General features: G+C 37.0%; 1 pseudogene; it reads left to right on the forward strand.

Moving 5' to 3' along the window:
- Positions 1-5942: 5942 nt before the first annotated feature.
- Positions 5943-7535, forward strand: LOC120293661 (annotated as a pseudogene).
- Positions 7536-72089: the final 64554 nt, after the last annotated feature.

Consider the following 72089-nt stretch of genomic DNA (forward strand, 5'->3'; position numbering starts at 1 on the left):
AACTAGCCCAATTAATTCTTTAATAATTCTTTAATTGTAGTCTCAAATAACCTTCCTCCAATTAGATCAAAGGGGCAAATTTAATTTGCATACGAAATTTGACACGAAATATCATATCACCAGATATAAACAAGTGAAAATGTTAGATTTCTTTATTAACCACTCCAACTAATTGTGGGGCTTCTTATTAACCACTCCAATTAATTCTTTATTAATTCTTCGTTGTAGTCTCAAATAACCTACCTCCAATTAGATCAAAGGGGTAAATTTAATTTGCATATGAAATTGGACTCAAGATAAACAAGTGAAAAAGTTAGATATCTTGAGCGTAAATAACAAGCACCTTTGATTACTTACCTTTACCAAAAAAAAATAATAATAATAATAACAAGCACCTTTGACTCCTTGATGGTTCATTATTTCCATTGCTTCTTACAAACAAATCTACAATCAACATGAAAATTCAGGTACTGGCCAAGTGACAATTGAGAGTAACATACTATATATGTATGTCTTGCTGCAGATGTTGTACAACTTCAACATATTGCCTAATCCTCCCCGCTTTTTCTCTTTTAAAATAAAAAATTAATGTAAGGAGTTATAAGCAAATAATCATTTTCTATTTTCCAAAAGGGAAATAAATGGTCACACATCCACAAGGTACAAATTTAATCATCTTCTCATGCATGCCTTAATTGCTGGTTCATGTGCAGTTACAATCGCATAGTTGGTCCTCAAAAGTGATATCTCATATTTTTTCCAAGAAAAGGCCAAAATTAAAAGATCCGTGAAAAGACTTCTTCCCATTTTTCAAGTTGATGAACTAGGATATTCCTAGTCCTCAAATAAAAAAAGGTAAAGAAAAAAGAAGAAAAAAATCAACCAACGGTTCAAACTGATGGAACCTCTTTTGGCTGAATGGAGGAACTTGCTCGTGGAGCTGCAGGAGTAGAAATTGGAGTACATATGCAGAGAAGCAAGTGGTTGCAAAGATGCTTTGGCCCTACTTGGAAAGGAGCAACATTTGCTTCGCACTTTGTTAATTGTTCCTCCGTTCTAGATATTAATAAATAAATAAAAAGAACTATTGTATTCCGCTGGGAGCATTTATATTTTAGACATTACAACTTGATTTGTTCCATTTTATTTTGTTCAATATCCAGTGAAAGAACAGTCCTCCGTCAAATGCTTGTCTCTATGATTTTTATATGTGTTTTTCTTGATTCTTGGGATTTTTTTTTCCTATTCGTTCTTTGACCATCATCAAATAGAGCTAGAGGAGATTGTGATGCCATAGCTTTTATGGGGAGCAATTTTTGAGGATAGGAACTATGGGGCTTCTTATTAGCCACTCCAATTACTTCTTTATTAATTCTTCAGTTGTTGTCTCAAATAACCTACCTCCAATTTGATCAAAGGGGCAAATTTAATTTGCATATGAAGTTTGACTCGTGATATTACCCGATATAAACTAGTGAGAAAGTTAGATATCTATATTAACCACTCCAATTAATTCCGGGGCTCCTTATTAGCCACTCCAATTAATTCTTTATCAATTCTTCAGTTGTAGTCTCAAATAACCTACCTCGAATTAGATCAAAGGGGCAAATTTAATTTGCATACGAAATTTGACTCGAGGTATCACTTGATATAAACTAGTGAAAAAGTTAGATATCTTTATTAACCACTCCAACTAATTCTGGGGCTCCTTATTAACCACTCCAATTAATTCTTCAGTTGTAGTCTCAAATAACCTACCTCCAATTAGAAGAAAGAGGCAAATTTAATTTGCATACGAAATTTGACTCGAAATATCACATCACCTGATATAAACAAGTGAAAAAGTTAGATTTCTTTATTAACCACTCCAATTAATTGTGGGGCTTCTTATTAACCACTCCAATTAATTCTTTATTAATTTTTCGGTTGTAGTCTCAAATAACCTACCTCCAATTAGATCAAAGGGGCAAATTTAATTTGCATACGAAATTCGACTCGAGATTAACAAGTGAAAAAGTTAGATATCTTGAGTGTAAATAACAAGCCTGTTTGACTCCTTGATGGTTCATTATTGCCATAGCTTTTTACAAACGAATCTACAATCAACATGAGAATTCAGGTACTGGCCAAGTGACAATTAAGAGTAACATACTATATATGTATGTCTTGCTGCAGATGTTGTACAACTTCAACTTATTGTCTAATCCTCCTGGCTTTTTCTTTTTCTAAAATAAAAAATTTAATGTAAGGAGTTATAAGCAAATAATCATTTTCTTTTTTCCAAAAGGGAAAGAAATGGTCACACATCCACAAGGTACAAATTTAGTCGTCTTCTCATGCACACCTTAATTAATGGTTCATGTGCAGTTACAATCGCATAGTTGGTCCTCAAAAGTGACATCTCATATTTTTTCCACGAAAAGGCCAAAATTAAAAGACCCGTGAAAAGACTTCTGCCCATTTTTCAAGTTGATGAACTGGGATATTCTTAGTCCTCAAATCACAAAAAAGGTAAAGAAAAAAAGAAGAAAAAATCAACCACCGGTTGAAGAAAAAATCAACCACCGGTTCAAACTGATGGAACCTCTTTTGACCGAATGTAGGAACTTGCTCGTGGAGCTGCAGGAGTAGAAATTGGAGTACATATGGAGAGAAGCAAGTGGTTGCACAGATGCTTTGGCCCTGCTTGGAAATGAGGAACATCTGCTTCGCACATTGTTAATTGTTCCTCTATTCCAGATTTTATTAAAACAACTTTTGTATTCCACGGGGAGCATTTATATTTTAGACAATACAACTTGATTGTTCCATTTTATTTTGTTCAATATCCGGTGAAAGAATAGTCCTCCATCAAAAGCTTGTCTCTATGATTTTTATATGTGTTTTTCTTGATTCTTGGGATTTTTTTTCCATAAAGTTTCGTAAATCATTATCCAATTTTTTTTTTTTTACTATTGTGTTTTTTCCTCTTAATTTATTCCTTTGGTTTATGCGAAACAGCCAGCTTCTCTGATCCAATTTAATTTCTGACCGACATCTTGTCATTTTCCTTTCACTGTGTATCTTAACCAAATTATATTATTGTAAAATGATGGTTGCTACACGATGAACAAATCGAACCCATTCACCTTTAAGATAGAGAAAGCATGTAATAGGTCAATTAAGAGTTATTCTAAGATTTGAATAAACTTTTTACCTTGAGATATATATTCATTTAATTCACAAAATGTTATTGACTCGTTATAAAATGTTATTGATTTTTTTTTTTTTTTCTCTGGTTGGAAGCAAATTTCTTTTTCCAATGGAAATTATTCTAACTTGTTATTACTACTAGGTGAACACACATAGATGGTTGCACAATCAAGATGAACTAAAAGGCATGGAGTAATCAACGCATCAAATCAATGTAATGAAATCCGCACTTTAAAGCAGAATAGTATTAAAGTAAAGACGGTTAAAGTAAAGTGTGAGAAAATAAAAGGCGTGGAGTAAAGACTTGTTGATCCGCCTCTTTTAGCTGAGACTCGTTTTTTTAGTTCATATGCGTGCTGGGTTTGAATGAGTTGATATGGCTGACTTCGAGTGTTTCTTGTTAATTTCTTTGGGTCTAGATGGAAGTTTGAATTCCTAAAAGATCAAAATGCTTCGTCCTCCTTCATCCGTGCTCACCACGTGTTTGATACCTCAGGTAGTGTTGTTCTAAAATGAGACCAAGGTTTTGTTTGTTTTTGTGAAAGCATATCTTAGATCTATTTGAAGTGTTTTCATCAACTTGAGATGTCCTCTGATTTATGTAGGTTGAACTCAACACCAAAATGTCAGTTCATCGGAATGCCTTATCACTTTTGTCGATCGCATAAGACTTGCTCAGCGAAATGTTTCTGAGAAGTGTTTAAGAAATGACTTCTACTTCTCTTCGAATATGTAGGCACTTCTTGATGCAATTTGTCCGGTCATTAGTTGTTAAGCTTGATTTTCATGAACGATGAAGCCACTGCATCCGTGCATCTTGCTCGAGATATGCTGTGTCTTTTCCATTGAATGTGACGAATGGCCGGCCGGCCGCATGGTAGTCATCGGGATTGAATTTGTTTTTCTGGTAACTAGTCAGGGTGATGATTAGTGATGGCCCGGTGGTGTGAGATTGATATGTGGTAAGCGATGAACAGCGGTGGTCGGAGATGAATATACATAACGCGGCCGATGTTGGAGTCCGGTCGCCGTAGGTGCTGGGTGTCTGATAGTTTAGTTTTGGGCCTGGGCTAGCCTAAATAGGGTTGGAGGCCCGGCCTCGGACTAGGCTGGCCGAAATGGAAAAATGGACTAGGCCTTGGGTAAGATGAGAGGAAATCAAAGTTGGGTTTAAGTTTTACATTAAGGCCTTGGGGGACTGGGCCTTATGTGGACGAGGCTCAACGCGGGAGCCCGATCCGCTGAGGCCGTGTTCAAGAGCTTGGCCTGGGTCCCGATTTTCTGAATTAGAAGTAATAAAATAATATTAAAATATTAAAAATAAAAATAATCGAAAATGGTTAAGAAAAAAATCAGAAAATAGTTTAGAAAGAGGCCTTGATTAGTTTGTTTTATTTCAAAGCTAGATGTAGCTTTAGTTTTATATAGTTTGCATAACCTTTAACTGAGGGGTTTTTAGTAAATACTTTTGATTTAGCTTAGGCTTAAAAGGTTAATCTTTTGGACAAGCAATTGAACTCAATTTGAATTCAACTCATAGGGGACCATGTCTAGCATGGTTATTTCTATTTTTTTGCTTGACTTTTATCGGGTTTACATTTATGCACTAAGATATATGTACTTCAATATATTGGGTGTTTAAATTCCTGCAATGCACTTCAAAACATTGATTGTTAATTGCTTCTTAGACTAGGATAGGATTAGCATTATAAGATAATGAATTCCCTTACAAAAACATTTGCATGATCACCTAGTGACTTCAAGACCTTTATGATCATGAATGCTAACAAACAATGAATGACCACTTAGATAACACACTTTCAAGTAAGTGGTATCAAAAGGGTGCTAATAGAAATGTTAACATGATCAAGTCCCCGACCTCAAGATCATTGGTTGTGTAAGAATCAAGGCGATGATCTCATGTCTTGATTGGTTTTTAGTTGACCCCAATAGGCTAGTGACGACTCTCCAACTCACCCAGAAATACTTAGGTTGTGTTAAGAATTTTCAAAATGAAATGTCCCAACGTTGTGCAAGGTATGGACTTGAGAGAACCCACACCTAAATCAATGGACCATTTGGCTCGCCTTTTGGGTAATACCCCTAAACTCGTTCTCTTTCCGACCACATTAGAAATTTAGGTTGTGACAAGAGCCAAAAGGTTTCCCGACATTGCTTGGATTTTGGGCCTTTGAAGTAATTTGTAAATATACTGAACAAATTGAAGATATCTTCCGTGGAAATTTAGAAAGCAATGCGTAATTAGATTCCAGATGCTGCCCATATATTAGTTTTGCAGCTGTAATTAAAGTAGCGCAAGTTAGCACTGAAACATCCTATTTCTGCTATTACCTGCATTTAAGTCTATGAGTCTATGTTATAATGGTCCACCGATTGTCAATAAACATACCGGAAACGAAAGCTTTTAGGTTTAGATGAATGTGCAAAAAAAAAAAAAAATGCCACGTTTCTGTTTAATAATAAATTTTATTGATTCTTATCAAAAGTCATATTCAATGTTTATCTTTGCCAACCTAATTGACTTGTTTTTAATAAGATTAATTGTATGTTGAGGTTGTGCCACTTAAGGTTACATGAAGATGTCGATTTTAGTAATGAAGCGAGAATGAAATATATATATATATATATATATATATATATATATATATATTTTGCTTGGTTTGTAGTAGATAGAGCGCATCCCAACTATTCAAAGAGTTTGATTTGATAACCTACGTTAAAGAAGAAGAATGAGGATAGTCGATCTGACTGGTGGAATTGTATCTGGGAAGAGTACAGTCTCCAACCTTTTCAAGGCCCACGGTGTCCCTATTGTTGAAACCGACATCGTTGCTCGTGTTTTTTTTTTTTTTTTTTTTTTTGTTTGTTTGTGGATGCTTAAGTTACGATTATTGGTCCTATTGATTTCTTTGCCTAGATAAGGTTTACTTTATATTCCTCAAGAATGTTCCCTTGTTCTGGTCTATTACAGTGACTTTGGAAAGGATGTTTTGAGAGCTTTCCTAAGTAGATGACTGTAAATCTATCATGATATGTACATCAAATTTTGTCTAGAAATATGAAAGCAAGGGGATGGTAGATGGTTTATTTTACATTCGTTGAGCATGTCTACTATTGATTTCTTTCCTTCTTTAAGAAAAATATGAAAAGCAAGGGTATGTTCTTGAAGTTGGAATCTCCGACAAGGATAATGCTTTTGTTATTGGCTAAATATACTCATGATTTCCCTTTATGAGACAATAAAGTATGGCCGCCTTAAAACCATAGCATGTAACAATGGGCAGATAGTTTCGCTTAAAGTACACATAAAATGTTGCAGGGAGTTATTCTTGTTCTAGCAGGTTTCAACGATTGTGTTGATCCATGTAGTGAGGATGGCATCTTGCCACTTTACAGGACATGAGGATTGCATTTTCCTTCTTAAAATTCTTGAATTTCGTGCTTGCAGGATGTATTAAAGAAAGGGACTGGCGGATGGAAATAAGTTGATGCTGTGTTTGGGGAGGAGACTCTACAAGCTGATGGAGAAGTTGATAGGCCAAAGTTGGGCCAAATTGTCTTTTCTAATCCTGTAAAGCATCAAGTTTTGAATAGATAATGGTAAATCTGAACTAAACTTGCAGTACTAGTTCTAGCTTCAAAATGGGGATCGAAGCATGCTGGACACAACAGCAAACTTACCATGCATAAGTACAGATGCATACGATTTTGCTTGACCAAAGAAATTTCTTGCTCTGATGAAACAGGGGATACATTCTAATATTGGAGTTCTTTTAAACCCGTCATGGATGCAGTCGCTGTCTGCAATTTGTGATATCAGTCTAAAATTTTTCCACCTTCATTGCCTTTGTCATAGCTGAGTTATGATGCATCAACAGTTGCATTGAACTTCAAGATAAGAAACCTTCTAATATTTTAATTTCCTGAATCTTTCTGTGCTTTCTTATGTTTAGGCTGCTGGCTTCTAACATATCATCCGGCATCTTCTGTGCAATTTAAAACTTCGGTTGAAATGACATAAGGTTATTTTTCTTCACGTCCCATTGTTGTTTGAGGCGAAGATGGATAAGTGGACAAAGCCCATCATTGTTGTCTAGGTCGATCCAGAAACTCATCTTCAACGGCTTGTGGCAAGAGACAGAACATACAAGGAAGATGTTGGGAACAGGATAAATGCTCAGATGCCGTTGGATTTTATAAGGTCTAAGGCAGACATAGTAATCGGCAACACTGGATCACTAGAGGACTTCAGTGAGCAATTCCAGAAGGCACAGTTCCAAGTCATGAGGCTCTTGACATGGACAGAATTTGCATCCTTGTAAAGGTGATTGTTTATTCAAGCTACAATAGAATGTCCAATTCGTCAATCGCTGTTTAACATCGGAAGTTAGTTGCAAATGTTTTCGGTGCTAAAGCAAATAACTCATAATAAAATGGGCAGTTCTCGTCTTAATTATTAATAGGATGCACATGTTATTTGTGAGTACATCAGCATACATGCATCAATACGCAGATATACTGGGGACTCACATGTGATAGTTCTCGTGACTTGCTTATTATTATCCAACGAGTTTCTCTGTCAAGAAATCATCACAGATATAGTTCATGAATCTAAAGCACTATTGCCTCTGATTAATCTACTCAAGTTTACATCTCCTATTTGTTCACAAGTTCCACTCGTTGCCAGATCCTGTTATTGAACTCAATAGATTTGCGTGGACCCCTTGAGTGGGCATATCATTGCTTGATTTGGGTTCTATCGAAGTTATTGATTAAGTCACCATAAATGTTGCGGCTCCAAACCCCTAATGGATTGATGGCCATATCTACTAGGCGTTTCATGAAACTAGAATTTTGTGTAAGAACTTGATCAACTCCGGGCGATGAATTTATCTACGGTTTTAAAAGTTAAAGAGTCTGTTTGAAGCAGGTGTTTTGGGGTATGTGTGCATTGAGGATTGCTTCCTCGAGTCTTTGTTGATTGTCAAAGAGATGTATATGCGTTCAATGTTTGTTTGAAGGTCTTTCTTGACTGAGGAAATATTAATGAATGATTCATCACCACAATTATAATCAAGTCCACGCCAGTGAGTATGTGGAATGCCTAATATCCCTATGTTTTTTCCTTTGATCAAGATGACTAATGTCCATCTCTGCTAAGTGAAAAGAAGAACAACAAAGTTAACCCACTAATTTAATATTAAAAGTTTGCTTAAGATAAGTTCAATTGCGCCGTCCATTCTATATGTTGTTTACATCATTAGTAAACCCAAGAAAATCTATTTTTCAGTAGGTCGTGTGCATCATTCTGATTGCACAATTACCTTGTTTGGTCTTCTCAATCAATTATGCATTCAAGATTCAATTAGAAGTCGTCATTAACATATTATGGGCTGGTTAGAAACCCAAGTAAGATGGGTTTGCAAACCAGATATATGAATATGGGATACACTAGATTAATTGAACCACCACGTCAAGAAAAATACTCAATATCAGTCGCTTGCTTAGCTCCAATCTACCTATAATTTCGAACTAATAGAGCTCTCCTTTCATAGCTTTGCCTTTTTAAGGGTGTCAATTTCTCCGAAGAATCAACTCTTATATAAAAGCATTTGAGCTTCTATATGGCGAACCACACAAAAGTACCAGAATTGCCCGTGTGTAAATAAGTTCAACATAGAGAGAGGAGAACCTGGAGGGCATGCTTGTAGCGCTTGAGCTTGCGAAGCTCTCTATCGACGCGGTTGAGCTGGTACTTGCACGCCGCGCCTCCTCCCTCTTTCCACTTGCGAATCGTCACCACCCGCACTGCGCTTTGCGTACACCAGACTCAGCAGCCTCTTCCCGAGCGTGTCTCCGCCTTTTCTCTTCGACGCCGTCCTCCGCCTTCGCAGCCTCTGCCGAGAAGTGGCAGTTGACGGTATGAAGGGATGCGCGTGTAGAGCGAAGCAGCATAGCGTTCGGTGCCCTCAATTACAGAACAAAATTGAAAAATGAACATAGTATTACTAAATAAAAGAGGGGCATATAAGTCTTAAGAAAGTTTTCTCTTAAAAGATGGTGGAGGCGGACATTACCCTTTATGGAAAGAAGATTTATATAACGTCTTTGCTTCTAAAATAAAAATGTCTGAAATGCTTCACCGCCGGTGGTCGGATCCTTCACAATGGTAAGAAGACGAATTTGACTAGGAGCAATATATAACTCCACATATTTCTCCCAACTTGTTTGTAACTTCAGTTCGGAAGTACCACACGTTTTGCAATAATGAAGATGACCTAGCTAATCCATAAAAGTAATCGCAATAAAAGTGACGAAGATTTTTTTTTAATTGGTTATTTTTATTATTTTTATCCATTTCTATTTTTGTCTAGACAAAACACGTCTAAACATGTCTTGCTCCACCAATGATCAACTCCAGTCACCACGTGAATCCATACAAACGTCCACTGGCCACCACACATACACCCAACCAGCATACTCAGGGGGCATAAGGAACACAGAGAGAAAACGAAGCAACACAGTCACTTCGAAGTCACAGCCATGACTTAAATTAAGCCTATTTTATCCCTAATCGGGACTGGATTTTCACTCGAGCTTTAAATTACAACGTTCGCACTCAGCTTACTAAAACAGAGAAATGATGTACATACCTTGGAGATGCAGCCTCTGGCCACCAATGGTGATAGAACAGATAACCAAGTTCTTAGAGCTGTTGACTCGGATGATTGACACCGGCGAAGAAGCTTCAAAGGAAGACTCGAACTCTTCGGATATCTCGGCCTCAAAACGGACTAGAACAGAGCCAGACGATTCGGGAATGCTAAACGGACGGCCCGAAATCAATGAAGGAAACCTGTTAGTGAGACAAAATCGATGAGAGGAGTTCGTACCAATTAAGTCTCGGTGGCTTTTTGGCGACCTCTGTTCCCTGGTGCGGGTGCTCTGTTTCTGCTGCGAATGAGCTCGAGCGGCTGGGATGGCCAACAGTGACTGGAGGCGGTGGACGGTGGATTGATGGCGATGGAGAGAAAATCCAGAGGGAAAAATGGCCATCGTGTATTGCTTTGCTTCGCGCGTGTGCTCATTTCTTTGCTCCAACTGCTTCGCTCCTCTCCTCCATCACGTGCGCGTCTGAGCTTTAGAGACGAAAGAGAGAAGAAGAAGCAAAGAAGGAAAGAGGCCGGGGCTTGTCTATGAAGTCCTGTGGGCTTCAATTCACATCAATCAGACCTGGGCTGCCCGGATTGGGCCTCGCAAGTGATGGGCGTATTGGACTGTATAGGGTCGAACCTAAGGACTTTCCTCTTTTTTTTTTACCATTATTTATTTCTTAGTTTTTTTTTTTTTTTTCGCAAAAACTATATGCTTAATTTTGCCAGCAAAAATTCAGGTTTTAACATTAAGTTCTTTCAAACATATGAAGGTAAAGAGCGTGAGAAAAGACAAGCCATATAATTCTAAAATAGAAAGAAGAGACGATTTTTAAATTCAACTAAACGATAGTACGACAAGAGGAATATTGTATGTTCTATCTTTTCGTATTTCCAGTGCAAACTAAACACATAAAGAGTTGTTTCCCAAAACACACACACACACACACAAACACAAACAAAGGGTTACATTTATGATAGTGTCGCATAAGTATTTGACTACATGCACAACTCTTTATTTTTCAATGCCTTCCCAATCTTTTCCATCCTTTTGCCATTCTCTTGGAGCAGTGTAAGAACCACATGCTCTTCTCATCAATCATCAAGTTTCCTAGCACAATGCCGATAAAAAACCCAACTCCAACGCCAATTAGCACAAATTTCCACTCGAGCTGTCTTGGGACTCTTCACCAAATTTTTCGTGGGGAGATGGTGGTAATGATAAGTTATCCCCAACATTTGTGCAATTTTTTGGCAAAGGACTTCCACATAACCCCTCATTCATGATGAATGAATCGATTGAGAATGTGTTGAACTGACTCCCCTGTGGTATTGGTCCCGATAATTGATTATTAGAGACATTGAAATATGAAAGAAATGTAAGATGGGCTAGCTTTTGAGGGATCTCTCCGGAGAGCTTATTTCGAGAAAGATCTAGAGATTCTAGCAATGTCAAATTTGCTAAGGTTGGTGGGATGGAACCGGTCAGAACGTTGCTTGAAAGGTTAAGAAAAATAAGTGACTTCAAATCTCCAATGAGATCGGGTATTTGTCCTTCGAATTTGTTATTGGAGAATTCAATTTGCATAAGTGCAAGTGGAACCTTTGAGTATTCCCTTTCTACACCTTTATTCATCAATTTCAAGTCAAAATCCTTCCCTCCAGTTCTTGAATATGGAGATGCCAAAGTTTGCATATATTCCAACCATTGTTGCCTAGTTATCACTTCCATTGCATGGAAACTTTGCAACAACTTGCAAGGAAGTTTGCCACTAAAACTATTATATGAAAGGTCCATGATATGCATATAGTTGAAGTTAAACTGGCTTCGATATGCTTCAATTGGACCATAGAACTTATTGTATTTCAAGATAACAACTTTCAACTTGGTCAACTTTGATAGCCAAAAAGGGAACCCATCGAGAATTTGATTGTGAGCAAGGTTCAAATACTCTTAGCTTTTTACAATTCGCCAAAGATCTTGGAATCGGCCCATGTAATCGATTCTCTGAGAAGTCTATAATCTTCAACATACAACCTTTTGGGTAAGCACGAGGAGTCATGCCCACAAGTTCATTTTTCCTAAGATTCAGAAATGACAAATAATCCATATTTCCCACACATGAAGGAATTGTGCCATTCAAACTGTTGTTGGACAAATCCAGAGTGACGAGGAATTTGCCACTACAAATAGATTGAATTTCTCCGATGAGGAAGTTGTAGGAGATATTATAGTAATTCACTGATGGAGGAGGACTAGGGAGTTTTGTTTTCAGCCGGTTATAACTAATGTCAAAATAGGTCAAATTGGGTAGTGGTAGATTGATCTGATTATTTTCAAAGCCAGTCAGAAAATTGTGGGAAAGATCCATATAGAGCAAGGATTCTCTGCTACCATTCCACATCCACATAGGAACACTCCCTTCGATATTATTGTGGGAAAGAGATATATGCTCTAATCTGCCTAAGTATGCTAAAAACTTGGGGAACTCATGTAAGTTGCATGAATCTAAATGTAAATAGGAAAGTTTTGGAAGAGTGGCATTGATCTCGACCTTGCTGACAAAAGATATGTTGTTAAAGGACAAATCTATATTAAGCAAGGATTCTCTACTACCTTTCCACATCCACATAGGAACACTCCCTTCAATATTATTGTGTGAAAGATCTATCTCCTTTAATCTACCTAGGTAGGCTAAAAACTTGGGGAACTCATGTAAGTTGCATGATTCTAAATCTAAATAGAAAAGTTTTGGAAGAGTGGCATTGATCTCAGCCTTGCTGACAAAAGATATGTTGTTGAAGGACAAATCTAACATTCTCAATTTCTTGAGTTTGTGTAAATCCATTGTGCCACTCAAATTATTCCTAGAAAGATCAAGCCAGTCAAGATCCTTGAGTTCCCATATTGAGCTTGGAATTTTACCTTGCAAATTGTTGTAATAAAGTTGAAGCGAAACCAACTGAGTCAAGTTCTCGAATGAATATGTAATAGGACCGCTTAACTGACAATCTGCCAAATGTAAAAAATACAAGGACAATGAGTTTGGCTATCGATTGAATCTCAACATTTCATTTTTTTTTTCTTGTTAAAGAACGTTGCTATTAGATGAATTATTACCTGCAAGGTTCAAATCGGTGAGTTTCGCCAAGTTGACAAACCAATGCCCAATACCACCGCTAAAATTATTGAAACTGAGATCTAGATATGATAGATGGGTAAGATTGGCAAAGAAAGCAGGGATTTGACCATGAAAATTATTAGATGATAAATCTAAATGAGCAAGCTGAGAAAGATTGCCCATTGAAGTGGGAAGTGAACCTGAGAAATTACAACCCCAAATTGATAATTCATTCAAGAAAACAAGGTTTCCGATCGAAATATGTACTTCCCCTGAAAAATTCGTTTGCTGAAGAGACAATGATTTGAGGGGATTACCCCAATGTAAGTTAGGAATAAAACCAGAAAGCTCGTAATTGTTGCTAATGTCGAGAGCTTTCAGGTTTGGTAACTGAAAGATCCTTGTCGGAAATTCTCCATGCAATTCACATTCACTAAGTTTAAGCAACTTCAAAGAGGAGAAGTTTACAAGTACATGAGGGAATGGTGATGACATGCTTATATAAGAGAGATCAAGTTCTCTAAGCATGGTTAAGTTATGAATAAAGTTTTTTATGTTGGGCATCTCAAGATCCCACCCAAGATTCAAATCAAGAGAAACTAAATTGGAGAGTCGTGAAATATCTGAGGGCACTTTTCCCAAAAAGTAAGAACTGGAGAGATTAAGGTACTGTAACTTGGAAAGATTGCCAAAGCCATATGGGATTGAGGAATCAGTGAAGTCATTCCAAGCAAGATTAAGTGATTCCAAGTGGCATAGGCGAAAGAGGCTGTTGTTAGAAGATAAAGTACCAATGAGATAGCTGTGGCTAAGATTGAGGCTTGTCACATGACCAGTGGCCTCGTCACACTCGACGCCATCCCATGAGCAGCAATCTCCATATCCATCTAGTGACCATGATTCAACCTTTGGATAAAAACACTGAAAAGTTGTTCTGTTGATTTTGAAACTTTGCTTGAATTCCATCAAGGCTGAGCTCTCATCCGGATGGCATAGTGGCTTGGCAAGTGAACTATGAATCATCAGAAGAAGGACAATCCATGTACATAACATGAAGAATAGCGAGGGTACCATATTTTGCTTTGTTATGCTGCTTTCTGGTAGAGTTGGTTTTCAGTAGAGAAGCTTTTTATAAGCAATAAGAAGCAATTCGATCGTGGAAATTCCATTGGCCATTCAAGCACCATACCCATCAAAGAAGACACTTGGGTTTGATTGAAGAAAGAGTTGCAATGGAAATTAAATATCCATTAGACCCATGCTATACACGACCAAAGTCTTAGGATGTGGATTGGTGGAAATAATCATTTCGTTGCTTGTATGCTTTTGAAGATGTCAAACGTTTGTAACTTCTCGATAGGGTGTTAATTAACACATTTCAATCCTAATTCCAAAGATTGGATTTTACTAAATAGAGAGTGAGTCTTCTTCACACCAGCACTTGTAAATTTTACCTATACAAAGAGAAAATTTTTGTAAACCTTTTTATTATTTTTCAGTGGCTACGGTGCCACTAAACATATTATTTCGTTCTTCCACATCCAAATTGGAAACCTCTTCGTGAAATGAATTTGATGATCAAGGATCATAAGCTATTTCCTTATTATTGATATGTTTAACCATTAAATTGGTGGATTATTTACTACTGATACTTCCTATTAAGTACGCATCGATACTCTAACCAAATGACATAAAATGTTTAGTGTTCTTCATTATTCCTCATTTATTTCTTTTGTGATTTTGTATTGATATAATAGTAAGATCCGGTTAGTTTCTACATTAATGTTACAATATTTATCTTCTCATCCTTTACTAGCTTCTGGAAATTAGATTTTGGAACGAGAACATTTCCTAAATTATATTCTTTATAACAGCCAAGATGTTGAAGGGAGTGCCCCTTGGCGCATAGTCACAACAAGCACTAGTACGTGTACATGCCGCTATACATGTTAATTTATACAATGATATGACATGATTTTCTAGGACAGAAAAAGCAGTTAGAAAGATAGAATAAGGAGCAAGAAGATAGCGTCTCCATAATAGCCAACGGAAAACATGAGCTGAAATGAAGTAAACATAGATAAAGATCTTGATTAATTTATACCCACTTCCAATTAAAACTAGACTACTGCATAATAATCAGTGTCACATAAATATATGACTACTACATCCGCAATTCCCGGTCAATCGGTGGCTTCCTGATCTTTTCCATGCTTTTGCTATTCTATTGGAGCCTGGAGAAGCGCAAGGATTCCAACTCACAAAAATAGCTCACCATGAAAGCTATGGCAATTGCTATCTGCTCTTCTAGGACATCGGTGCTCTAATAACAAACTCAATTTTTTTAAAAAAAATATATATTAAAACAAATGAAGGACAATATTAGGTCACTGTCATTAGTCTCCGTGCTTTATACTCTTGGATCATTTTTTTTTTCGTAACTCGGTGTTTCATGCATGCTCTGCTAATTCAATGTGTGATGCAGATGGGAATAATTGAGAGGGGAAGACGAAACTGGATAAAAGTCCAAACTCTAGATGTTTTCTTTTTTGGTCATAACTTCTAAGGCCTAAGAAAAGTACTTATATGAATTCCTCAGTTTCAGTGTGAATGACCTGTCTCCAATTAGATCAAAGAAGCAAATTCATTATGTACACGAAATCGGACTCAAGATGTCACCTAATACAGACTATAGAAATCCAAATAATTTGGGTATAAATAACAGGCACTGTCAATTGATCTAGCCACTTGATTATATAATGGGTCAATGTTTTCATAACTTCTTATAACTAGATCAACAATCAACATGAAAAACCTTTCAAGTAAAATGATGATTAAGATCGACTATCCTATTTGTGTATGTCGTGCCATAAATGTTTTGCAATTTCAACATATCTCCACAAGGGACAAATTAGGTCACAATTTCATGCATGCCGTGATTATCATGTGCAGTCACTATAGCATAGTTGGTCCTCTTAAATGGCATCACATATTTTTTCCACGAAAAGCCCATGACTTTGAGAGGCCAGCAAAAAGTCTTCTGCCCATCTTTCACGCTTAAGAACAGGAGTCATTCTCCAGTCCTAGTCCTAGTCCTTGAATCATGAAAAACAAAAGATTGTAATCAGCCATTGAAAATATTGTCAACTTTTATATATCATTATCTGGTTTTATAAAAAAAAATAATGACATAATTATGGAATATTATAAGCAAGCATAAATCTCTTGGGATCTATAGAAGTTCCGACAAAAGAATTTCCGATAGAAGGCGATCATGACCGAGTAGATTAAAAAGACCAGTGATACTAGATAGGCAACTTCTACTGAGGTCTTGGGACCGCCGAATTCGTCACACTCCATACCCTCCCACAAGCACTAATCTCCATTTCCACCGAATGACGACCCCTCTTAAATCCTTTCAAGGCCGAGCTCTCATCAGCGCGAGGATTAGCAAAGCATGTACGAAACGCCGAGATAGAAAATGATCCAATGACAAAGCGTGTGCACCAAGGAAGGTGACACGATATTTTTTTTTTTATAATTTAAATTTTTGTGTTTATTATTAGAGCACGTATGCCATAGAAGAGCCAGAGGAGCTTGTAATGCATAGCTTTTATGGATGGCAATTTTTGTGGATAGGAATTCTGGGTGTCTTCTTATCCACTCCATAATTTTAATTATAAGTGCGGTAAAAGTCCTAAAACTTGTCACGAAAATGCAATTGAATTGTAAAATTTGTTAAAAAAATGCAATCAAGTCCTAGAACTTGTCACAAGAGTGCAATTGAGTCCTAAAATTTTGAAAAATGAAATCCAAAAACTTATCACCAAAGTGCAATTGAGTCTTAAAAATTTCAAAAAATGCAATCGACATAATGGCTTAATTGGACCACTTTGATAAGTTTTAAGACTCAATTGTACTTTTTGAAAGTTTTAAAATTCAATTCCACTTTGGGGACAAATTTTAGAACTTAATTGTATATTTTCAAAGTTTTATGACTCATTTACACTTATTTAATAAGTCTTAGGGCTTCCGATGCACTTATCCCATTATTTATGTGAAAGGACACGTTGGGGATGACTAAAGGCAAGATGACTGTTTTTTGAGCTGAAGACTTTTCCTTATATGACTTATCATCTTCATGTAATTAGGTTCGTTGTCATTTATGGCCTTGTCAAAGAAAGTAATCATTTATGAACTCTTCAATTTCGGTTTTAATCACCTACTTCCACTTCCGAACACTAAAAAAAAAAAACTACTTGCAATCAAATCAACAGGGCAAATTCAATGTTAATATGAAATCTAATTCGAGATATCGCTTGATACAAACAAGCAAAAAATTTAGATATTTTGGGTGTAAATAACAGGCATATTCTAGTAGTCTAGCCACTTGACTTCATAATGGTTCACTAATTCCATAGGTTCTTATAACTAAATATACAATGAACATGAAAAATTGAGGTACTGACAAAGTGATAATTAAATATGGAACATAATATGTATGTATGGTTTACTGTAGATGTTGTGCAATTTCAACAACTTGCTTAAGCCTCCATGCTTTTTATTTATTTATTTAAGTAATGTTAATGATTAAAAGGAAATAGGCATCTTTTCTTCAAAGTCATATATCGACAAGGTACAAATTGAGTCGCATTCTCATGCATGCTGTGATTGACCATTCATGTGCAGTCATAATTGCATAGTGGCCCTCGTAAATGACATCTCATATTTTTTTTTTTTACATAAGAAACAAACGTGAGAGATGTGCGAGAAAACTTTTGCCCTTCTTTTATATTGATGACTAAGAAGTTTCTAGCAGTATAATCATAATAATCAATTAAAAGTATTTTTAGATTTTTTATATTATCTCCGAGTTTACAACATCGGTGCTTACGACAAATTACGAGCAAGCATAGATCTTTCAGGAATTATGGAAACTCCGACGAATGAGAAACGCATCGTGGCAGATACCAAGAGATGGTCTTAGATTAAAATTAGCCAATAATGTTATCTACTTACACGGATTTTTTGGCCCTACTTGCAAAGGAACAACATCTGCAGTTTTATTCGACAGAAAAAGAAAAAGAAAAAAACATCTGCAGTTTGTCATTTATTTTTCTGTTCCAGATGTTATAAAGACCTTCTTGTATTTAGATTCCGCTGGGAGTACACATACTTCACATGATGAAACTTGACTTGTTTTGTTTAATGTAATTATGTTATATACCTAAAAAATGGGGAAGAATTTTGTATTTTCAACTTCAGTAAATAGGTATTCATGATTCTTATATTCCTTTCTAAACATTCGTTGTCCATTATCACTAAAAAGTTAATTTCTATGGGAAAATTCCATGTCCATTCTTCACTCCCATTGTATACTGACACTTGCATTTTAACACGCGTGGTGACAGGTTACTTGAAATAGCATTTGTCGCAACCTTGCTGGAAGAAAGCTAACGGATTATTGAGCAGGCACAAACGGTTACATGCATTTGTTGTGATGGCAGGTTCAACGTATGTAACCCACAATCCACCTATTCAATTGAAATTCAATCCAACTGAAAGCCTCAGAAATCAATCACATACCAATGTAGTTGCATAAATCATGAAATTCAACCTCGAATTATCTCCATCAATTTCCTTGAATTTCATGCCTAAACCGAGGCCCTCAATAAATTTTAGCATGGATTGCTTGCAATTATCAGGACAAGCGACCTTTAAACACGATCGGAAGGCAATAAGATGATTAATACGTTAACCCCTGATCACAAATGAATGAGAAAGTATAAACACACCCAAAAGCTGTTCTGTTAGTTTTGAAACTTTGCTTGAATTCCATCAAGACTGAACTCTCATCCGGATGGCATATCGGCTTAGCAAGTGAAGTATGAATCATCACGAGAAGGACAATCCATGTATGAAACACGAAGAATAGTGAGAGTGCCATATTTTTATTTTGTTATTGTGCTTTGTGGTAGAGTTGGTTGGTTTTCAATAGAGAAGCTTTTTATAGGCAATAATGAGCAATTCGATCGTGGAAATTTTATTGGTATTTCAAGCACCGTACCCATCTGAAAAGACACTTGGGTTTGATTAAAGAAAAGTCGCTATAGAAATTAAATATCCATTAGACCCGTGCTATACACAGCCAAAGTCTTAGGATGTGGATTGGCGGAAATAATCTTCATCGCTTGTATGCTTTCGATGTCCAACGTTTGTACCTTTTCAATAGTGTTTTTTTTTTTTGAACAAACCTTTTCAATAGTGTGTTAATTAACACATTTTCAATCCTAATTCCAAGGATTGGATTTTACTAAATGGAGAGTGAGTTTTTTTTTTCACACAAACGCTGGTAAATTTTACTTATACGAAGAGAAAATTTTTGTAAACCTTTTTATTATTTTTCAGTGGCTACGGTGCCACCAAACTTATTATTTCGCTCTTCCATATCCAAATTGAAAACCTCTTCATGAAACAATTGATGATCCCTCATTATTGATATGTTTAACCATTAAATTAGTAGATTATTTACTACCGATTCTTCCTATTTACGCATGAATACTCGGATTGAATGACATAAATTTGTAGTGTTCTTCATTATTCCTCGTTTATTTCTTTTACGATTTCATATTGATTAATAGTAAGATCCTATTAGTTTTTGCATTAATATTACAATATTTATCTTCTCGTCCTTTACTAGCTTCCGGAAACTAGATTTTGGAATGAGGACATCTCCTAAATTAGATTCTTTATAACAGACAAAATGTCAAAGGGAGTGTACCTCAGCGCATAGTCACAACAAGTACTAGTACGTGCCTATGCCACTATACATGTTAATTTATACAATGATATGACATGATTTTCTAGGACAGAAAAAGCAATTAGAAAGATGAAATATGGAGCAAGAAGATAGCGTCTCCATAATAGCCAATGGAAAACATGAGTTGATAATAAGTAAATATAGATAAAGATCTCAATTTATTTATACCCACTTCTAATTAAAACTAGACTACTACATAATAATCAGTGTCACATAAATATATGACTATTACATGCGCAATTCCTGACCAATCAGTGGCTTCCTGATCTTTTCTATGCTTTTGCTACTCTATTGGAGGAGCGCAAGGATTCCAACTCACAAAAACTGCTGACCACGAAAGCTTTGGCATTGCTATCTGCTCTTCTATGGCATCGGTGCTCTAATAACAAACACTAATTTTTTTGAAAGAAAACAAATGACGGACAATGTCAGGTCACTGTCATTAGTCTACGTGCTTTATATTTTTGGATCATTTTTTTTTTTTAATCTTGGTGTTTCATACATGCTGTGTTAATTCAATGTGTGATGCCGATGGGAATAATTGAGGGGGGGGAAGACGAGACACGTCAAGATAAAATTCCAAAATATAGGTTTTTTTTTTTTTTTTTTTTTTGTCATAACTTCTGAGGCCTAATAAAGTACTTATATATGAATTCTTTAGTTTCAGTGTCAGTGACCTATCTCCAATCATATCAAACAAACAAATTCTTTATGTAAGTGAAATCAGACTCAGATATCACCTAATACAAATTATGAAAAAATCCAAATAATTTGCATATAAATAACATGCACCTTCAATTGATCTAGCCATTTGACTACTTAATGGGTCAATATTTCCATAACTTCTTATAACTGGATCAACAATCAACTTGAGAAACCTTTCTAGTAAAGTGATGATTAAGATTGACCATCTATTTGTGTATGTCTTGCCATAGATGTTTTGCAATTTCAACAAATTTCCACACAGGACAAATTGGGTCACGTTCTCAGGCATGCCGTTATTAATCATTTATGTGCAGTCATAATTGCATAGTCAGTCCTCTTAAATGGCATCTCATATTTTTTCCACAAAAGACCAAAACTTTGAGAGGCTAGCAAAAAGTCTTTTGCCCCACTTTCACGCCGATGAAGAGGTGTCATTCTCCATTCCTAGTCGTAGTCATCGAATCATGAAGAAAAAAGATCATAATCATCCATTGAAAATATTATCAAATTTTATATATTATTATCTCGTTTTATAAAAAATTAATGATGTATATATATGTGATTACGTTAAATTATAAACAAGCATATATCCCTTGGGAACTCTAGAAGTTCCGACAGAAAGCAAACACGACGAAGTGGATTAAAAAGACTACTGGTACTAGATAGCCAATTGCAACTGAAGTCTAGGCCAACAACGCGACTGCTTAATTTAGGATAAACGCAAGGAGAATATGCTCGCTTGGTTCCGAGTTCCTCTTAAATCATTTCAAGGCAAAGCATGCATGAAACACCGAGATAAAAATGATCCAAGCATATAGCATGCACACTAAGAACGGTTGCATGATATTGTCTTTTTTTTTTTTTAAATAATTTTTGTGTGTGTTTGTTTTCTAAAAAATATTATGGGTAGCAATTTTTGTGGATAGGAATACTGGGGTTTCTTCTTAGCCACTCTATAATATTATGTGAACACGCGGGAGTGACTAACGGCAACATGACTGTCTTAGGTTCATCGTCATTTATGGCCTAGTGTTACAAAGTAATCCTTAATGAACTCTTCAATTTCACTTTTAATCACATACTTTCAATTCTGACAAAAAAAAAAAAAAAAAACTACTTCCAATTAGATCAAATGGGCCAATTCGAATTTGATGTGAAATCTAACTCTAGATATCGCCTGATATAAACAAGAAAAAATATTTAAATATTTAGGGTATAAATGACAGGCATATTCTATTGGTCTAGCCACTTGAATTTGTAATGGGTCACTGTTTCCATTGGTTCTTATAACTAAATATACAATGAACACGAAAAATTGAGGTAATGACAAAGTGATAATTAAATATGGAACATAGTAGGAATGTATGTTTACTGTAGATGTTGTGCAATTCCCACAAATTGCTTAAGACTCCATGCTTTTTCTTTTTTCATTTTTTCACTTATTAAAGTAATGTTAAGGAAATAGGCATGATTTTTTCAAAAGGGAAAAAAATAGTCATATAATGACAAGGTACAAAATAGGTCGCATTCTCAAGCATGCTATGATTGACGGCTCATGTGTAGTCATAATTGTATTGTGGTCTTTGTAAATGACATCTCAAATTTTCTTCCACATAAGAAACAAACTTGAAAGACTTTCGAGAAGACTTTTGCCCATCTTTTATATGGATGATTAAGAAGTTTCCAACGATATACATCGTAATTATTGATTAAAAGTAGTTTTAGATATTATATATCATCCCTAAGTATATAATATCGGGGGTTACGATATCGCCTGAAACAAATAAGAAAAAATATTTAAATATTTAGGGTATAAATGACAGGCTTATTCTATTGGTCTAGCAACGTGACTTTGTAGTGGGTCACTGTTTTCATAGGTTCTTATAATTAAATATACAATGAACATGAAAATTTGAGGTACTGACAAAGCGATAATTAAATATGGAAAATAAGAGGTATTTATGTTTTACTGTAGATGTTGTGCAATTTCAACAAATTGCTTAAGACTCCATTTTTTTCATTTATTTAAGTAATGTTAAGGAAATAGGAATTATTTTTTCAAAAGGGAAAAAAGATAGTCATATAATGACAAGGTACAAATTAGGTCGCATTCTCATGCATGCCGTGATTGACCGCTCTTGTGTAGTCATAATTGTATAGTGGTCCTCGTAAATGACATCTCATATTTTCTTCCACATAAGGAACAAACTTAAAAGACCCGCAAGAAGATTTTTGCCCAACTTTTATATGGATAACTAAGAAGTTTCCAATGTTATACGTCGTAATTATTGATTAAAAGTAGTTTTAGATATTATATATCATCCCTAAGTATATAATATCGGGGGTTACGATATCGCCTGACACAAACAAGAAAAATATTTAAATATTTTGGGTATAAATGACACGCTTATTCTATTGGTCTAGCCACTTGACTTTGCAGTGGGTCACTTTTTCATAGGTTCTTATAATTAAATATCCAATGAACATGAAAAATTGAGGTACTGACAAAGTGATAATTAAATACGGAACATAATAGGTATTTATGTTTTACTGTAGATGTTGTGCAATTTCAACAAATTGCTTAAGACTCCATGTTTTTGTTTTTGTTTTCATTTATTTAAGTAATGTTAAGGAAATAGGCATTATTTTTTAAAAAGGGAAAAAAGATAGTCATATAATGACAAGGTACAAATTCGGTCGCATTCTCAGGCATGCCGTGATTGACCGCTCTTGTGTAGTCATAATTGTATAGTGGTCCTCGTAAATGACATCTGATATTTTCGTCCACATAAGAAACACACTTAAAAGACCCGCGAGAAGATTTTTGCCCATCTTGTATATGGATGACTAAGAAGTTTCCAACGTTATAAGTCGTAATTATTGATTAAAAGTAGTTTTAGATATTATATATAATCCCTAAGTATATAATATCGGGGTTACCATATCGCCTGATACAAACAAGAAAAAATATTTAAATATTTTGGGTATAAATGACAAGCATATTCTACTGGTCTAGCCACTTGGCTCTGTAATGGATCACTGTTTCCATAGGTTGTTATAACTAAATATACGGTGAACAAGAAAAATTGAGGTACTAACAAAGTGATAACTAAATATGGAACATAATAGGTATGTATGAATTACTGTACATGTTGTGCAATTTCAACAAATTGCAATGTTAAGGAAATAGGCTATTTTTTTTTTCAAAAGGGAAAAAAATCATATAATGACAAGGTACAAATTAGGTCGCATTCTCATGCATGCTGTGATTGACTGCTCATGCGTAGTCATAATTGTATAGTGGTCCTCGTAAATGGCATCTCATATTTTCTTCCACAAAAGAAACAAACTTGAAAGACCTGCAAGAAGACTTTTGACCATCTTTTATATGGATGATGAAGAAGCTTCGAACGATATACGTCGTAATTATTGATTAAAAGTATTTTTAGATATTATATATCATCCCTAAGTATATAATATCGGCGGTTACGATATCGCCTGATACAAATATGAAAAAATATTTAAATATTTAGGGTATAAATGGCAGGCTTATTCTATTGGTCTAGCCACTTGACTTTGTAGTGGGTCACTGTTTACATAGGTTCTTATAATTAAATATCCAATGAACATGAAAAATTGAGGTACTGACAAAGTGATAATTAAATACGGAACATAATAGGTATTTATGTTTTACTGTAGATGTTGTGCAATTTCAACAAATTGCTTAAGACTCCATGTTTTTGTTTTTGTTTTCATTTATTTAAGTAATGTTAAGGAAATAGGCATTATTTTTTCAAAAGGGAAAAAAGATAGTCATATAATGACAAGGTACAAAATAGGTTGCATTCTCATGCATGCCGTGATTGACCGCTCTTGTGTAGTCATAATTGTATAGTGGTCCTCGTAAATGACATCTCATATTTTCTTCCAAATAAGAAACAAACTTAAAAGACCCGCGAGAAGATTTTTGCCCATCTTTGATATGGATGACTAAGAAGTTTCCAACGTTATACGTCGTAATTATTGATTAAAAGTAGTTTAGATATTACATATCATCCCTAAGTATATAATATTAGGGGTTGCGATATCGCCTGATACAAACAAGAAAAAATATTTAAATATTTTGGGCATAAATGACAAGCAAATTCTATTGGTCTAACCACTTGACTCAGTAATGGATCACTGTTTCCAAAGGTTCCTATAACTAAATATACGGTGAACATGAAAAATTGAGGCACTGACAAAGTGATAACTAAATATGGAACATAATAGGTATGTATGAATTACTGTAAATGTTGTGCAATTTCAACAAATTGCTTAAGACTCCATGTTTTTATTTATTTATTTATTTTAGTACTGTTAAGGAAATAGGCATTTTTTTTTTTCAAAAGGGAAACAATAATCATATAATGACAAGGTACAAATTAGGTCGCATTCTCATGCATGCTGTGATTGACTGCTCATGTGTAGTCATAATTGTATAGTGGTCCTCGTAAATGGCATCTCATATTTTCTTCCACAAAAGAAACAAACTTGAAAGACCTGCAAGAAGACTTTTGGCCATCTTTTATACGGATGATTAAGAATTTTCCAACGATATACGTCGTAATTATTGATTAAAAGTAGCTTTAGATATTATATATCATCCCCAACTATATAATATCGGGGGTTACGATATCGCCTGATACAAATAAGAAAAAGTATTTAAATATTTTGGGTATAAATGACAAGCATATTCTATTGGTCTAGCCACTTGACTCTGTAATGGATCACTGTTTGCATAGGTTCTTATAACTAAATATAGGGTGAACATGAAAAATTGAGGTATGGACAAAGTGATAACTAAATATGGAACATAATAGGTATGTATGAATTACTGTAAATGTTGTGCAATTTCAACAAATTGCTTAAGACTCCATTTTTTTTTTCATTTATTTAAGTAATGTTAAGGAAATAGGCATTATTTTTTCAAAAGGGAAAAAAGATAGTCATATAATGACAAGGTACAAATTCGGTCGCATTCTCAGGCATGCCGTGATTGACCGCTCTTGTCTAGTCATAATTGTATAGTGGTCCTCGTAAATGACATCTCATATTTTCTTCCACATAAGAAACAAACTTAAAAGACCTGCGATAAGTTTTTTGCCCATCTTTTATATGGATGACTAAGAAATTTCCAACATTATACGTCGTAGTTATTGATTAAAAGAAGTTTTAGATATTATATATCATCCCTAAGTATATAATATTGGGGGTTACGATATCGCTTGATACAAACAAGAAAAAATATTTAAATATTTAGGGTATAAATGACAGGCTTATTCTATTGGTCTAGCACTTGACTCTCTAATGGATCACTGTTTCCATAGGTTGTTATAACTAAATATACGGTGAACATGAAAAATTGAGGTACTGACAAAGTGATAACTAAATATGGAGCATAATAGGTATGTATGAATTGCTGTAAATGTTGTGAAATTTTAACAAATTGTATAAGACTCCATGTTTTTTTTTTGTCATATATTTTAGTAATGTTAAGGAAATAGGCTTTTTTTTTTCAAAAGGGAAAAAAAAATGTAATAATGGTAAGGTACAAATTAGGTCGCATTCTCATGCATGCTGTGATTGACTGCTCATCTGTAGTTATAATTGTATAGTGGTCCTCGTAAATGACATCTCCTATTTTCTTCCACAAAAGAAAAAAACTTGAAAGACATGCAAGAAGACTTTTGGCCATCTTTTATATGGATGATTAAGAAGTTTTGAACGATATACGTCGTAATTATTGATTAAAAGTAGTTTTAGATATTATATATCATCCCTAAGTATATAATATCGGGGGTTACGATATTGCCTGATACAAATAAGAAAAAATATTTAAATATTTAGGGTATAAATGACAGGCTTATTCTATTGGTCTAGCCACTTGACTTTGTAGTGGGTCACTGTTTTCATAGGTTCTTATAATTAAATATATAATGAACATGAAAAATTGAGGTACTGACGAAGTGATAATTAAATATGGAACACAATAGGTATTTATGTTTTACTGAAGATGTTGTGCAATTTCAACAAATTGCTTAAGACTCCATGTTTTTGTTTTTCTTTTCATTTATTTAAGTAATGTTAAGGGAATAGGCATTATTTTTTCAAAAGGGAAAAAAGATAGTCATATAATTACAAGGTACAAATGAGGTCGCATTCTCATGCATGCCGTGATTGACCGCTCTTGTGTAGTCATAATTGTATAGTGGTCCTCGTAAATGACATCTCATATTTTCGTCCACATAAGAAACAAACTTAAAAGACCCGCGAGAAGATTTTTGCCCATCTTTTATATGGATGACTAAGAAGTTTCCAATGTTACACGTCGTAATTATTGATTAAAAGTAGTTTTAGATATTATATATCATCCCTAAGTATATAATATCGGGGGTTACGATATCGCCTGATACAAACAAGAAAAAATATTTAAATATTTTGGGCATAAATGACAAGCAAATTCTATTGGTCTAACCACTTGACTCGGTAATGGATCACTGTTTCCAAAGGTTCCTATAACTAAATATACGGTGAACATGAAAAATTGAGGCACTGACAAAGTGATAATTAAATATGGAACATAATAGGTATGTATGAATTACTGTAAATGTTGTGCAATTTCAACAAATTGCTTAAGACTCCATGTTTTTATTTATTTATTTATTTTAGTACTGTTAAGGAAATAGGCATTTATTTTTTCAAAAGGGAAAATAATAATAATATAATGACAAGGTACAATTGAGGTCGCATTCTCATGCATGCCGTGATTGACCGCTCTTGTGTAGTCATAATTGTATAGTGGTCCTCGTAAATGACATCTGATATTTTCGTCCACATAAGAAACAAACTTAAAAGACCCGCGAGAAGATTTTTGCCCATCTTTTATATGGATGACTAAGAAGTTTCCAATGTTACACGTCGTAATTATTGATTAAAAGTAGTTTTAGATATTATATATCATCCCTAAGTATATAATATCGGGGGTTACGATATCGCCTGATACAAACAAGAAAAAATATTTAAATATTTTGGGCATAAATGACAAGCAAATTCTATTGGTCTAACCACTTGACTCGGTAATGGATCACTGTTTCCAAAGGTTCCTATAACTAAATATACGGTGAACATGAAAAATTGAGGCACTGACAAAGTGATAACTAAATATGGAACATAATAGGTATGTATGAATTACTGTAAATGTTGTGCAATTTCAACAAATTGCTTAAGACTCCATGTTTTTTTTTTTCATTTATTTGAGTAATGTTAAGGAAATAGGCATTTTTTTTTTCAAAAGGAAAAAAAAATAATCATATAATGACAATGTACAAATTAGGTCGCATTCTCATGCATGCTGTGATTGACCGCTCATGTGTAGTCATAATTGTATAGTGGTGCTCGTAAATGGCATCTCATATTTTCTTCCACAAAAGAAACAAGCTTGAAAGACTTGCAAGAAGACTTTTGGCCATCTTTTATATGGATGATTAAGAAGTTTCGAACAATATACATCGTAATTATTGATTAAAAGTAGTTTTAGATATTATATATCATCCCTAAATATATAATATCGGGGGTTACAATATCGCCTGATACAAATAAGGAAAAATATTTAAATATTTAGGGTATAAAAGGCAGGCTTATTCTATTGGTCTAGCCACTTGACTTTGTAGTGGATCACCGTTTTCATAGGTTCTTATAATTAAATATACAATGAACATAAAAAATTGAGGTACTGACAAAGTGATAATTAAATATGGAACATAATAGGTTTTCATGTTTTACTGTAGATGTTGTGCAATTTCAACAAATTGCTGAAGACTCCATGTTTTTTTTTTCTTTTATTTAAGAAATGTTAAGGAAATAAGCATTATTTTTTCAAACGGGAAAAATGATAGTCATATAATGACAAGGTACAAATGAGGTCGCATTCTCATGCATGCAGTGATTGACCGCTCTTGTGTAGTCATAATTGTATAGTGGTCCTCGTAAATGACATCTAATATTTTCTTCCACATAAGAAACAAACTTAAAAGATCCGCGAGAAGATTTTTGCCCATCTTTTATATGGATGACTAAGAAGTTTCCAACGTTACATGTCGTAATTATTGATTAAAAGTAGTTTTAGATATTATATATCATCCCTAACTATATAATATCGGGGGTTACAATATTGCCTGATACAAATAAGAAAAAGTATTTTAATATTTCGGGTATAAATGACACGCTTATTCTATTGGTCTAGCCACTTGACTTTGTAGTGGGTCACTATTTTCATAGGTTCTTATAATTAAATATATAATGAACATGAAGAATTGAGGTACTGACAATGTGATAATTAAATATGAAACACAATAGGTATTTATGTTTTATTCTAGATGTTGTGCAATTTCAACAAATTGCTTAAGAATCCATGTTTTTGTTTTTTTTTTCATTTATTTAAGTAATGTTAAGGAAATAGGCATTATTTTTTCAAAAGGGAAAAAAGATAGTCATATAATGACAAGGTACAAATGAGGTCGCATTCTCATGCATGCCGTGATTGACCGCTCTTGTGTAGTCATAATTATATAGTGGTCCTCGTAAATGACATCTCATATTTTCTTCCACATAGGAAACAAACTTAAAAGACCCGTGAGAAGATTTTTGCCCATCTTTTATATGGATGACTAAGAAGTTTCCAACGTTATATGTCGTAATTATTGATTAAAAGTAGTTTTAGATATTATATATCATCCCTAAGTATATAATATCGGGGGTTACGATATCGCCCGACACAAACAAGTAAAAATATTTAAATATTTTGGGTATAAATGACAAGCATATTCTATTGGTCTAGCCACTTGACTCTGTAATGGATTAGAGTTTCCATAGGTTCTTATAACTAAATATAGGGTGAACATGAAAAATTGTGGTACTGACAAAGTGATAACTAATTATGGAACATAAGAGGTATGTATGAATTACTGTAAATGTTGTGCAATTTCAACAAATTGCTTAATACTCCATGTTTTTTTTTTCATTTATTTTAGTAATGTTAAGGAAATAGGCATTTTTTTTTTCAAAAGGGGAAAAAATAATCATATAATGACAAGGTATAAATTAGGTCGCATTCTCATGCATGCCGTGATTGACCGCTCTTGTGTAGTCATAATTGTATAGTGGTCCTCGTAAATGACATCTCATATTTTCTTCCACATAAGAAACAAACTTAAAAGACCCGCGAGAAGATTTTTTGCCATCTTTTATATGGATGACTAAGAAGTTTCCAACGTTATACGTCGTAATTATTGATTAAAAGTAGTTTTAGATATTATGTCTCATCCCTAAGTATATAATATCGAGGGTTACGATATTGCCTGATACAAATAAGAAAAAATATTTAAATATTTAGAGTATGAATGACAGGCTTATTCTATTGGTCTAGCCACTTGACTTTGCAGTGGGTCACTGTTTTCATAGGTTCTTATAATTAAATATACAATGAACATGAAAAATTGAGGTACTGACAAAGTGATAATTAAATATGGAACATAATAGGTATTCATGTTTTACTGTAGATGTTGTGTAATTTCAACAAATTGCTTAACACTCCATGTTTTTTTTTTTCATTTATTTAAGTAATGTTAAGGAAATAGGCATTATTTTTTCAAAAGGGAAAAAAGATAGTCATATAATGACAAGGTACAAATTCGGTCACATTCTCATGCATGCCGTGATTGACCGCTCTTGTGTAGTCATAATTGTATAGTGGTCCTCGTAAATGACATCTCATATTTTCTTCCACATAAGAAACAAACTTAAAAGACCCGCGAGAAGATTTTTGCCCATCTTTTATATGGATGACTAAGAAGTTTCCAACGTTATATGTCTTAATTATTGATTAAAAGTTGTTTTAGATATTATATATCATCCCTAAGTATATAATATCGGGGGTTACGATATCGCCTGATACAAACAAGAAAAAATATTTAAATATTTTGGGTATAAATGACAAGCATATTCTATTGGTCTAGCCACTTGACTCTGTAATGGATCACTGTTTGCATAGGTTCTTATAACTAAATATACGGTGAACATGAAAAATTGAGGTATTGACAAAGTGATAACTAAATATGGAACATAATAGGTATGTATGAATTACTGTAAATGTTGTGCAATTTCAACAAATTGCTTAAGACTCCATGTTTTTTTTTCATTTATTTTAGTAATGTTAAGGAAATAGGCATTTTTTTTTCAAAAGGGAAAAAAATAATCATATAATGACAAGGTACAAATTAGGTCGCATTCTCATGCATGCTGTGATTGACTGCTCTTGTGTAGTCATAATTGTATAGTGGTCCTCGTAAATGGCATCTCATATTGTCTTCCACAAAAGAAACAAACTTGAAAGACTTGCAATAAGACTTTTGCCCATCTTTTATATGGATGATTAAGAAGTTTCCAACGATATACGTCGTAATTATTGATTGAAGTAATTTTAGATATTATATATCATCCCTAAGTATATAATATCGGGGGTTACGATATCGCCTTATACAAACAAGAAAAAATATTTAAATATTTTGGATATAAATGACAAGCATATTCTATTGGTCTAGCCACTTGACTCTGTAATGGATCACTGTTTCCATAGCTTCTTATAACTAAATATATGGTGAACATGAAAAATTGAGGGATTGACAAAGTGATAACTAAATATGGAACATAAGAGGTATGTATGAATTACTGTAAATGTTGTGCAATTTCAACAAATTGCTTAAGACTCCATGTTTTTTTTTTTCATTTATTTTAGAATGTTAAGGAAATAGGCATTTTCTTTTTCGGAAGGGAAAAAAAATAATCATATAATGACAAGGTACAAATTAGGTCGCATTCTCATGCATGCCGTAATTGACTGCTCATGTGTAGTCATAATTGTATAGTGGTCCTCGTAAATGGCATCTCATATTTTCTTCCACAAAAGAAACAAACTTGAAAGACCTGTGAGAAGACTTTTGCCCATCTTTTATATGGATGATTAAGAAGTTTCTAACGATATACGTCGTAATTATTGATTAAAAGTAATTTTAGATATTATATATCATCCCTAAGTATATAATATCAGTGTTTACGATAAGTTAGGAGCGAGTATAAATCTCTCAAGAATTATAGAAACTCCGACAGATGAGGAACACATCGTGGCAGAAACATGGCTTTAAGAGATGGTCTTAGATTAAAAGTAGCCAATAATGTTATCTATTTACATGGATTTTTTGGCCCTACATGCAGAGGAACAACATCTGCAGTTTGTCATTTATTTTTCTGTTCCAGATGTTAATAAAGACCTTTTTATATGTAGACTCTGCTGGGAGTACATATACTTAACACTATGAAACTTGACTTGTTTTGTTTAATGTAGTTATGTTATTTACCCCAAGAATGGGGGAGAATTTTATATTTTATTTTTTTATTTTCAGTAAATAGGTATTCATTCCTTACTCCGGTCTAACTATTCGTCGTCCACTATCACATCAAATGTAAATATCAATGCAGGAAAATTACATTCTCATTATTCGCTCCCATTGTATAATGACACTAGCGTTTTAGTATGCATGATGGCAGGTTACTTGAAATAGCATTTGTCGCAACATTTGTCAAAGAGAGCTAATGGATTATGAAGCAAGCAAAAATAGTTACATACGTTTGTTGTGATGGCTGGTTACGTTCAATATATGTAACCACAATTCACCTATTCAATTGAAATTCAATCCAACCATTAACATTAGGCATTACAATAAATAATACAATAAATAAAAAGAATAAAATGGAATTGTGATATGGATGGAATATAATGAAATAGAGCCACTTTGAGGTTCCCTATGAAATGAGGCATGTAACGAATTACACTCGTAGTCTCTGAAGGATGAGCCCTGAGAAATGAATCAATACTTTCTACTCGAGCTACCTGAGACCAATGGTTAGAAGGGCCAACTATGTATCAAAAATGGAAGCGGAGATTGCGTATGGATGGAGGAGATACTAAGCAAGACAATATAAAGACGCAGGAGAAAACCTCCATATCCATATAGGACCGAGAATTTCTCACATCAATAACTCTACCCCTACCACCTATAGGTAGTTTTAGACAAGTTTCCTTTGAAGTTGAAAGGAAACTTTCACGTCCGATTTTGAGGGGGGGAGATCCTATAGGATCCTATCTCAATTTTTCTTTTGCTTGTTTGCGTTACTCAAGCCGACATTCTCGCTTCCGCTTCGTCCACCCCTGCTCTCGCGGGTGCTTCCAGGAACATTTGGAACATTTCGTTTCTAAGCAGAAGAGCCGTTTTCAAGTAGTCTTCGATCGATTACGTATTCTTTAAATCCCTTAGTTAATCACATACCAATGTATTTGCATGAATCATGAAATTCAACCTCAAGTTATCTCCATCAATTTCCTTCAATTTCATGCCTAAACCGAGACCCTCAATGAATTTTAGCATGCATTGCTGGCAATTAACAGGACAAGCGACCTTTAAACACGCTCGGAAGGCAATAAGATGAATAATACGTTAATCCCTGATCATAAATGAATGATAAAGTTTATAGAAACCAAGCCAAACACACTCAAAGTAATAGTCAAATAGCATTTTCCAGCAATGTCCAACATTCAAAATTGGCAAATTGCCTATGCCAATGAACTGTGAACGTGTAATAACTAGATAGATAATCAATCGTACTTGGCACTACGTTATGGACAATCGATAGAATAATCAGACTAAGCCGAAACCATTCTAATTCATGCCCGAATACTAACACCAAGCAACATTGAGAATTGATTCAGGGGCATTCACGACTGAAATTTGTGATTATTTGGTGATAAATTGATATGAAATTGATGCCATATCTTCCTGCAATTGTATGTGAGTTCACATGATCAAATCAACAACTAATTGAATGACACCTGAATTTCGCCACTTATTTGAAAATACATTTTTCGAAGAAGATTAATACACAAATTGGGAACATTATGATGTTGATACCTAGGGCCCAACATTAGCAGTCCAATATGACGTTTGCAGTAAGGCCCAATTGAATTTTTTGGCCCGATAAGCATAATTTCGCGACACGCCACGTCCCCCTCGCCGGCCACCACCTCCCTCACCTTCAAAGTCCGGCCACTACGTCGTCCAACCTCCCTCCACTCTCTGGCGAACGTAACCTCCACCATTTATGGTTTCCATCTTCATCTTTTCCTCCTGCATTGTGACATCCCGAATTTTCAACCCTGTCTTCTACTGAATAAATCGGGCATTTCATTAACGCGTCTATAGGGTTATTCTCAGAGCCGATCACTCTGGAGATAACTAGACTAGCTGGGGAAATTATTAAGGAATTTTAAGGCAATAGACTTGAGAACTCGATCAGGAATCAGCTTCTTGACCGTGTCCATCTTTAGAGGTCATTACGGCACAGTTAAAAATCGATTTGAAATCAGAGATAGACTGGATCAATAGAGATATGTGACTAATCGTGGGTGACACCACTGAATTAGAAAATTCTCGTCGGCCAACTCTAGACTGATTTTCTTATTGTTTTGGTACCCTGTGTCCGTATTTGAGTCCTCGAGATTTTCACGATAATCAAGAGTCGCCATTGAGTCGAGTGGGTTCATAGTGGCTCGAAGAAAATCGACCACGGGTCATTTGCCTTAAAAAGTTATGAAAACTACCCGATAGTCTAGGTTACGCTAAAAACACGCCGAATGAAAATTAACCGCCAATTCGAGTCCGATTTCAGAAATTGAAGTTTTGGCCATGTCACAATAAATTCTAGGAGTGTCGACTCGGTCTCGGAAGATTTTTCGACAACCGACACTTTTTGGGAAAAAGTCGTCGCCGGGTTATTTTAGTGCGAGAAATGTTGAAGATGGTTTTCGATTGTGAAATTGAGAAACATGAAGGATACTTGAGTGAGGAAAAATGCCGGGGTAATTGATGGAGGACAAATTGATTTATGAGGGCCAATTGAGATGAAATTTGGATGGGATGAATTTCCAATTGAAGTTGAGATTTTTAAAATTCGTACCTCCCTCCTGTATTTTTTGACCAATTGGAAAGTCTTGGAGAGTGTCTTGGTGAGTCATTGGAGGCCATGATTATACTTGGCCGGGATAGCGCTTGAAAGATATTTGGCGAAAATATCGCCTTAGTGGAGCCCTCCATCTCTTATCTATCTCTAATCTCTCCCTCATACCTACCCCACCGTTCATCCCCATCCTCTTTCTCTCGATTTCTTGATTCTCTGCCATTCCGCTTTCATTTTTCTTCGGTGGAGAACCTGCAGCTCTTCTCTTCGGAAACTGAAGCTCACGCCAGTATCTCCAGCGAAGACCACTCATCTTCGGTCTTCCTTCGTGCCTTCAAATCAGTTCACCGAAGGCAGCATCAACTTTGGTCGGCCACTCACGCCAGCCTCCACCAAAAGTCAGCCACCGGCAGTCCAGCGAAACTGCCCCTCATCCGCGCCACCTGCCCGCTCCTCCTTCTGCTTCGGTCAACAACGGACCGCCGAAGCCCTGGTTGACCGACTTCCACGAAGCCCGAGTCCACCGAATTCTCCACGCTTCTCCATCGAAAGCTTCAACGCCAGCGAAGCAGCTTCGGATCAACCCATCTCCAAGCTCGGCCCACCTTTTGCCGCTCCATCCCCTTCGTTCACGTCTGCAGCTCGACTTCCTTGTTGCTGCTGCCAAGAGTTCAACGACAGCAACGCCGCTTGAAGAAGCCACGCCTTCACCGAGTCAAAATTTCCCAGCTAGCTTCGGTTGTTGACCGCCAATAGCTCCACCGAAGCAACCCCCAATCCAGCGTGATTTCGTGTTCCGCCCAGCAGCAGCAACGAGCCCATTCCGATTTTCAGTGGCCCAACTTCAGCTCTTTGGAAGCCTGTGATCAATCAGCCCACAAGCCCAGTTTAGTTCAACGACAGCCCAGGCCAGCAAATTGTTCAGCCCTCTTGAAGCCCAATCCAATGAAGCCCAGCAAGTTTTAGTTTCAGCTTTGGGCCCAGCCTGTTTTCAGCAATTGTAGTCTTCAAGCCCAGTTTTTGAAGCCCAATTGCAGCTAGGCCCAAGTCCAAGAGCAAGCCCATTCCAGTGCAAGAACAAATCTCAATTGGGCTGAGATTTGTTGGGCCTAAGCTTAAGGCCCGGTCCAAGTCCGCCGGTGTCGTCGAAAGTCCGATTTCGGCCGCCGTCGCGTCGCCGTTGCAGTGATTCGATCTCTGCTTTTGTCAAGTGAGTTTTACTCACTATGCTTTATTAGTTTGCTAATTATGTCTTAGGGTTGGTTAGATTTAATTACATGCACTTAGGTGGTTAGATTATGTTAGAACAATTAATTTAGTGACTTAATGATGCATGTTAGGTGGTTAGACCTAGCTATTAGCAAGTACAAATGTTTGGTTATTTATTGAATGCATCTCGGGATTTTTCCCGACCCGTTTCGGGCTCCAATAAGGCAATATGGGCATAAATTGGATTTTTAATATTTATTTATTTTTTTCGAAATTAATTAATTAATTAATTATTTTTCCGGAAATTCAACTGGGATGGCCAGTGACCGGAATTTCGTGCTGATTGTCGTGGTGCAGTCCGTTTATTTATTTGAGCTCTACGTTGTGTGGAATTGAATTTATTGTGGAATTTTAGGAATTGTCCTAAATTGTTTGTTATTGAATATTTGATTGGTAATGGCCAAGCATGGATATATAGTGCCAGTACGTTGATGGGCTATATAGTAGGGAAAATGATGAGAGCTAACTGAGAACATTATTGGTTGAGACCAATCAGGTACGATATTATTGAACATACATGGTTCGGTGATTGGAAGTATCACTGGTGAAAACGGCGCCTTAAAGAACGCATGTAAATGACTTATAGACAAACGTGGTTCGGTGGTTATGGGAATATCACTGGTGAAAACGACGCCTTAAAGAACTCACGATGTTGTCTATAGCCGATGTCACCTTAGCGAAAACGGCGCCCTTGAAAGGACACGTGGTTTGGTGATCGAGGATATCACTGGTGAAAACGGCGCCTTAAAGAACGCACGGTGTCGATGATCGGTATGTCATTGGCGAAAACGACGCCCGAGAAACACATTTGATTTGGTGAATGAGTACACCATTGGGAAATCGTGGTATGAGTGGGAATGACCTAGAAAGGGTCTGGCTGACATGTAATCGACTTAGTCAATTGACCAGTGCTTGATCGAATGTCGTGAATTGTTTGAATATCTGTGTTTAACCTTGAATTGCAGGTTGGAACTGAGGCCAAGGTAAGTCCTCTGACTCGTGTTGTGCTTAGGCAACCGTATGGTGTATTAGTTTACTAATCGAGTCGTAGGGGTAGGACTCGCTGAGACGTGGTCTCATTGGTTATTGAATAACCATTTCAGGACCCTGAGGAGAAGCTAAGGAAGAGGAACCTGAAGGGGAGAAAGACTTTTGAAGAAGAAGAAGATCCAGAGAGGGATCTTGAATATAACCCAGATGTGGATTGAGATCCCATCCCTTTTGTGAACCCTGCTTTAGTGTAGATAGGTGTGAGACTTTTATGCTGTAAATAGTATTGTAAATATACTATGAGTTGTGCTGTTAATGAAAGTGTGGTTGTGAATTTCAATATGAAAAATATGGCCTGCTTTCCTATCCCATTATTTTATTGTCTGGGAATTTATAACTGCTTCCGCATGTGCTTAATAAAAAGAAAGGGTCAGCGATACATAGTCCTGGGATATCGCATTCTAAAATCGACCAAGTAGAAGGATGTACGCGCGTCCGAGGATCAGGGCGTGACATGCATTCTCTCCGCCCATTGTTTGCGTAACCAGTCACAGTACATCGAGTCTCACCTCCACGATCATACTCCGCTCGTCTCTATTCTTGGTTGCTACCATCACCTCCTTCAATTCTCATTCACTCTATCTTCACCAGTTCCAATTCTCTCTGTTGCCATTAGGGGGGCCTCCTTCTTTTGATCCATTCGTCAATCACGTCCAGTCACTGCTCTCACTCAAGGTAAACTCTCATACTCTGTTTTCGTGAGGCATAGATAGAGAGCCTTCGCCTCCGGCAGAGTGAAAACCGGTCGCGTTCATCTTGAATCTCTCGATGACCTTTTAGGGGTGATGTGTTGCCTATTTTGATCTGGCCGTTACTCCTTCCCTATCATTTGTGCATCTAGAGCGTTCCCCTCCTTGAAGGAACCGAGAACCTTCAAGAGTGTTCGTTTGATTACCTTCTTCAACACGGGTCCATCTTATTGCTGGTCTATACTTCGACTGTTCGCTTCATTGCTAAATTTGAGTTTGGACTTGAGGGGTTTACGTTAAACACTCTTGCTCGTACCGGTTTTATACATTCGCGTCGATTCAGGAAGGCCATTAAGCGTGTGATTTCGCTGGTTTTTCAGTCTGTATTTTGAGGTGTTTGTTAACAAGAAGGTCAGAATTGGTTCTGCTTTTGAATGAGGATTATTTTTGGCCTCGTTCTTGTGTCTTCACGTCTAATAGCTTCCCTCCTGTGATCGTTCTTCCAGTTAAATTCAGATGAACAACATTATAATAAGAGGAATATCGTCTGCTCTATCTAATCTTATTTCTTGTACAAACTAAACACAAAAAATATTACATTACTCATCAATGTCATATAAGTATCTGACTACATGTGCAATTCCTTATTATTTAGTGCCTTCTCGATCTGTTCCATCTATTGTCACTTTAATTTTAACAACTCAGTTAATTGTTTATAGCATATAAAAATCAGGGATCAACCCCGATACCTAGCAAAAATATTAGTTAAATTGCATATAATTTTTAGGAGCATTTACCATATAGCTTAGTTCATTTATTGCATTAATTGGCAAGAAGTGAATAGGCCTGAGTGAATAATTTTGAGCCTAATCGATTTAATTGAATTGAACCCACGGGAGCTAAAAATTGGCCAAAAGCCCATACAAGGTTAGTTCACTTTCCTGCCTATCTTTTTCAGGTATTTGGGCATCCAGGTATGATGTGTCTTTTGTACTTTAAAGATGAGCTCCAAGGGCCTAATAAATTTATGATTTGGAACTACAGGTAAACATGAGTATCATGATGGATCGACCCAACTTACTTTCTCAAAATTTACTATATGTATAAATTGCTCCTCAAGTGGACTCCAAAATTGTGATTCTATCTTGTAAAGTGCTTCCGTAGGCATCTCAACCTATATCAGTCATTGATGTCTGCCTCATTTACATGCATTGGTGATTGCAAATTGATTGAGACACAAATGCGAGGACTGTGCAGGTTAGAAGATCTACATCGCTCTACAATAATTAGATGCGACATATTTTCGTCACATTATCCAACCGGACTTTCAATGGGTGTTGCTATACTCAACCATCATATGAATGTGACTTTTACTAATCAATTGCTGAGAGGAACTTTCCTTCATAACTTGATAGGAAGAGAAATGGATCTTTTTTATATGATAAATGGAAATTAGTCAAAACTACATCTAAGTGACCCTAACAACCAGCTAACCGCTAAAATCCGAAAAAAAAATAATTGAAAAAATAAAAGGACTCCTCTTGGACTCTAGTGCGTGTTCACCATCAAATTATTAATGATCATATCTAAATTTCACGAAGGGTGTCTAACTATTGCGTTTGAAAAAACCTAATGAATGATAGGTGCGTGCGTTTTCATCAGGAATTGCAGGGAGCACGCATTTGACCTCTGAAATCTGTTCGGATTCTGTGGTGTTCATAGGTGAGCAGCAAGCGGTCAAGTGTGCGAGAATCATTAAGAGGTCAATAACACAAGTTAACATCATAGACATACAGGAGACAATGCTCAGATATTATTTTGCACGGCTGCTGGTGGCTCTCTAAAAACGTATAAATAGCTCAAAGCTATGTAGTAGTGGGTCAGAAGGCGCATAAGAAGTCCTTCCACGTGAACTGGCGATGGAGCATGAATAAACTTTTCGTTCGATATGATCTTCCTGAGCTTGAATTTGGTCACTGAATTGTGCACGAAAACAATTATTTTGAGCCTTGCATACCCTTTTCTAGGGCACATGCGAGGTTCGCCACCAAAGAAAGCATAGGTGAAAAAGGTGCCGATCCGTTTCTTTTGAATCTTGAGGGATCAAATTTCTCAGGATCGGGGAAATATTTGGGATTCCTGTGTACACCATCCAAAATGTCTATCACATAGTTAGAAGCACAATGTATGGATCATTAGACTGATTATTTATAGACTCATGACACAACTTATCAGTTGGAGAGTACTCACAAATTACAAAATTACTTTTCATCCCCTTGACATTGTATAACCAGCAAAAAAGAAGTCCATCGTTGCCTCTCTAAATGACCCTTGTGCTGGTGGTAACAAGCTCGTTGACTCACACACGACATTCCATGAATACTTCGTATTCTAAACATCGTCCAAGTTAAGAAATTCATCCGGACGCTTAGATTTGGCAATCTCCATTTGTTCAATAGATATCAGAGTAGTGTATTGTTAAGCATATACTAGATTTACAAGCCTTAAGATTCAGCCTTCAAGGGCAAATCGGGAGGGTTAATTAATTAAGAGGACAATTACCAAAAATTACAATTTAGTCTTAATTTTTTTTTGCGCCAATTCAGTTATAAACATTTTGTATTCATATGGCTAATTTTGGCTGATTGGCGTTGACATGCATGTCGGCTGGCATTGGTCGCCAGTCGATGTTGATATAGATAATTTTAAATAATATTATATTTTTTGGGATTTTTTAAAGTAATTTTTAATTTTATTATTGTTTTTTTTTTTTTTTATTGTCTCATTCTTCTTTCTTCCTCCAGCTAATCGCGGCCGGCTGGTGGGGGCAACCTTGCAAGCCCTCACCTCTATCCATCTCCACAAAACTGCTGTTGCTCGAAGCGCTGCTGTTCTTGGGGCAATTATGGGAGGCGGGTCTAACGAAGAAGTTGTAAAATTGTGGAATTTTGCGAGGTGAATTGGGTTGTCATTTCAGGTAGTGGATGATATTCTGGATGTGACCAAGTCTTCTTAAGAATTGGGTAAAACGGCTGGCAAGGATTGAAAAATCTAGGGAGTTTGCCAAGAAACTGAACAATGACTCCCGAGAACGGCTATCTGGATTTGATATAGCAAAGGCAGCTCCATTGATAGCTTTGGCAGAATATATTGCTAACAGGCAGAACTAATTGTTCCATATAGGTAGAATTGACTGTTCAGGGATGTTTTGGGTTATCATTTGCAGTAGATCTTGCTGGGAACTCATGATTTAAGGGACATGAGTGGTAAGTTCCTAACACTTAGCTAACCGATTGAAACCAGCATTTTTCTATTCTTATTAATATTCCTTTATCGGTCCTTCGTTTCCAGAACATGCATTTCTGCAGATTTCCCTATCTTCCTCTTTCCTTTCTTTTACTCTTTCGTCTTTTCTTGGTGAAGGCTCTCCCTCAATTATTTCCTAAACACACAAGCTTTGATCTGGTCTTCTTCCCTTACTATTCAGGACCAAGCTGTTCAACTTATGAGCTCAAACACTCGCCATTGATGTCCATCCTTCACCTTAAGCAACATAATCATGCGAGCATTTCCCCTGAGAACGACATCTACAAGCTTCATACAGGGGGCTAAACACGTCTTGCTCCACCACGTGAATCCATACAAACATCCACTGGCCACCATACATACACAACTAAAATACTCGGGGAGCATACGGAACACAGAGACAGAAAACGAAGCAACCCAGTCATTTAGAAGTCTCGGCCATGACTTAAAATCAAAGGAACCAGAAGCAAAACTAGCGAATTACACGCACATATCACAATCTGGGCATGAGATAAACGTATATACATTCAATTTCGGAAAGACAGCCTCTCGAATATATATGCGATCTCACTCAGTCATTTTCACGAACAATTGGTGATCGGTTTGAACAGAAGCATCATCGAAGCACTAATTCCGATCCAGACGATTTCAGTGACACTAAATTATGCGCATAATACTATTTTATCCCTAATCAGTATTTGATTTTCACTCAAGCTTAAATTACAACGTTCGAGCTCAGCTTACTAAAAAAGAGCAATGATATACATGCCTTGGAGATGCAGCCTCTGGCCACGAATGGCGATCGAACACATAACCGGGCTCTTAGAGGCGTTGTCTCGGGTGCCCCAGCGAGGAAGCTTCGAAGGAAGACTCGTCCTCTTCGGATTTCTCCGCCTCAAAACGGACTAGAACAGAACCAGACGATTCGGGAATGGCAAACGGCGTCGTCCGGCGGCCCGAAATCAATGAAGGAAACCAATTAGTCAGACAAAATCGATGAGAGGAGTTCGTATCAATTAAGTCAGTCTCGGTGGTTTTTGGCGACCTCTGTTCCCTGGTGCGGTTGCTCTGTTTCTGCTACGAATGAGCTCGAGCGGCTGGGATGGCCAACAGTGACTGGAGGTGGTGGACGGTGGATTGATGGCGATGGAGAGAAGATCCAGAGGGAAAAAGGGCCATCGTATATTGCTTTGCTTGGCGCGTGTGCTCCTTTCTTTTGCTCCAACTGCTTCGCTCCTCTCCTCCATCACGTGCGCGTCTGAGCTTTAGAGACGAAAGAGAGAAGAAGGAAGAAGAAGAAGAAGAAGAAGAAGAAGAAGCAAAGAAGGAAAGAGGCCGGGCTTGTCTATGAAGTCTTGTGGGCTTCAATTCACTTCAATCAGACCTGGGCTGCCCGGATTGGGCCTCGCAAGTGATGGGCGTACTGGACTGTATAGGGTCCAACCTAAGGACTTTCGTCTTCTTCTTTTTTTTACCATTATTTATTTCTTTGTTTTTTTGTTTTTTTTTGCAAAACTATAAGCTTAATTTTGCCGGCAAAAATTCAGGTTTTAACATTAAGTTCTTTTAAACATATGAAGGTAAAGAGCGTGAGAAAAGACAAGCCATATAATTCTAAAATAGAAAAAAAGAGACGATTTTTAAATTCAACTCAATGATAATACGATAAGAGGAATATTGTATGCTCTATGTTTTCGCATTTCCATTACAAACTAAACACATGAAGGGTTACATTTATGATAGTGTCGCATAAGCATCTGACTACATGCGTAACTCTTTATTTTTCAATGCCTTCCCAATCTTTTCCATCCTTTTGCCATTCGCTTGGAGTAGTGCAAGAACCACATGCTCTTCTCATCAATGATCAAGTTTCCTAGCACAATGCCAATAAAAAACCCGACTCCAACGCCAATTAGCACAAATTTCCACTCTTAGTTGAATAAGGACTCTTCGCCAAATTTTTCGTGGGGAAATGGTGGTAATGGTAAGTTATCCCCAACCTTTGTGCATTTTTTTGGCAAAGGACTTCCACATAACCCCTCATTCATGGTGAATGAATCGATTGAGAATGTGTTGAATTGACTCCCTTGTGGTATTGGTCCCGACAATTGATTATTAGAGACATTGAAATATGAAAGAAATGTAAGCTGGGCTAGCTTTTGAGGGATCTCTCCGGAGAGCTTATTTCAAGAAAGATCTAGAGATTCTAGCAATGTTAAATTTGCTAAGGATGGTGGGATGGAACTGGTCAGAACATTGCTTGAAAGGTTAAGAAAAATAAGTGACTTCAAATCTCCAATGAGATCGGGTATTTGTCCTTCGAATTTGTTATTGGAGAAGTCAATTTGCATAAGTGCAAATGGAACCTTTGGGTATTCCCTTTCTATACCTTTATTCATCAATTTCATGTCATAATCCGTAATATTTATGCTTTCATTCTTGGATGGATCGACAATTGCCTGAGTTTTCATATATTCCAACCATTCTTGCATAGTTATCACTTCCATTGCATGGAAACTCTGCAATAGCTTGCAAGGAAGTTTGCCACTGAAACTATTATATGAAAGGTCCATGATATGCATATAGTTGAAGTTAAACTGGCTTTGATGTGCTTCAATTGGACCATAGAGCTTATTGGATTTCAAGATAACAGCTTTCGACTTAGTCACCTCTAATATCCAAAAAGGGAACCCATCAAGAATTTGATTGTGAGCAAGGGTCAAATACTCTAGCTTTGTACAATTCGCTAAAGATCTTGGAATTGGCCCCTGTAATCGATTCTCTGAGAGGTCTATAATCTTCAACATACTGCCTTTTGGGTAAGATTTAGAAATGACAAATAATCCATATTTCCCACACATGAAGGAATTGTGCCATTCAAACTATTGTTGGACAAATCCAGAATGACGAGGGATTTGCCACTACAAATAGATTGAATTTCTCCGATAATGAAGTTGTAGGAGATATTATAGTAATACACTAATGGAGGAGGACTAGGGAGCTTTGTTTTGAGCCGGTTAGAACTAATGTCAAGACCAATCAACTTGGGTAGTGGTAGATTGATCTGATTATTAAAGCCAATTAGAAAAAATTGGGAAAGATCCATAATGAGCAAGGATTCTCTACTACCATTCCACATCCACATAGGAACACTCCCTTCAATATTATTGTGTGAAAGATCCATCAGCTCTAATTTGCTTGGGTGGGCTAAAAACTTGGGGAACTCATGCAAGTTGCATGACCTTAAATATAAAGTGGAAAGTTTTGGAGGAGTGGCATTGATCTCGGCCTTGTTGACAAAAGATATGTTGTTGAAGGACAAATCTAACATTCTCAATTTCTTGAGTTTGTGTAAATCCACAGTGCCAGTCAAATTATTCCCAGAAAGATCAAGCCAGTCAAGATCCTTGAGTTCCCATATTGAGCTTGGAATTTTACCTTGCAAATTGTTGTAATAAAGATGAAGCGAAACCAACTGAGTCAAGTTCTCGAATGAATATGTAATAGGACCGCTTAATTGACAATCTGCCAAATGTAAAAAAAAATACAAGGACAATGAGTTTGGCTATCGATTGAATCTCAACATTTCATTTGTTTTTTCTTGTTAAAGAACGTTGCTCTTAGATGAACTATTACCTGCAAGGTTCAAATCGTGAGTTTCGCCAAGTTGACAAACCAATGCCCAATACCACCGCTAAAATTATTGAACCGAGATCTAGATATGATAGATGGGTAAGATTGGCAAAGAAAGCAGGGATTTGACCATGAAAATTATTAGATGATAAATCTAAATGAGCAAGATGAGAAAGATTGCCCATTGAAGTGGGAAGTGAACCTGAGAAATTACAACCCGAAATTGATAATTCATTCAAGAAAACAAGGTTTCCGATCGAAATAGGTACTTCCCTTGAAAAATTCGTTTGCTGAAGACACAATGATTTGAGGGGATTACCCCAATGTAAGTCAAGAATAAAACCAGAAAGCTCGTAATTGTTGCTAATGTCGAGGGCTTTCAGGTTTGGTAACTGAAAGATCCTTGTTGGAAATTCTCCATGCAATTCACATTCACTAAGTTTAAGCAACTTCAAAGAGGAGAAGTTTGCAAGTACATGAGGGAATGGTGATGACATGTTTATATAAGAGAGATCAAGTTCTCTAAGCATGGTTAAGTTATGAATAAAGTTATTTATGTTGGGCATCTCAAGATCCCACCCAAGATTCAAATCAAGAGAAACTAATTTGGAGAGTCGTGAAATATCTGAGGGGACTTTTCCCAAAAAGTAAGAACTGGAGAGATTAAGGTACTGTAAACTGGAGAGATTAAGGTACTGTAACTTGGAAAGATTGCCAAAGCCATATGGGATTGAGGAATCAGTGAAGTCATTCAAGCAAGATTAAGTGATTCCAAGTGGAGTAGGCGAAAGAGGCTGTTGTTAGAAGATAAAGTACCAATGAGACAACTGTGGCTAAGGTTGAGGCTTGTCACATGACCGGTGGCCTCGTCACACTCGACGCCATCCCATGAGCAGCAATCTCCATATCCATCTAGTGACCATGATTCAACCTTTGGATAAACACACTGAAAAGTTGTTCTGTTGATTTTGAAACTTTGCTTGAATTCCATCAAGGCTGAGCTCTCATCCAGATGGCATAGTGGCTTGGCAAGTGAAGTATGAATCATCATAAGAAGGACAATCCATGTACAAAACATGAAGAACAGCGAGGGTACCATATTTTTGCTTTGTTATGATGCTTTCCGGTAGAGTTGGTTTTCAGTAGAGAAGCTTTTTATAAGCAATAAGAAGCAATTTGATTGTGGAAATTCCATTGGCCATTCAAGCACCATACCCATCCAGAAAGACACTTGGGTTTGATTGAAGAAAGAGTCGCAATGGAAATTAAATATCCATTAGACCCATGCTATACACGGCCAAAGTCTTAGGATGTGGATTGGTGGAAATAATCATTTCATTGCTTGTATGCTTTTGAAGATGTCAAACATTTGTAACTTCTCGATAGGGTGTTAATTAACACATTTCAATCCTAATTCCAAAAATTGGATTTTACTAAATGGAGAGTGAGTGTTCTTCACACCAGCACTTATTATTATTATTATTATTATTATTATTATTATTATTATTGTTATTATTGTTATTATTTTTATCATCATCATCATCATTATTTAATTTTCGTGTTTCTTATTAGAGCACGTATGTCATAAAGTCAAAGGAGATTGTGATGACAGCTTTTATGGATAGCAATTTTGTGGGTAGGACTTCTGGGGTTTCTTCATAGCCACCCCATAAATTTTTGTGAAAAGATCCAAAGGGTTCACTAAAGTAAAAATACCAGAGTCTTTTTGGGCTCGCGGTTTTTCTTTAAATGGCTTGTGATCATCACGTAAATAGGGTCGTCATTCATGGCTGCCAAATCTGTTTTTTTTTTTCTTTGCACAGCTTCTAAAATCATGTCTAAGAAAGTAATTCTTTATTAACTTTGCAATTTCAGTGTCAATAACCCACCTCGAATCAGATCAAAGGGGCAAATTTAATTTTGATCCAAAATCTGAGCCGAGAACAGTGGTAGATTTAAACATTTTCAGTGTAAATAACAAGCACATTCTATTAGTCTAGCCCTTGATGGGTCACTGTTTCCATAAAATCTTATAACTGCATATCTTATTACCAAGAAAAACTGAGGTACTGACAAAGTGATAATGAAATATGGGACATCTTACATAGGTATGTTTTGTCATAGATTTATTGCAATTTCAACATATTGCTTAAGCGTCCTTGCCTTTCTTTTAAAGTAATGTTAAGATTTATAAACAAACAGGTATTTGTTTTTTCAAAATGCAAAAAATGGTAGTACATGGACAAGGTATAAATTAGATGACGCTTTCATGCGTGTCATGATTGACAGTTCATGTGCAGTCATAATTGCATACTTGGTCATCCTAAATGACATCTCATATGTTTTTCCATGTAAGAACCAAACTTGAGAGACCCGCGAGAAGACTTTTGCCAATCATGTAAATTGACGAATAAGAGGGTTTTGGCGGTTCGTGTGGTCCTAGAATCACAAAATTTAAAGATCATAATTATCGATTGAAAATATCATATCCAAGTTTATAATGGCAAAATATCCATGACTATGAGAAATTATGAGAGAGTATAAATCGCTCAGTAACAATAGAAGCCCTGACAAATGGCGAACACATTGTGAAAGAAACATGGTGCTAAGAGACGGCCTTAGATTAGAATTAGCCAATGTTGTTACCCATTTACACGTTGAAATGGATGCCATGTCCGTTATTCAAGCAATTATGGGCACTCATAAGCATAATTTATTGATAAAACCCATTTTGGCTGACTGCAGGAACTTATTTACAGAGCTGTACAAGTATAAAATTTAACTCATTTTCAAAGAAGAAGATGGTTGCGCGGATTGTTTGGCCCTACTTGCAAAGGAAGAACATCTGCAATTTGTTTTTTTATTTCTCTGTGCCAGATGTTGTTAAAGGCCTTTTTGTATGTAGACTGCGCTGGCAGTACATATACTTCAGGCGATGAAACTTGACTAGTTCTAGTAATGCAGTTCTGTTATTTACCCAAAAAAAGGGGAGGGTTGACGCTGTATCTTCAGTAAAAAAAGTGTATTAATCTTTTTTATACCTCTCTCAACATTTGTTATCCATAATCACATCAGAAGTTAATATTGATGTTAGAAAATTCCATTCTCGTTGTTCACTCTCATTTAAATGACACTAGCATTTTAGCATCAGTGAGGGCGGGGTAACTTGAAATGGCATCCTTGAAGATAAATCTAATTGAAAATTTGAACAAGAGTTGGGCTGCTTTGGGCTTGTACCAGCTCTTGTTTGGAATCTTGTTGGCACCTTTGGATAAATACAACTATAAATCTCAGCACAGGGTTGTTCTCGTTATTTCGTCTGGAGTTGAACTCGTTTAAACAGCTTGACCAAAAGTAGAACCACGTGGCGTGACGATTGGGACAAAAAGAAAGACTTGAAAATAGTCACAAGTCTTCCACAAGTTGGGAATCTAGGGAGTCTACTTCAACTTTGACATCATGGAAAATCCATAAGAGCTAATTTGACTATAATCGGAAGCGTGACTCTTAATAGCTCATGCACTTAATCTGGCCTTCAGTGCTATGACTGAAAAATCTGTATTATTTATAAAAGAGAGTCGAGAGACTTAAAAGCTAGGCAAATATTTTTCTCCCAATGATAGGAAATCGCATGATTTTTCAAGACTTTTCCCCATCTTTTAGATTGACAAACTGGAGTCACTCTACAGTTGTAGGAGTATTTCTAATTACCAAATCACAAAAAGAGAAGATCATGATCATTGATTGAAAATGTTTTTAGATTACATATATCACCACTTCGTTTTATATAAAACTATGCATGATTACATGAGTTACAAACAAACATAAATTTTGTAGGAACTACAAAAGCTCCAACGGACAATAAACGCATCGAAGAGACCTAAGGCATGGCCTTACAATAGAATTAGCCTGTGATGTTACCCATTTACACATTGAAATGGATGCCATGTCCATAATTCAAGCAATTATAGGCACTCGTAGGCATAATTTACAAACGGAACCCTTTTGGCTGAATGCAAAAATTTTTTTGCAGAGTTGCAGAAATATAAAATTGAGCATATTTTCAGAAAAGCATATGGTTGCACGGATGCTTTAGTCTGCTTAGAAAGGAACAACATCTGCAATTTGAGCTAATGGATGAAAAAAACTAGTCCTCGAAGTCTTCCACTGGTTGAGAATCTAACGTGGCCACTTCAACTTTAACATGGCAAGTGCACAAGAAACAATTTGACTATAATCAGAAGCGTGACTTTTATCAGTTAATGCACTTAATCGGGTCTTCTATGGACGAGAGATATATGTTATTTAAAAGAGAGAGTCGAAAGACTTTGAAGCTAGGCAGATACTCTTTTCCTAGCGGCAGTAAATTATATGATTTTTCAAGACTTTTGCTTGTATTTTTTACTGACGAACATGAGTCATTCTATAAATCCTAAAGCATTCGTCGCTCCGGAATCACAAAAAGAAAAAAAATCGTAATCACCGGTTGAAAATATTTTCAAATTTTATATATCATCACCTCGTTTTATATAAAATTAATGACAAATTATACATGATTAATAAATTACGAACAAGCATAAATCTCGCAAGAACTGTAGAAGCTCCACTTGATGGTAGACACATGGATGGTAGAAATATGGCCCTAAGGCATGGCCTTAAATTTGAATTAGCCAATAATGTTACCCATTTACACATTATCCATGTCCGTTATTCAAGCAATTACAGGCACTCATAGGCAAATTTACTGATGAAACCTCTTGGAGCCAATGGACGAAACAATTCCAAGTCTTCCACTACTCTTTGAGGTCTTCCAATAGTTGAGAATCTAAGGTGGCAACTTCAACTTTAACAGCATGGAAAATGCATAAGAACCGATTGACTATAATGCACTTAACCAGGCCTTCAAGCTATGCATTAAAATACTCTATTATTTAAAATGAGAGTGAGAAAAACTCAAAAGTTGGGCAAATATTTCTCTCCCAACAACTGGAAATTGCATGATTTTTCAAGACTTCTGCCCATCTTTTAGATTGACATACGTGAGTCAACATTAAATTATGTGATTATTCGGCAACTTAAATTGGTGACGGCACTAAAATGGTCAATTTTTTTTCAAAGTGGCGCTAAAGTAATTGCTTGAGAAGTTTTGATACTGAGGTGAACGTCGTACAAGAGTGATGACACTTCTATTGTCATTTTCTCTTATTTGGATGCTAGCGAAGGAAAATAAAGGAAAAAAAAATGCATTATGACCATTAAAAGTTCAACTCAAAAGCTTATATAAAGAACATATAAGAGCTACCTTTTCAAGTGTAATTCACAAGTGGCACATGAAATTTGATTAATTGGGGATGGACCCACCCAAGAAAGGGGAAATGGACACTAGAAGTACTATAATTTTCTTACAATGCTAATATGAGTGCTGTAACTTTTTTTTTTTTCAATCACTTAAGTATCATGACATATGCACAATAGTTGCTTAAGTGCCATCATTTTTTTTTTTTTAATCACGATGTGCCATAGCACTTGTTATAAATGTTTTTAAGTATTGATGGCACTCATATGATCGCTAGACACTTAAGTAAGTACTGTACGAAAATAATGACACTCGTGGTATCCTTATCCCTACAATTCAAATCCGAGTTTCTCAACCTATTTAGTTGGACTCACACCTCACAAATTCTCTAATATGGGATTTTCCTACCGTAACATAAATCCCATGGGCCCTTGTCTTCTCTGGTGGAAAGATGCTTTGGGTCTTTTAATGGGCTTTGCGTTCAAGGTGGCCTTGTGTTTCGTTTCTATATGTTTAATGAGACTATTATGAGTTATCTTCACGGCTGGCCAGTGGTCGCTAAGATTGGGCCATGGGCAAGGTAGTTATAATTGCGAGTTATTGTAATATCGCTATCTAATCTAAACTGCGTATATCCCACCTCTAAAGATTTCGAATTGGATGACTGGTGAAATTTACCCCACGTTATTCGAGTTTAAAGTGCGGCAATAAATCAAAGTTATCTTATTTAATCTTTCTAAAGTTATGATGCGTCTTTTGTACTTTAAAGATGAGCTCCAAGGGCCTAATAAATTTATGATTTGGAACTACAGGTAAACATGAGTATCATGATGGATCGACCCCACTTACTTTCTCAAAATTTACTATATGTATAAATTCCTCCTCATGTGGACTCCAAAATTGTGATTCTATCATGTAAAGTGCTTATGTAGGCATCTCAACCTATATCAGTCATTGATACATGCCTCATTTACATGCATTGGTGATTGCGAATTGATTGAGACACAAATGCAAGGACTATGCAAGTTAGAAGATCTACATTGCTCTACAATATAATTAGATGCGACATACGTCACATTATCCAACCAGACTTTGAATGGGTGTTGCTATACTCAACCATCGTATGAATGTGACTTTTACTAATCAATTGCCAAGAGGAACTTTCCTTCATAACTTGTTAGGAAGAAAAATGGATCTTTTTTATATGATAAATCGAAATTAGTCAAAACTACATCTAGGTGACCCTAACAACCAGCTAACAGCTAAGATCCGAAAAAAATAATAGAAAAAAATAAAAGGACTACTCTTGGACTCTAGTGCGTGTTCACCATCAAATTATTAATTAGCATATCTAAATTTCACAAAGGTTGTCTAACTATTGCGTTTGAACTTTCTAATGTTTTTTTAACTCTATCGGACTTAACTAACCTTATGTAGAGTCCATTCAAGAAAAAACCATTCAAGAAAAAACCTAATGAATGATACATGCGTGCGTTTTCATCAGGAATTGCAGGGAGCACGCATTTGACCTCTGAAGTCTGTTCGAATTCTGTGGTGTCCAAAGGTGAGCAGCAAGCGGTCAAGTGCGCGAGAACCATTAAGAGCTCAATAGCACAAGTTAACATCATAGACATACAGGAGACAATGCTCAGATATTATTTTGCACGGCTTGCTGGTGAAGCTCATTATGATGTGAGTACTGGCGAACAAGTTTCGAGAAGCCCTCTAAAATCATATAAATAGCTCGAAGCTATCTAGTAGTGGGTTAGGAGGCGAATAAGAAGACCTTCTATGTGAACTGGCGATGGAGCATGAATAAACTTTTCGTTCGATATGATCTTCTATAGCTTGAATTTGGCCACTGAGTTGTGCATAAAAAAAATTATTTCGAGCCTTGCATACCCTTTTCCAGGGGACATGCGAGGTTCACCGCCAAAGAAAGCATAGGTGAAAGGTGCCGGTCCATTTCCTTTGAATCTTGAGGGATCGAATTTCTCAGGATCGGGGAAATATATGGGGTTCCTATGTACACCATCCAAGATGTCTATCACATAGCTAGAAGCACAATGCTTGCATCATTAGACTGATTATTTATACACTCATGACACAACTTATCATTTGGAGAGCACTCACAAATTACAAAATTACCTTTCATCCCTTTGAAATTGTATAACCAGCAAAGTGAAGTCCGCAGTTGCCTCTCTAAATGACCCTTGTGTCGGTGATCTCAGCCTTGCGGACAAAAGATATATTGTTGAAGGACAGATATAAATACATGCGATCTCACTCAGTCATTTTCACGAACAATTGGTGATCGTTGTGAGCAGAAGCATCATCGAAGCACTAATTCCGATCCAGACGATTTCAGTGACACTAAATTATGCGCATAGTACTATTTTATCCCTAAAGTATTTGATTTTCACTCAAGCTTAAATTACAACGTTCGAACTCAGCTTACTAAAAAAGAGCAATGATGTACATACCTTCGAGATGCAGCCTCTGGCTACGAATGGCGATCGAACACATAACCAGGCTCTTGGAGGCGTTGTCTCGGGTGCCCCAGCGAAGAAGCTTCGAAGGAAGATTCGAACTCTTTGGATTTCTCCGCCTCAAAACAGACTAGAACAGAGCCAGACGATTCGGGTATGGCAAACGGCGTCGACCGGTGGCCCGAAATCAATGAAGGAAACCTATTAGTGAGAGAAAATAGATGAGAGGAGCTCGTATCAATTCATTCTCGGTGGTTTTTGGTTACCTCTGTTCCCTGGTGCGGGTGCTCTGTTTCTGCTGCGAATGAGCTCGTGCGGCTGGGATGGCCAACAGTGACTGGAGGTGGTGGACGGTCGATTGATGGCGATGGAGAGAAAATCCAGAGGAAAAATGCCCATCGTATATTGCTTTGCCTCGTGCGTGTGCTCATTTCTTTGCTCCAACTGCTTCGCTCCTCTCCTCCATCACGTGCGCGTCTGAGCTTTAGAGACGAAGAAGAAGAAGAAGAAGAAGAAGAAGGAAAGAGGCCGGGCTTGTCTATGAAGTCCTGTGGGCTTCAATTCACTTCAATCAGACCTGGGCTGCCCGGATTGGGCTCGCAAGTGATGGCCGTATTGGACTGTATAGGGCCGAACCTAAGGGCTTTCCTCTGTATTATTATTATTATTGTTGTTGTTGTTCTTTTTTACCATTATTAATTTCTTAGTTCTTTTTTGCAAAACTACCTGCTTAATTTTGCCGGCAAAAATGCAGGTTTTAAGATTAAGTTCTTTCAAACATATGAAGGTAAAGACGAGAGAAAAGACAAGCCATGTAATTCTAAATTAGAAAAGAGATGATTTTTAAATTCAACTAAATGATAGTACGACAAGAGGAATATTGTATGTTCTATCCTTTCGTATTTCCATTACAAACTAAACACACGAAGGGTTATATTTATGATAGTGTCAAATAAGTATTTGACTACATGCATAACTTTTTATTTTTCAATGCCTTCCCAATCTTTTCCATCCTTTTGCCATTCGCTTGGAGTAGTGCAAGAACCACATGCTCTTCTCATCAATAATCAAGTTTCCTAGCACAATGCCTGTCACGCCCCGATCCTCGGGCACGCACACATCCGTCTCACTTGGTCGATTTTATAATGCGATATCTCAGGACAATGTATCGCCGACCCTTTTAATTATTAAGCACATGCGGAAGCAGTTAAAATCCCCAGACAATAAATCGATGGGATAGAAAAGCAGGGCCATATTTTTCATATTGAAATTTATAACCAAACTTTTATACAAACTATAAATCACTTCATAACTAATCACATCAAAAAGGAGAACTCAAAAGAAGATAGGATCTCAATCCATCCAGACCAGACCGTACTCAAGGCTCTTCTCGGGATTATCTTCTTCTCCCAAAAATCTTTCTCCTTACGTCTCACCTACGAGTTCTCCTTCTCAGACTCCTCCTCATCAGCTCCTCAGCGGGGTCCTGAAATGGTTTTCCCAAACTGGGATGAGACTACGTCTCAGCGAGTTCTACCCCACTAAGCCCGATTAGTAAACCATTATACTACAGGCTGCCTAACCACGCACAGGGCAGAAGACGTACCTTGGCATCAGATCCCACCTGCAAGTCGGTACAATTCATAATAGGCACCCAAGCAATCATATCACCGATCAAAGCATCGATCGAATCGACCTAGTCGATTACACGCCAACAAGACCACTCACGGTCATTCCCATTCAATCAATCAATTCACAACATCAGATCAAAACAATGATCAATCGACTTAGTCGATTACATGTCATTCGGACCACTTCTCGGTCACATCAACACCATACTTTATAATCTCCATTCGGGTACTTAGTCACAGAGCTGGATGAATGCTCTCGGGCGTCTTTTTCGCCAAGGTGACGTACCAATTACCGATCACGATAATCTCCAGTAGTACACTTAGTCACAGAGCCGGATAAATGCTCTCGGGCGTCGTTTTCGCCAAGGTGACATAAGTAACAGACGGTCTACGTGCGTTCTTTAAGGCGCCGTTTTCGCACAGTGATATTCCACATCATCGAACCACGCCCGTCATAGGTCACAAATCGCTGACAGTCTACGTGCGTTCTTTAAGGCGCCGTTTTCGCACAGTGATTTCCTTAATCACCGAACCACGCCTGTCACGATTCATAGGTAGTCTACGTGCGTTCTTTAAGGCGCCGTTTTCGCACAGTGATTTCCTTAATCACCGAACCACGCCTACCATAAGTCATAGACAGTCTACGTGCGTTCTTTAAGGCGCCGTTTTCGCACAGTGATATTCCACATCACCGAACTAGGCCCGAAAAGCCTAATTGGAGCCCACTAAGGGTCGGGAAAAATCCCGAGGCACTTCCAATAATTAGTAGACCACGTCTACTTGTTAATTGCACAATCAATTTATCTAAATCACATCACAATTGACTAATAATTGCTAATTTATTCTAATCTAACAACCTAAACATAATTAATTAAAACTAAACCAACCTTAAGCATAATTAGCCAACTAATCTAGGATTAGTGAGATTACTCACCAAATCGCGCGTAAATCGGATCAATCCGACGGCGGCGACGCGAGGAACAAAACTTCCCAAAGCACGGCCCGGGTTCGGGGCCCGGAAACGGCCCAAAACGGCCCACGAACCGGCTGAAACCCACTCGCGGGTTTGCTGGATCGGCTGCAAAACAGAGAGAAAAAGAGAGGCTTGGGGGCGGTAAGAGGTCGAGAGAGCGAGCGGAGCTCCGGTGAGGCCGAACGGCGGCTTCGGCGGCCTGCTCAGCCGCTCACGGTGGCTGGACAGAGACCGAACGGGAGCTGGGTCGCACGGCAGGGACGGCAAGCACAGGCAGCGCACGGGCGGCGAACGGCGGACGTGCGGCGTGCGAGGGTGTGCGGTGCAGCGGCGGGACAGGCGGCGACGACGAGCTGCGCTGCTTCTGCTCCGGGCTTCTGGTTTTGGTTCTGTTCGCACAGCTAAGAGAGTCAAGGGAGAGAGAGTGCGAAAGAGAGAGATGAGAGAGAAGAGGAAAGAGGATAAGCTTGACTGGTCAAAAAGTAAAATAAAAGAGAAGTAGAGTGGAAGACAGCAGAGGGGCGGTCGATGGGGAGGGTTTTCGCACGAGGGGGAGGGGAGGAGAGAGAAGAGGGAGAAAAGAAAGAGAGAAAAAGGGAGAGAGAGAGAAAAAAAGAAAAAGAATAATAATATTCTAAATTTTCTTTTTCTCTTTCCATTTCCCTTTCTAATGCCGTCCGGTCTTCGATTTTTCCTCCGATAATTTCTCTCTTGAAATTTCGGACTCGTCAATAATTTGACAGACGATGAGACAGGGTCCTAAAAATGAATCGCGACACACTCGAATATTCGATTCCCGAAACCAAATTAAATTTCATGGTTAGAATCAATCGAATGTGATTTTAGTCCAATCCAACTAATTGAGTAGCTTTTAGGGATTTTACTGCAGATACATCCCTTAACGGCTTCACCCAATAGGTTAGTTAACTCGTGAGTGATCAACTCAGAGAAAAAGGACCATAGGCACGTTGACGACATGCCCATTTCACTTTATTGAAACGGGGTCGAATTTCAGGATGTCACAATGCCAATCAAAAACCCGACTCCAACGCCAATTAGCACAAATTTCCACTCTGAGTTGAATAGGGACTCTTCGCCAAATTTTTCGTGGGGAAATGGTGGTAATGGTAAGTTATCCCTAACCTTTGTGCATTTTTTTGGCAAAGGACTTCCACATAACCCCTCATTCAAGGCGAATGAATCGATTGAGAATGTGTTGAACTGACTCCCTTGTGGTATTGGTCCTGACAATTGATTATCAGAGACATTAAAATATGAAAGAAATGTAAGCTAGGCTAACTTTTGAGGGATCTCTCCGGAGAGCTTATTTCGAGAAAGATCTAGAGATTCTAGCAATGTCAAATTTGCTAAGGATGGCGGGATGGAACCGGTCAAAACGTTGCTTGAAAGGTTAAGAAAAATAAGTGACTTCAAATCTCCAATGAGATCGGGTATTTGTCCTTCGAATTTGTTATTGGAGAAGTCAATTTGCATAAGTGCAAATGGAACCTTAGGGTATTCCCTTTCTATACCTTTATTCATCAATTTCATGTCAAAATCCTCAATTCCTCTGCTTTCATTGCTGGATGGATGGAGAGGAGCCAAAGTTTTCATATATTCCAACTGTTCTTGCCTAGTTATCACTTCCATTGCATGGAAACCCTGCAATAGCTTGCAAGGAAGTTTGCCACTGAAACTATTATATGAAAGGTCCATGATATGCATATAGCTGAAGTTAAACTGGCTTCGATATGCTTCAAATGGACCATAGAACTTATTGGATTTCAAGATAACAACTTTCAACTTGGTCAACTTTGGTAGCCAAAAAGGGAACCCATCGAAAATTTGATTGTGAGCAAGGTTCAAAAACTCTAGCATTGTACAATTCACCAAAGATCTTGGAATAGGCCCTTGTAATTGATTCTCCGAGAAGTCTATAATCTCCAACATACAGCCTTTTGGGTAAGCACGAGGAATCATGCCCACAAGTTTATTTTTCCTAAGATTTAGAAATGACAAATAATCCATATTTCCCACATATGAAGGAATTGTGCCATTCAAACTATTGTTGGAGAAATCCAGAAAGACGAGGGATCTGCCACTACAAATAGATTGAATTTCTCCGATGAGGAAGTTGTGGGAGATATTATAGTAATATACTAATGGAGGAGGACTAGGGATGTCTGTTTTGAGCTGGTTAGAACTAATGTCAAGATAGGTCAACTCGGGTAGTGGTAGATTGATTTGATTATTTTCAAAGCCGTCAGAAAATTGTAGGAAAGATCCATAGAGAGCAAGTATTCTCTACTACCATTCCACATCCACATAGGAACACTCCCTTCAATATTATTGTGTGAAAGATCTATCTCATCTAATCTACCTAGGTAGCCTAAAAACTTGGGGAACTCATGTAAGTTGCACGATTCTAAAGATAAATAGAAAAGTTTTGGAAGAGCGGCATTGATCTCGACCTTGCTGACAAAAGATATGTTGTTAAAGGACAAATCTAACATTCTCAATTTCTTGAGTTTGTGTAAATCCACAGTGCCAGTCAAAGTATTCCCAAAAAGATGAAGCCATTCAAGATCCTTGAGTTCCCATATTGGGCTTGGAATTTTACCTTGCAAATTGTTGTAATAAAGGTGAAGCGAAACCAATTGAGTCAAGTTCTCAAATGAATATGTAATAGGACCGCTTAACTGACAATCTGCCAAATGTAAAAAATACAAGGACAGTGAGTTTGGCTATCGATTGAATCTCAACATTTCATTTTTTTTCTTGTTAAAGAATGTTGCTATTAGATGAACTATTACCTGCAAGGTTCAAATCGGTGAGTTTCGCCAAGTTGACAAACCAATGCCCAATACCACCGCTAAAATTATTGGAACTGAGATCTAGATATGATAGATGGGTAAGATTGGCAAAGAAAGCAGGGATTTGACCATGAAAATTATTAGATGATAAATCTAAATGAGCAAGATGAGAAAGATTGCCCATTGAAGTGGGAAGTGAACCTGAGAAATTACAACCCGAAATTGATAATTCATTCAAGAAAACAAGGTTTCCGATCGAAATAGGTACTTCCCTTGAAAAATTCGTTTGCTGAAGACACAATGATTTGAGGGGATTACCCCAATGTAAGTCAGGAATAAAACCAGAAAGCTCGTAATTGTTGCTAATGTCGAGGGCTTTCAGGTTTGGTAACTGAAAGATCCTTGTTGGAAATTCTCCATGCAATTCACATTCACTAAGTTTAAGCAACTTCAAAGAGGAGAAGTTTGCAAGTACATGAGGGAATGGTGATGACATGTTTATATAAGAGAGATCAGGTTCTCTAAGCATGGTTAAGTTATGAATAAAGTTATTTATGTTGGGCATCTCAAGATCCCACCCAAGATTCAAATCAAGAGAAACTAATTTGGAGAGTCGTGAAATATCTGAGGGGACTTTTCCCAAAAAGTAAGAACTGGAGAGATTAAGGTACTGTAACTTGGAAAGATTGCCAAAGCCATATGGGATTGAGGAATCAGTGAAGTCATTCCAAGCAAGATTAAGTGATTCCAAGTGGAGTAGGCGAAAGAGGCTGTTGTTAGAAGATAAAGTACCAATGAGACAACTATGGCTAAGGTTGAGGCTTGTCACATGACCGGTGGCCTCGTCACACTCGACGCCATCCCATGAGCAGCAATCTCCATATCCATCTAGTGACCATGATTCAACCTTTGGATAAACACACTGAAAAGTTGTTCTGTTGATTTTGAAACTTTGCTTGAATTCCATCAAGGCTGAGCTCTCATCCAGATGGCATAGTGGCTTGGCAAGTGAAGTATGAATCATCATAAGAAGGACAATCCATGTACAAAACATGAAGAACAGCGAGGTACCATATTTTTGCTTTGTTATGATGCTTTCCGTAGAGTTGGTTTTCAGTAGAGAAGCTTTTTATAAGCAATAAGAAGCAATTTGATTGTGGAAATTCCATTGGCCATTCAAGCACCATACCCATCCAAAAAGACACTTGGGTTTGATTGAAGAAAGAGTCGCAATGGAAATTAAATATCCATTAGACCCATGCTATACACAGCCAAAGTCTTAGGATGTGGATTGGTGGAAATAATCATTTCATTGCTTGTATGCTTTTGAAGATGTCAAACGTTTGTAACTTCTCGATAGGGTGTTAATTAACACATTTCAATCCTAATTCCAAAGATTGGATTTTACTAAATGGAGAGTGAGTCTTCTTCACACCAGCACTTGTAAATTTTACCTATACAAAGAGAAAAATTTTGTAAACCTTTTTATTATTTTTCAGTGGCTACGGTGCCACCAAACTTATTATTTCGTTCTTCCACATCCAAATTGGAAACCTCTTCGTGAAATGAATTTGATGATCAAGGATCATAAGCTATTTCCTTATTATTGATATGTTTAACCATTAAATTGGTGGATTATTTACTACTGATACTTCCTATTAAGTACGCATCGATACTCTAACCAAATGACATAAAATGTTTAGTGTTCTTCATTATTCCTCATTTATTTCTTTTGTGATTTTGTATTGATATAATAGTAAGATCCGGTTAGTTTCCGCATTAATGTTACAATATTTATCTTCTCATCCTTTACTAACTTCTGGAAATTAGATTTTGGAACTAGAACATTTCCTAAATTATATTCTTTATAACAGCCAAGATGTCAAAGGGAGTGCCCCTTGGCGCATAGTCACAACAAGCACTAGTAAGTGTACATGCCGCTATACATGTTAATTTATACAACGATATGACATGATTTTCTAGAACAGAAAAAGCAGTTAGAAAGATAGAATAAGGAGCAAGAAGATGGCGTCTCCATAATAGCCAACGGAAAACATGAGCTGAAATGAAGTAAACATAGATAAAGATCTTGATTCAGTTATACCCACTTCCAATTAAAACTAGACTACTGCATACTAATCAGTGTCACATAAATATATGACTACTACATCCGCAATTCCCGGTCAATCGGTGGCTTCCTGGTCTTTTCCATGCTTTTTTTATTCTATTGGAGCCTGGAGAAGCGCAAGGATTCCAACTCACAAAAATTGCTCACCATGAAAGCTATGGCAATTGCTATCTGCTCTTCTAGGACATCGGTGCTCTAATAACAAACTCAATTTTAAAAAAAAAAATATTAAAACAAATGAAGGACAATATTATGTCACTGTCATTAGTCTCCGTGCTTTATACTTTTGGATCATTTTTTTTTCTTAACTTGGTGTTTCATGCATGCTCTGCTAATTCATTGCGTGATGCAGATGGGAATAATTAAGAGGGGAAGACGAGACTGGATAAAAGTCCAAACTCTAGGTGTTTTCTTTTTTGGTCATAACTTCTAAGGCCTAAGAAAGTACTTATATGAATTCCTCAGTTTCAGTTTGAATGACCTGTCTCCAGTTAGATCAAAGAAGAAAATTCATTATGTACACGAAATCGGACTCAAGATGTCACCTAATACAGACTATAGAAATCCAAATAATTTGGGTACAAATAACAGGCACTGTCAACTGATCTAGCCACTTGATTATCTAATGGGTCAATGTTTCCATAACTTCTTATAACTAGATCAAAAATCAACATGAGCAACCTTTCAAGTAAAATGATGATTAAGATCGACTATCCTATTTGTGTATGTCGTGCCATAAATGTTTTGCAATTTCAACATATCTCCACAAGGGACAAATTAGGTCACAATTTCATGCATGCCGTGATTATCATGTGCAGTCACTAAGTTGGTCCTCTTAAATGGCATCACATATTTTTTCCACGAAAAGACCATGACCTTGAGAGGCCAGAAAAAGCCCATCTTTCACACTTAAGAACAGGAGTCATTCTGCCCATCTTTCACGCTTAAGAACAGGAATCATTCTTCACTCCTAGTCCTCGTCCTTGAATCATGAAAAACAAAAGATTGTAATCATGCATTGAAAATATTGTCAACTTTTATATATCATTATCTGGTTTTATAAAAAAATAATGACATAATATACATGATTATGGAATATTATGTTGATTATGGAATATTATGAGCAAGCATAAATCTCTTGGGATCTATAGAAGTTCCGACTAAAGAATTTCCGATAGAAGGCGATCATGACCGAGTAGATTAAAAAGGCCAGTGATACTAGATAGGCAACTTCTACTGAGGTCTTGGGACCGCTGAATTCGTCACACTCCATACCCTCCCACAAGCACTAATCTCCATTTCCACCGAATGACGACCCCTCTTAAATCCTTTCAAGGCCGAGCTCTCATCAGCGCGAGGATTAGCAAAGCATGTACGAAACACCGAGATAGAAAATGATCCAATGATAAAGCGTGTGCACCAAGGAAGGTGACACGATATTTTTTTTTCTTTTAATTTAAATTTTTGTGTTTGTTATTAGAGCACGTATGCCATAGAAGAGCCAGAGGAGCTTGTAATGCATAGCTTTTATGGATGACAATTTTCGTGGATAGGAATTCTGGGTGTCTTCTTATCCACTCCATAATTTTAATTATAAGTGCGGTAAAAGTCCTAAAACTTGTCACGAAAATGTAATTGAATTGTAAATTTTTTTGAAAAATGCAATCAAGTCCTAAAATTTGTCACAATAGTGCAATTGAGTCCTAAAATTTTGAAAAAATGCAATGAAATCCAAAAACTTATCATCAAAGTGCAATTGAGTCTTAAAAATTTCAAAAAATGCAATCGACAGAATGGCTTAATTGGACAACTTTGACAAGTTTTAAGACTTAATTGTACTTTTTGAAAGTTTTAAAATTCAATTGCACTTTGGGGACAAGTTTTAGAACTTAATTTTATATTTTCAAAGTTTTATGACTCATTTACACTTTCTTAACAAGTCTTAGGGCTTCCGATGCACTTATCCCATTATTTATGTGAAAGGACACCTTGGGGATGACTAAAGGCAAAATGAATGTTTTTTGAGCTGAAGACTTTTCCTTATATGACTTATCATCTTCATGTAATTAGGTTCGTCGTCATTTATGGCCTTGTCTAAGAAAGTAATCATTTATGAACTCTTCAATTTCGGTTTTAATCACCTACTTCCAATTCCGAACATTAAAAAAAAAAAAAAAAAAAACTACTTGCAATCAAATCAACAGGGCAAATTCAATGTTAATATGAAATCTAATTCGAGATATCGCTTGATACAAACAAGCACAAAATTTAGATATTTTGGATGTATATAACATGCATATTCTAGTGGTCTAGCCACTTGACTTCGTAATGGTTCACTACTTCCATAGGTTCTTATAACTAAATATACAATGAACATGAAAAATTGAGGTACTGACAAAGTGATAATTAAATATGGAACATAATATGTATGTATGTTTTACTGTAGATGTTGTGCAATTTCAACAACTTGCTTAAGCCTCCATGCTTTTTATTTATTTATTTAAGTAATGTTAATGATTAAAAGGAAATAGGCATCTTTTCTTCACAGTCATATATCGACAAGGTACAAATTGAGTAGCGTTCTCATGCATGCTGTGATTGACCATTCATATGCAGTCATAATTGTATAGTGGCCCTCGTAATTGAGTAGCGTTCTCATGCATGAAACAAACACGAGAGATGCGCGAGAAAACTTTTGCCCTTCTTTTATATTGATGACTAAAAAGTTTCCAGCAGTATAGTCATGATAATCAACTAAAAGTATTTTTAGATTTTTTATATTATCTCCGAGTTTATAACATCGGTGCTTACGACAAATTACGAGCAAGCATAGATCTTTCAGGAATTATGGAAACTCCGATGAATGAGAAACGCATCGTGGCAGATACATGGCACCAAGAGATGGTCTTAGATTAAAATTAGCCAATGATGTTATCTACTTACACGGATTTTTTGGCCCTACTTGCAAAGGAACAACATCTGCAGTTTTATTCGACAGAAAAAGAAAAAGAAAAAAACATCTGCAGTTTGTCATTTATTTTTCTGTTCCAGATGTTATAAAGACCTTCTTGTATTTAGATTCCGCTGGGAGTACACATACTTCACACGATGAAACTTGACTTGTTTTGTTTAATGTAATTATGTTATATACCTAAAAAATGGGGAAGAATTTTTTATTTTCAACTTCAGTAAATAGGTATTCATCATTCTTATATTCCTTTCTAAACATTCGGTGTCCATTATCACTAAAAGATTAATTTCAATGGGAAAATTCCATGCCCATTCTTCACTCTCATTATATGATGACACTTGCATTTTAACTCGAGTGGTGGTAGGTTACTTGAAATAACATTTGTCGCAACCTTTCTTGAAGAAAGCTAACGGATTATTAAGCAGGCACAAACGGTGACATGTATTTGTTGTGATGGCAGGTTCAACGTATGTAACCCACAATCCACCTATTCAATTGAAATTCAATCCAACTGAAAGCCTCAGAAATTAATCACATACCAACGTAGTTGCATAAATCATGAAATTCAACCTCGAATTATCTCCATCAATTTCCGTGAATTTCATGCCTAAACCGAGGCCCTCAATAAATTTTAGCATGCATTGCTTGCAATTATCAGGACAAGCGACCTTTAAACACGCTCGGAAGGCAATAAGATGATTAATACGTTAACCCCTGATCACAAATGAATGAGAAAGTATAAACACACCCAAAAGCTGTTCTGTTAGTTTTGAAACTTCGCTTGAATTCCATCAAGGCTGAACTCTCATCCGGATGGTATAGTGGCTTAGCAAGTGAAGTATGAATCATCACGAGAAGGACAATCCATGTATGAAACACGAAGAATAGTGAGAGTGCCGTATTTTTGTTTTGTTATTGTGCTTTTTGGTAGAGTTGGTTGGTTTTCAATAGAGAAGCTTTTTATAGGCAATAACGGGCAATTCGATTGTGGAAATTTCATTGGTCATTCAAGCACCATACCCATCCGAAAAGACACTTGGGTTTGATTGAAGAAAGAGTCGCTATAGAAATTAAATATCCATTAGACCCGTGCTATACACAGCCAAAGTCTTAGGATGTGGATTGGTGGAAATAACCTTCATCGCTTGCATGCTTTCAATGTCCAACGTTTGTACCTTTTCAATAGTGTGTTAATTAACGCATTTTCAATCCTAATTCCAAGGATTGGATTTTACTAAATGAAGAGTGAGTTTTTTTCACACCAACGCTAGTAAATTTTACTTATACGAAGAGAAAATTTTTGTAAACCTTTTTATTATTTTTCAGTGGCTACGGTGCCACCAAACATATTATTTCCCTCTTCCATATCCAAATTGAAAACCTCTTCATGAAATAAATTGATGATCCCTCAGTATTGATATGTTTAACCATTAAATTAGTAGATTATTTACTATCGATTCTTCCTATTAAGTACGCATGAATACTCGGATTGAATGACATAAATTTTTAGTGCTCTTCATTATTCCTCATTTATTTCTTTTCCGATTTCATATTGATTAATAGTAAGATCCTATTAATATCCGCATTAATATTACAATATTTATCTTCTCGTCCTTTACTAGCTTCCGGAAACTAGAATTTGGAATGAGGACACCTCCTAAATTAGATTCTTTATAACAGCCAAAATGTCAAAGGGAGTGTCCCTCTGCGCATAGTCACAACAAGTACTAGTACGTGTATATGCCACTATACATGTTAATTTATACAATGATATGACATGATTTTCTAGGACAGAAAAAGCAATTAGAAAGATGAAATATGGAGCAAGGAGATAGCGTCTCCATAAGAGCCAATGGAAAACATGAGTTGATAAGAAGTAAATATAGATAAAGATCTCAATTTATTTATACCCACTTTCAATTAAAACTAGACTATTACATAATAATCAGTGTCACATAAATATATGACTATTACATGCGCAATTCCTGACCAATCAGTGGCTTCCTGATCTTTTCCATGCTTTTGCTACTCTATTGGAGGAGCGCAAGGATTCCAACTCACAAAAACTGCTGTCCACGAAAGCTTTGGCATTGCTATTTGCTCTTCTATGACATCGATGCTCTAATAACAAACACAATTTTTTTGAAAAGAAAACAAATGAAGGACAATGTCAGGTCACTGTCATTAGTCTACGTGCTTTATATTTTTGGATCATTTTTTTTTTAATCTTGGTGTTTCATACATGCTGTGCTAATTCAATGTGTGATGCCAATGGGAATAATTGAGGGGGGGAAGACGAGACATGTCAAGATAAAATTCCAAAATATAGGTGTTTTTTTGTTTTTTTGGTCATAACTTCTGAGGCCTAAGAAAGTACTTATATATGAATTCTTCAGTTTCAGTGTCATTGACCTATCTCCAATCATATCAAACAAGCAAATTCATTATGTAAGTGAAATCAGACTGAAGATATCACCTACTACAAATTATGAAAAAATCCAAATAATTTGCGTATAAATAACATGCACCTTCAATTGATCTAGCCATTTGACTACCTAATGGGTTAGCGTTTCCATAACTTCTTATAACTGGATCAACAATCAACTTGAGAAACCTTTCTAGTAAAGTGATGATTAAGATTGACCTTCTATTTGTGTATGTCTTGCCATAGATGCTTTGCAATTTCAACATATTTCCACACAAGACAAATTGGATCACATTCTCAGGCATGCCGTGATTAATCGTTCATGTGCAGTCATAATTGCATAGTCAGTCCTCTTAAATGGCATCTCATATTTTTTACACAAAAAGACCAAAACTTTGAGAGGCTAGCAAAAAGTCTTTTGCCCCACTTTCACGCCGATGAAGAGGAGTCATTCTCCATTCCTAGTCGTAGTCATCGAATCATGAAGAAAAAAAAGATCATAATCATCCATTGAAAATATTGTCAAATTTTATATATTATTATCTCGTTTTATAAAAAAATAATGATGTAATATATGTCATTACGTTAAATTATAAACAAGCATTTATCCCTTGGGAACTCTAGAAGTTCCGACAGAAAGCGAACACGACGAAGTGGATTAAAAAGACTGCTGGTACTAGATAGACAATTGCAACTGAAGTCTAGGCCAACAACGCGACTGCTTAATTTAGGATAAACGCAAGGAGAATATGCTCGCTTGATTCCGAGAGATTCCTCTTAAATCATTTCAAGGCAAAGCATGTATGAAACACCGAGATAAAAAATGATCCAAGCATAGAGCATGCACACTAAGAACGGTTGCATGATACAGTCTTTTTTTTTTTTTAATAATTTTTGTGTGTGTGTTTGTTTTCTAAATAATATTTTTGTGTTTGTTTTATGGGTAGCAATTTTTGTGGATAGGAATACTGGGGTTTCTTCTTAGCCACTCTATAATATTATGTGAACACGCGGGAGTGACTAAAGGCAACATGACTCTTTTAGGTTCATCGTCATTTATGGACTAGTGTAAGAAAGTAATCCTTAATGAACTATTCAATTTCAGTTTTAATCACCTACTTTCAATTCTGATTAAAAAAAAAAAAAAAACTACTTCCAATTAGATCAAAGGGGCAAATTCGAATTTGATGTGAAATCTAACTCTAGATATCGCTTGATAAACAAGAAAAAATATTTCAATGCTTAGGGTATAAATGACAGGCATATTCCATTGGTCTAGCCACTTGACTTTGTAATGGGTCATTGTTTTCATTGGTTCTTATAACTAAATATACAATGAACATGAAAAATTGAGGTACTGACAAAGTGATAATCAAATAGGAACATAATAGGTGTGTATGTTTTACTGTAGATGTTGTGCAATTCCAACAAATTGCTTAAGACTCCATGCTCTTTTTTTTTTCATTTATTAAAGTAATGTTAAGGAAATAGGCATTATTTTTTCAAAAAGGGAAAAAAATAGTCATATAATGACAAGGTACAAATTAGGTCGCATTCTCGTGCATGCCGTGATTGACCGGTCATGTGTTGTCATAATTGTACAGTGGTCCTTGTAAATGATGTCTCATATTTTATTCTACATAAGAAACAAACTTGAAAGACCCGCGAGAAGACTTTTGCCCATCTTTTTTATGGATGATTAAGAAGTTTCCAATGATATACGTCGCAATTATTGATTAAAAGTAGTTTTAGATATTATATATCAGCCCTAAGTATATAATATCGAGGGTTACGATATCGCCTGATACAAATAAGAAAAAAAAATTAAATATTTTTGGTATAAATGACAGGCTTATTCTATTGGTCTAGCCACTTGACTTTGTAATGGATCACTGTTTCCATAGGTTCTTATAATTAAATATACAATGGACATGAAAAATTGAGGTAATGAAACCACCAGCCGTGGTGGCTCCGCTGGATAAGAACTTCGTTGATCCTTGCCCAAAGGTGAGGGGTTTTGTCACGCCCCGATCCACGGGCACACACACATCCTTCTCACTTGGTCGATTTTATAATGCGATATCCCAGGACTATGTATCGCCGATCCTTTATTTATTAAGCACATGCGGAAGTAATTAAAATCCCCAGACAATAAAATGATGGGATAAAAAAGTAGGGCCATATTTTTCATATTGAAACTTATAACCAAACTTTTATACAAAACACAAACCAGAGCACTTCACAACTTTTTACTCTAAACTCTATTCACATCAAAATAGAGATCTCGAAAGAAGACAGAATCTCAGTCCATCTGGGCCGTACTCAATGCCTCTCTCGGGATTATCTTCTTTTTCCAAAAATCCTTCTCAGACTCCTCCTCCTTAGCTCTTCAGCGGGGACCTAAAATGATTTTCCCCAAATTGGGATGAGACTATGTCTCAACGAGTTCTACCCCACTAAGGCTCGATTAGTAAACCATTATACTATAGGCTGCCTAAACACGCACAGGGCAGAGGACTTACCTTGGCCTCAGATCCCACCTGCAAGTCAGTACAATTCACAATTGTCACACAAATCATTCTCCATGGAGGAGTATCTAAAAGCTAGACCACGTGCATTCTCCAGGACGACATTCCAAGTCTCCGAGCCACGTGCCTCGAACCTTGGGCCCATGTGCATTCTCTAAGGCGACCTCTTCACCAAGGTGGTACATCAAGTCACCGAGCCACGTGCCCTTTTAGATGTCATTCTTGAGTACCAGACCCACGTGCATTCTCTAAGGCACTCATTTGCCAAGGTGGCACATCAGACCACTGAGCCATGTGTCCTTTTATGATGCCCGGGCCCACGTGCCTTCTCTTAGGTGCTATCTCACCAAAGTGATGCATCAATTCACCGAGCCACATGCCCTTTTAGATGCCAAACTCTGTCACCGAGCCACATGCATTCTCCAGGAGGACATACCGAGTCTCCGAGCCACGTGCATTCTCTTAGGCGACCTCTTCGCCAAGATGACATACTCAACCACTAAACTCACGTGCATTCTCCAGGTGATATTCCAATTCACTGAGCCCACGTGTTTTCTTTCAAGTGATTACCAATCTACTTTCAATACCAACAACCAATGCCCAACGATTTCTCAATCAAATAATTAAATCAACTCAACAAAGCATTATAAATGCTTAATAACATACTTGGCCATTTACCAATCAACAATTCAATCTCAATCAATTCCAATTAATTTAGGGTAAATCCCTAAAATATCACAATTTATTTAATTCATGCAACGTGGAGCTCAAATAAATAAACGGACTGTGCCACGACAATCGGCAAGAGATTTCGGTCGTCGGCCATCAAAATCTTAATTTCCGAAAAATAATTAATTAATTAATTAATTTCGAAAATTAATTAATAATTATTAAAAATTCAATTTAGCACAAAATAAAGCCCAATTAAATAAATGGACTTCACCATGGTCATCAGCATAATATTCTAGTCACGGGCCATCCCAGTTGAATTTTCGAAAAATAAATAAATATTTAATTTAATCCCGAAAATTAATATTTAAATACTAAAAATGCCACTTAGGCCTGAAAAGCCTAATTGAAGCCCGATTAGGGTCGGGAAAAATCTCGGGCTACCCTCAATAAATAGTAGACCATGTCTACTTGCTAATTGCACAATCAATTTGTCTAATTCGCATCACAATTAACTAATAAACACTAATATATTCTAATCTAACCACCTAAACCTAATTAATTAAAACTAAACCACCCTAAGCATAATTAGCCAACTAATAAGGGATTAGCGAGATTACTCACCGGAATCGCGCGCAAATCGGATCAATCTGACGGGGGCGACACGAGGAACAAAACTTCCCAAAGCACGACTCGGGTTCGGGGCCTGGAAACGGCCCAATAGCGGGCCTAAAGCCGCTGGAAACCCACTTCGTGGGTTGCTGTTCTTGGCTGGCTGGAGCTAGTCCGGTGGCCAAAACAGCGAGGTAGGGCAGGCGAAGGGTGAGGGGGACGCTGGGGAGGTCCGACGGGGTCGAATGGCGGCCGGAGGTGGTCGGACGGGGGCTGGACAGAGGCGAACAGGGCTGACTCACATGGGGAAGGGGCGCCTGGGCGGAGGAGAGTGCAGGCGGCGCACAACAGCGAGCGGCGGATGCGGGGGCGTGCAGACGCGGGCGGCGGGGCGGGTGGCGACGGTCGGCTGCAGCTTTTGATCTTCCTCAGCTTCTGGTTCGCACGAAGGAGAAGAAGAAGAAAAAGGGAGAGTTCGGTCGCGTGGGGGAGGAAGAAGAGAGAAGAGAGAGAAGAGAGAGAGAAGATAGGGCTTGACTGGTCAAAAGGGAAGAGAGAGAGAGAAGTCGGTTGGGGGGGTGTGACATCCCAGAATTTCAACTCCGTTTTCACTAAATAAATCGGGCATTTCATTAATGCGCCTATAGGGCTGTTCTCAGAGCTGATCACTTTCGAGATAACTAGGCTACTTGGAGAAGCCATTAAGGATTTTAAGGCAAATAGACTTGAGAATTCAATTAGAAATCGACTTCTCGACTGTGCTTATTTTTAGAGGTCAATACGGCACATAAATAAAATTGATTCGGAATTAGAGATAGACGGCTCAATCAAGTGTGTGGCTAATCGTGGATGACACCATTAAATTAGAAAATTCTCGTTGACTGGCACTAAACTGATTTTCCTATTGTTTTGGGACTCTGTGTTCATATTTGGATTCTCGGGATTTTCACGACAATCGAGAATTGCCAATGAGTCGAGTGGGTTCATAGTGGCTCGAAGAAAATCGATCATGAGTCAGTTGCACTAAAAATGCCTGAAAGTTACCTAGTAGCCTAGGTCACGCTAAAAACGCGTAAAGTGAAATTAACTATGAATTCAAATCCGATTTCAGAAATTGGAATTTCTGTCATGTCATAATAAATTCTAAAAGTGTCGACTCAGTCTCAGAAGATTTTTCTAACATCCGACACTTTTTGGGAAAAAGTTGTCGTGTGGCCAGTTTCGTTCGGTTGAAGCCGGGAATTATTTTGATGGTGAAATTGGGGAGCATGAAGGATTCTTGGATAAAGAAAATAATCAATTTGATAAAGGAAATATCGATTGATTTTTGGGAGAGTTATTTGAGAGAAGTTTAAGAGCGAATTTGGATGCAAAATGCAAGTGAGGACCAAGAATTCTAAGTTGAAATTCCTTTGAGAAGCTATGAACTTATTTAAAAGAAATTGGGATTAGAATTTCTTATATGAGGAAATTCTTTTATTTTTGTGATATTCCCATTTCTTTCCATTTTTTAGCCAAACACATTTTCCTTTTCTCTCTCCCTTTTCTTTCTCTCTTTTTCTTTTTCTCTCTCTCCCTCTCTTTTTCTTTTCCCTCGTGCGCAGCCCTTCCCCTTCCACCGAATGCTTGGCTGGCTTCCACTTTTGCTTTTCTTCTTTGACCATTAAAACTTCTTCACTCTTCCTCTTCTTCTCTCTCTTCTCTCTCTTTCCTCTCTCCCCCTCTCGTTCGAACGAAAACAGAAGCCAAGGAGAAGCTGCAAGCGCATGAAGACAGGAGCCGCTCGCTGCCGCTCGCGCTCCGCCACTTGCGCCCCACCGCTCGCCTTGCTGTCTCTTCTCTCTTCTCCCCCACTCCCATGGACCGACTTCTTCTTCTCCTTTCTGGTTTGTGCGAAGACAGCAAAATAGAAGCAGCTCGCATGAAGACCGGAGCCGCTGTCGCCGTCGAGGCCACGCCGGACCGCCGTCCGCTCCACCCGCACGACCTCGCCCACCGTCGTTCGTCTTCAGCTCGCCCGCTCGTGCGTCGTCCGCCCCGTCCAGCTGAGCTGTCGCCTTTGCCTAGCTCGTCTCGACCATCATAGGTCGCGACTCGACCCCCTCCGGCCGCCGTTCGGACCCGCCGGAGCCCTTCTCGCCCTCCGCCGGCCTCGCCTAACCAGTTCAGCCATCGGACGAGCTTCGTCCAGCCAAGAACAGTGGCTGGAAAAATGCGTTTCCAGCACTGTTCGAGGCCCGCTTTGGGCTGTTTCTAGGCCCCAAACCCGAGCCGTACTTTGGAGTTTATTGTTCCTCGCGCCATTCCCGTCGGATTGATATGTTTTGCGCGCGATTCCGGTGAGTAATCTCACTAATCCTTGCTTAGTGAATTAATTACACTTAATGGTTGTTTAGTTTTAATTAATTAGGTTTAGGTGGTTAGATTAGTATGGATTAGTGTTTATTAGTCAATTGTGATGCGAATTAGACAAATTGAGTGTGCATTTAACAAGTAGACATGGTCTACTATTTATTGAAGGTAGCCCGGATTTTTCCCGACCCTAATCGGGCTTCAATTAGGCTTTTCGGGCCTACGTGGAATTTTTGGTATTTAAATATTAATTTTCGGAATTAAATTAAATAATTATTTATTTTCCGAAAATTCAACTATGATGGCCCGTGACCGGAATATTATGCTGATGACCGTGGTGAAGTCCGTTTATTTAATCGGGCTTTATTTTGAGCTAAATTGATTTTTTAATATTAATTATTTAATTTTTGAAATTAATTAATTATTTATTTATTTTTCGGAAATTAGGGTTGAGATGGCCGATGACCAAAATCTTGTGCCAATTGTCGTAGCACAGTCCGTTTATTTATTTGAGCTCTACGTTATATGGAATTAAATAAATTGTGATATTTTAGGGATTTACCCTAAATTGATTGAAATTGAGTGAAATTGAATTACCGATTTGTAGATGGTCGAGTATGGCTAGTTAGCATTTGT

This window comes from Eucalyptus grandis, chromosome 5, assembly GCF_016545825.1.
Source record: "Eucalyptus grandis isolate ANBG69807.140 chromosome 5, ASM1654582v1, whole genome shotgun sequence".
NCBI classification, from domain to species: domain Eukaryota; kingdom Viridiplantae; phylum Streptophyta; class Magnoliopsida; order Myrtales; family Myrtaceae; genus Eucalyptus; species Eucalyptus grandis.